We start from the raw sequence: 58,704 nt of genomic DNA on the forward strand, positions 1-58,704 counted from the left end.
ATTTGTGAGGGTGTTACTTCTTATAACAGAACAAAGGGAGATATTCTATATTATAATACATTATCACTACATGAGTCATTTATTGTTCTTTTATTCCACATTCAGTCATCCAGGCTCTAGGATAAAGGAGTTATCCCTGTATGAGTTCACATCAACTTGGCTTGTGTCTTTCTCCTCATTTGTTTCTGGGATGGTTGATGGTGGGAGAGCAGAGGTGAGGTCAGATCGTGTCTGACTGGGGTGAGGATCTCCACAGGGAGACTATAACAAACATGCCGGGGCTTCATGCCTGAGCGACAGAGCAGGAATATAAAGCAGAGATGAACTCTTAACATTCTAAGCCACAAATGGCCGAAGACTCCTGCCTGCAGGATTTGTCAACACATCCCTCCCCATCTCTCCCTGCTGTCTGTCTCTAGGTCCCGGCGAGGCAGCCGGACTCCCTGGCACCAGTGGGAGTCTGGCGCTGCACGGGGAAGATCTATATCTCCAAGATGAGCAGGAGAGACTCCACCCAAGAAGCCTGCTATACACACAGACAAACCCATCACATCCTCTGAGCTAATCATTCCCCGACACTACCACAACACAAACATTTCCCAGGACAGAGACACCACTCTTCCTCTGACTGTTTTTAGCTCAGTCCTTTCTGAAACTGACAAACTGACACAAAATATGGCTTCTCTTTGTCTCAAAGAGGGCTGGTGTTTTTTCTTTTATAAGGGGTCCAATCAGCGAATGCAAAGTGTTTTCTATTTCAGTCAACAAAATGCGGATGACAAAAGAATATGATGGTGGCGGTGAATCCTCCTTGGTGCTGTACAACTGTTAATTACTACTTAAACCATAACCCATTAAAGTAAGCAAACTTTAACTGTTGTTTGCTGTAGCTACTATTATATGTCATCTTTGCTGATAAATAATGTTTGTAGTTGTAAACCAACCTTTGTGAAGTTTCTGCATTTGAAAAAAATGTGCTTAGGTTGAAGAGATTTGTGTTTGTCAAAAGTCTCAATCAAAACTAAGAACAAATGAGTTGAGGTTAAACACAGAAATTACATTTTTATCAAATTAAGTTTTTTAAATTGTTCTAGCATCAGAACCCCATTCATTGTTATAGACCAAACTGGGGTGACATTGCACCCTCTTCCCTTCTCTGGGGATACCAAGGTCAGGGGTTTGAAACCCCAGATGGCCTAAGTCCTGCTTCAGCAAAAATTCAATAACAATTCATACATACAGTACTGGAATGATCCTGAGCTGCTTGGGCCCCAATAATTGCGGCTATTCTTATCATTATTAACATCACACCACATATACAATAAATACACCCCCTGCCTGATTTTTTAATGTTATGTATAGCAGCCTAAACTGATACACACAAACAAAATAGAAGTAAAAAGTTACACAACACAAGAAGATTCAGATCTAGTTGATTTGATATGTCTAAGTGTCAACAACAAATCATGATGTTCAGGTACTGGAAAACATTTTACATAGACATCTCTTGTCTTTAAGAAACTGTGTTTCATTTAGACCAAACAAATCACCTCAGTCAAAAAGTCAACTTAACATCATGGGGGAGCATAAAAATGCTGGGGTTATAAACCAACTTCTCTCAATGTATAGTTTATCAGCTTTATTTTCCTCATCTGTGACAGGACTGAAATGCTGGTGGAAATACTGAATAATTCCTCTTTAAATTAGTTTTGTTGGCTTAAAACTATTGAAATTTGAATAAATGATGTCTGGAAGTACTAAAATAAGCCTTGAAAGTAAGTTGAACTATTAACTAACTGAGTACATCAGGACCTTTTGTTTTCTCTCCAAATGAAAAAACCTTGTGTTTATTTCACTGCAAATTGCTCCTGAAAACAAGAAGTCAGAAAGAGAAAATATTCTAACCCAGGTCTATTTTGAGAGCATTAAAATATTGTTCCCAGCAGCCAATAGTGATAAATCTATGTACTTTATTTTGTCATGTAACTCCCGTCTGTTCTGTCTTTTAATCCCCAAGAAACAATGTTTGGGAAATTAAAGATATATCATGTTGCATGCACAAGGATAAAATATAGAAAAATTACACCTTCTGTATTTCCCAGCAGTGTGATATGTCATGTACAACCTCTTTAATAGATTTAATCTAGGTCATAAATTGTATTTATGAAGCGTGTATTATCCCTGAGACAGAGTTATGTCCCCTGGAGCTTTCAGTTTTTTTATGTGAATGAGAGAAATTATATGACATTTAATCCAGATTTATATAATATAATATGATATAATATTAAACCATTTTAAATATCCTGATTGTGACATGATAATCAGTCAATAATCATGAGCACGTTATGATGTGTGTTATGAAAACATTCAGACTGGAAATGATTCAGTCGTCGCTGCCTCCACTATACTGCAAAATGCACTTTGGTTCCTCCAGATGCTGACTTCTGGAGCCGGACCAGGATCAGTGACGCACAGAGGTCATCATTTTTCACAGGGGGATGATTTGTCAGCCTGACAAAACCCCCACCCACCCACTCTCCCGCTCCTTCCAACCCCTCCATCAGTTCTCATCCTGAGGCCAGGGGAGCTGTGTGGAGGTCAGGCAGGATCGGGGTCAAGCCATTTGCCTCTGACATCAGTTTCCTGAACATATAGAGGGTTTACAGGCCTGAACATCAAGAGAGGAGTGAGGTCACTCTGCACTATGCATATATAGTGTGTACATATGCTGCCCACCCTCACTGTTACACACCAGGAGGCAGGAAACATCACAAGTGCCAGAATTTGTTCTGGAGGCGAAGCTGGAGCAGATTAGTACTTGATTTAATGCTTATGTTATGAATCTTTTTTCTTTTAGAGAAAAAACACTGTGCTGCCTGTTGCTCACACAGCTCCACAGTGTAGTTGCTGAATTTATAAGTAATGAGTAAAGATGCCAACTTTCAAGGATTTTAAGGATTTGAGTTGCAAAAAAATCAAACCCCTAACAGGAGATATTGTACGCACTAATAATGCATTCATTACATCTACATTTACTCATTCGACAGACGCTTTTATCAAAAGCTTCAGTGCAGTAAGACACCTTGGTGTAAGCACTAAGTGCACTAAATCTGTTCAATAAGTGCACGGAGATCAGGTAAAGAAGTGCAACAAAAGTGCATAGTAAGTGAAATTTAAGACTAAAATTCCAAAGATCTCAAACATGTCGGGGTTATTGTAAAATAAAAGACAGAGGACACAGTTTGAGCTATAAATGGGGAAAGTTTGATATGTATGAAAACAACTTCAGGAAACTTAAAAATGAGTTAAAAACATATATGACAGATGCACAGACAGACTAAGATGTTGTGTCTTTATTCCATGAGACAGTAAAAAGTACAATATGCACAGTTTTCTATTACTTCTACTAATGTTCATACTGATTCGTGCGCTTTGTAAACTTTGTGCAAACCTTTTGTTTCCACCTCTATACACTATACATGCATTTTATTTTTTAATTTTTGCATATGGATCCATGTCTCCACTTCCTTTCTGCAGGACAACAGTGTCCATCTGCAAAACTCAACATCTGCACATTCCAACATGTGCACACTGCAACATCCAGGGTATCTATACATACACAAATATGTATACATACACACACAAATATGTATACATACACACAAAAATATGTATGACACACACACACACACACACACACACACATACACATACACACATACACACATACACCCACACACACACCTCCCGCTTTCCTGAAGTGTTTGTCTGTGTCAAAGTTCAGCCTCCAGCTCTGCTTCTTCTGAGTCTAAGCTCCCTCTGCTATCGTTGCTAATTGCTGCCCTCTGCTGTCCATCAGGCTCATAATCTTAAATAAATGCATCAGGTAGAAATTACTTGTTGAAAAACATGCAACTTTTTTTGTGCCCACCTACAACGTGCACCTGCACACATGGTTTGTATTGTCATGCATCAACAGGGATTATAAATCTGAGGAGTTTGTCGTCCATTGTGATAATCCTGCCTACAACAAGCAGTCTGGGATACGGAGGACAAAGGCTGCTGTAATCTGTCCGGATTACATTTGCAATACAACCACAGATTTTGGAAAGAAAATGTCTTTTACCTTCTTGTGTGGTTGATTAAATCTTCTGTTAGCATGTTAGCATTTTTAGTCTCGCTGTCCGGCCTCTATTTAGCCAGATGGCTTCCTCGTACAATCCCCACTCACAATCAAGATTAAGATTACACCACACATACACACACACACGGACATGCACTCAAATACGTCAAACGCACAGTAATTAATGTTCACTTGCTAGCAGATGACATAACACAGAATCTGTCACAGTTGCTGTGTTACAGCTGAAGCTTAAGTTATTAAAGTGATCCATTGATCGCAGAAATTCAAGGTTGGAGGAGTGGTGCGGATTAAAGTATTTTTACCACAAAGCCACGTATCCACGGCGCTCATCTGAAACAGAGAGGAGGGAGACAGAAGGGAGGCAGAAAGGATGGAGGGAGGGAGGGAGGGTGGAGGACAGTAGAGAGACAGATTGAAGAGGATAGAGAGTGAGAAAACCCTGTTGCCACCCGGCTTGTTTAGTGTTTCTCCGTCGGCCGTCGATACCTATTACCTTCTCTTCCTCTGAGGTGCTTGTTCTCCGAGGCCTCAGGGCCGCCCAGCATGAAGCAGGCACCATGGGCTTTCTGGAAAACTACCAGGAGATCGACCCTGTCACTTTGAACCTCTGCATCCTCATTGCCAGCTACGTTATCTTGCTCCTGGTCTTCCTGATATCATGTATCATGTACGACTGCCGGGGCAAAGATCCAACTAAGGAGTACGCTCCGGACCCGCAGCCGACCCAGTCTCCCATCAGGCTCGTGGTGATGCAGAGCTCTCCAGCCCCAGTGGGACGGTGGGACACGGCCAACATGATCACAACCTACCACGAGCCAACGCACCCGGACTTCAGGGAGAAGAAGAGCACGATGGTCTGAGTGAGACTTAGAGGACTCACCTTTGTATATACCGGACTCTTTTTTTTTTTTTTTTGTACATACATTTCTTTTTACATTTTCTTGTCTTGCGCTGCTTGGACAATGCCAGGATTTGACTTCCACAGGACCACACTTGGACGGTAAGGGGGGGTGACATGTGGTGATGTCTTTAAGTGCTATGTGTATGCGCGTAAGATCCCTCTTTATCTGAAGGATCTCAAGCCAAAGCCTGCAGTCTGCTCTGGAGAGCAAATGTCACAACTGATAAAGCACAAGGAATAAAGAGGGCGTTTCTGTTGTGTTGAGTTGACAGACAGAATGGGAGAGAGGTTTAGGATTAAGGTGAGGGTTGGGAAAACATACAGAGAAGTGTAGTAGAGGAGAAGTTAGTGTTAACTTAACTTCATTTAGAAAACAGACCAGTGCCTTGTTGTCCGTGTTGTCTTTGGACTTTGTTCCGCTCTAACATGTAGATAAAACTTATCATCTCTACTTTAACTACTCTATCAATATCAAAGATGCATTATCTTACATTTCAAAGACGCATTTTATTAGTGTTCAACTTTTGGTTCAGTCTGAACGGACGGTTACCTCTTACATAACTGGAGGAAGTGTGATGTATGCATGTGGTCATCAAAGCGGCTGACAGATGGGTTACAGCGCTCCGACCAAGGTCCTGACCCGCCATGTCAACATTCTTATTTTGAGACGTCTGTCTTTAATCACCCCACCCATGGCAGGAAAGTGTTAACCCTTTGAGCGACTCAGTGTTCCACTTCCCAGTCGTAGTACGAGCGCAACTACGACCTCTTACTCTTACCTGTTGTTCAACTTTGAGATGATGAGGAGACTTAAAGAAAGGCGTTTGCAAGGTTTTTCTTTGTCTCTCATATCACTCAAGTGCAGATATGGTTTATCAAGTCTGTGGAAACATGCAAGCAATGTTTTATGTGAACAACAGTGAAGCAGAAGATTGCAGTGTTTGATAAGCAAACAGAGCGACTTTGATATTAAGCTGCTGTTGTATGAAGTTGTTATGTTATTTTGCCTTTTATGCATTCAATTTTTACCCTTTCAATGGCATCTGTAAATACCCAACTTCAGTTATATTAAGCTTATGATTTTCTGCTCCTTCCAGCTCTGTCCAAACAGCTTCATGGGTCATTCATTGTGTTCATCTCGTGTGCAGCATCATGTTGTAGTCCGTGCTGGCCTGTTGGAGCAGTCAGAGGTTCGGACTTGTTCCTTGTAGCAGGTTTGCAGAGCTTTCAGGATAACTGCGCCGAGTGAAACCTCAAAGCCTGTCATATCTGATGAAAAAAAAGGGCCTTTCCTGGCATTTAGACAACACAGTCATAGAGATAATTCACTGAACCACCCTCTTGGAAGAAAAAAGTTGAAGTTTAATCAGAAAAACATTTTCAAATGTCTTCAGGAGGCAAAAATAATGTTGTTGGTTGAGTTTAAACTCAGTGATTGGAGCCTAAGATCAAACAAAATGATGTCACAGATATCTATTATATTTATATGTACTATAATATGTATATATATAATATATATGTACTGTATTATAATACAGTGCAATCTGTTGATAACCACAAGCCATGTTATTAACACACATTAGCTAGTTAGTGTAGCTTGCCATCACAATTCAAACTATCCTAATCTACAGAATAGGTTTATGTCATGTCATTCTTATCATGTTGGAGTTGATATAATTATCAGATTCCAATTTGTAAATAAGATTCAACATCCAAGTCATAATAATGACTCCTATATATCTGATACAGTGATGAAAACCAAACAAAAATGTTTGAATTATGAATTAGTTGGTCAAAGTAATTCAACCCAGATTTAATGGATGTGGTGTTGTAATGTCAAACCACAGTATTTTATAATCATGCAGCTGTCTCGGTGACATGAACGCTCACATGTCATGAACATAGGAATCTGCATCTTTACTCCATGTAACAGTCCTCTATTCAAAAGTGTTCTTATGTGAACATACCAGAGGAAGCTGGGCAATAGAGGCACAGCAAGTAGCTCCTCCTCTATTGTTGAGAGGCAAGAGGGAGATAAAAATATACAAATATATATTTTCACTATATCAATATTTCAATGAAAAAATACATTTTATTTACGGCTTTTCATCAGAGTCAAAAATTCCTTTTTTATGATTTACTCTTATTTCTCTTTTCTTTTTTTTTTCAATGGCGCAGTAGGTAACTACTTGCTTTAGCCAACTGAACAGTTAGCGTGTTATAAGAGCCCTGAAGTAATGTTAAGCTAACAGTGAGAAATGGATTTGGACAGCATTTAGTCTCTATCAACAACACACTCCAAAAATGTTTAATTTCAAAAGTCTGTGACTTTCAGTGCACTTAATTTAGTCACCAATTTCCAACATGAAAAGTATTATTAGTACATAGACGAGTTTTGATTTTAGTTAAACAAACATTTCACTGATTGAGTTTCACCATGCTAATGTTGAAAAGCTTAGTATATTATACAGTACATAAAGTATAGCTGTGCTACAGTGCATTAATCAATGCATTCTTGTTAATCCCTGAAAATATGCCCAAACCATGTTGTTTTATCTAGTTAGCCTAGCTAGCCATGCTAATTCAGCTTGCTAACCATGCAAGTGACAACCACCTTGACCACTGATTAAGTTAGACGTGGAAGTAAATGATGTCTATACATACTTAGTTTTTATTTTTTAATCAGAGCTTTGCCTTAAGCTTCGTGTTAGCCTGTCAACTTTTAATACCAAAAAGCCTGTTGTCCTTGACTCCATCGGCACACTTCATCAGTTGTCCATTATCTGTTCTGACTCTTGGCCATGTGCCTTCCAGAAACACAAACATAGATAAGTAATACTACCATCTAACTCAAAGGAAATACACAAGGATAAGAAACGTTTATACAGGCAACTGAATCAGTTCTTCGTTGGTTAATAAAGAAACCTGATTATTCAACAGACTGATTACAGCTCCAGTCTGTGCTGCCAACACTCAACAGAAATAGATCTCGTAGCTCTGAGAAGTCTCACAGTCAACACGGTCAGAAACCAGGATGGAGGCCTGTGTAATCCTGCTTCTCAGAAAAGTGCAGTAAATGGATCTCATTCATAAAATAGGCCAACCGTGAAGTACTTGAAGATTAACCAAAGAGATGGTAAATACATTATGTAATTGAGGCAAATGACATCTTTTTTAATGTCTCAAAAAGGTTCTTCAGTTGTATGTTTTCTCATTTTAATTTCTTTACAGACTATACTGGACATTAACTGTAGTTTATCAGCTGACCTCCATCCCAACCTCACCTCTCAGTATCTAAACAGCCAGAGGAGTTCCTCTCTAAAAATGTCCCAGATTCATCTTAATACCATGTGAAAACTTAAAGAATGAGCCCTGTTTCAAAGACAGAGATATGTTTGTGTAGCCATGAGTATTGTCATATTGTAAGCTAAAAAAATAGACTTGGCTAAAACTTTTATCATGTGACGAGGCCAGGATTCTTTCATTATGTTTATGAAATAATGCCAATACTTTTCCTATCTAATCTTTAAGATCTAATCAAGAAAATGAAACACAAGTTTGTTTGTTTTGTTGATTAGAGAAGCATCTTTACCACTGGACAGCTAATGTAGGTGCTGAAATTCTCTCTTTAAAGTGTGCTGTAACAACCATTTAAAAATTATGACATTATCCGCATTTGTAAAAACACTAGAGGAGGATAGACTTTCGAAACAGAGCTGTGCTGCCAAGTAATAATTCAAATACAGCTTGACAATATAAAAAAGTCATATATCATCATCATTCATTCATGTTTTTTCTCCATGAATTAATGTTTTTTTCTGCTATTTTCTTTTTTAATAAGAAATGTGATATAATAATATAATGGATGTAAAGCATTGTCTTTTTAGGAAGCTCTTAACGCCTTTTGATCGCGGTCATAATCCTGACAGCAGGATATATTTTATTTGTATTACCACGTGTTACTGAACAGGCTTATTGGACACAGGCCCAGTGGTGCAAAAGGTCATGGGGCCCCATGCAGGGGCACAAAGAGATGCAATGCAACCACAAAGAGACAAGGAGCAATGGACTGGAGCATGAGGGTATGAGGGATATTTCGTTCTGTAAGTGATCAAAATTAAATGAAATGTGATATTTTTTCTCAACAGTGAATGTGGATAATTTGTTAACGCTGTTTGCCCAAAATTGCTGCTGTACACACAACAGAAAACAGATAGTTCTGGCTCTACATGTTTTTGTTACAGCACAACCTTAATGTAGACTTGTGTCTGTGACACTGAAGGTGTGTGGTGAGAACAGGAAGGCAGCTGTGCTTCGATGAACAGAGTAATCCTCGGCCACAAGCATCAGTGCGCTTTCAGCTATAGAGCACGCCAGGCTCAGCTCGTTAGCTGCAAGATTAATTAACCTGGTTGAGGCAAAACACTGCTGCAGCAAAGCTTCTGACCTAAAGACACTGTTTAGTTTTGTCTTCAGATGGACATTGCAATAAAACTGGGACTTGTGCAGGAATAAATATATATATAATAATCTGATCTAAATTTACAGAAATGTGGAAATTCAATTATATAAAATTCAGACAATTAAGAATGAGCAATTTTGCAATTATTTATTGACTCTTTCTAAAATTGTTGCCATGAAAATGCATTTTCTGAATTCATGCAGCACCTTCACTGTTGCAGCCACTTTTGAATGAGGCTACTGCCATTTTTTATGCAGAGAAGTACTATCCCATGCAGTTTTTTTTTTTTACAGTTAGTGTTTCATTTGCTATCAGACATTTTCTCTGTGTTCATTACTTTCCCTTCCCTTCCCCTCTGGAGGTAAACTATGGGCAATACATTCTAGCATGAAACGGTAAACCAATTACAAAGCTGTTTAACCCCGTGTCACGTGTGCACAGAAAGCCTCTTTTATTCTAAGGCATTCCCACCTATAGTAGATACAGTATGTCCATCCTACGCCACCAGTGGTAGTTGTCATATTGACTTCAGTTATCCATCCACACTGTTATCTGTGGATGATTGCATGGTTGTCTGTGTGTGTGTGTGTGTGTGTTCTCGGTATGACATGATATGATTGTTTATCTTGGAGCAGCTGAGAGGTAAAGTTTAGGACACTGACTCCAGGTCAGCAGGTTTCTGACCCTCACGTGACAACAAGACTTTGTCGAATAACATGAGCATGTCCGACCATCTGACCCCTGAGTTTTCAGGAAATTAAATAATTTATGAGTTTATTAAAATCAGTAGATCAGTGGTCAATCATTTTAAATGCTTCCTGGGTGGAAAAGGCATGATTTAAAAAAATAATTAAAATAGCACAAACATTCTGTCTGAACCTGTGAATGTTTGTTAGGAGCAAAATTACAAGTTGCAGATTGAACTATTATTTAAGAGCTATACCCAAGTCACTGCAGGAAAAAAGCTGGAGTATAGTTATATGTGATTTGTTGACATATTTGTTGTGTTCTTCAGTATAAATCACAGTTAACTGCTGTTTTGTTTTTCCACATTTTCTTTTGACAGTTCAGATTTGATTTTCTAACAAACGCAACCACAGAGCAGGCTAAATTAAAGGCACTTTACTGGAGCCATTTGTTCATGAACAGGGTTACATTTGGCAAGTAGGAGAATCTGAAGAGTGGGAATAAAATGCAAATAGTCAAATGCAGGAAAGCAGGTCAGAGGCAGGTGACAGGTCTCTGTGCAAAATGGCAAACAACAGGAAAGGACATGGTTGAAACCTGGCACATGATCAACAATGACAACTTGGCAACTGGGCAAGGTGAAGTGGCTGATAGCCTATTTATGTGCTGGGGCTTGATGAGGGAATGAGAGACAGGTGTGCACGGAGGAGCAGGGTCAGGTGACTGGCAAAGGAAGGAAACTGTCTGAGGTGCAGAGGTAGAGAATAACAAGGTCATGGTTATAGGAGACTTTGTACCAAGTTTTCATTTACATCGCTGGATAATTAAAGTTGGTTGTGTCATTGTAGAGTCGGTCATACAGCATGAATTGTCTGGCTAGGCTTGTTTGCTTTTTCAGGTGTTTCAATATTATTAAGCCATGGACATGGACATGCTTTTGCTTTCAGAAGAATCTGAGATTTGTTCATCATTATAACTTGTATACTGATGTGAATATTTACAAGCTGGAAATTGGCAGAATGGTAACTTCCAACCAGGCATGAGAAGGAAAAGGGTCTGAGGCTGTAGAGGAACATTTCTCTACAACAGTTGACCTAAAACTATCCCTTCATCAACCAAACTTCATATTATCTCCCAAAAAATCCATGAAATGTAAATCTCAGGAGATTTAGACAAATGTGATGTCCTGATATGTACAGAAAAGCGCTTATTATGAGAACTGACGAAAATAAAATCATCATGACCAACATCTTCCATTAGATGCTTGGACAGCTACACGGATGTTTTCAGTGACTCTGGCTGATTAAACCTGTGCTCAGGTTGAGGATGGCTGCAGCAAGGTGGGGTATTAGGTGATGTCATGGAAGCACATGGACTATTAAAGGCACACTCACATTAACCTTCCATCCAGCAAAACTGCACGCAGTACACTCAGTCCTGTAGGACGGTCCTGAGGTGTGAACAGTCTGTTTGAGGGTTGCTTCAGTTTGTAGTCTGGTAGTGTAAAGGGTGACGGCACATTGTAAATATAATTATAAGAATTTGCAGGTCAAAATGAACTCTGACCTGCCCCTGACCTATGGAAGATTGCACTGAAACAGGAAATGCATTATTTGATTCTTGTAGAAAAAAATAATAAAGAGATGTCACTTGAGTCAGCTTTTAAGGTCAAAGTTTGAAAATGAAAAAAATCTGGTGGTGTGGAGAGAGAGTTGAGCTTATAAGACCTCTGTAGCCTGCTCCTCACCTCTGCGTGAGGCTAGAGGCTTCAGGGTACTGGAGTGATTGAGTTGCATTGTGGGTAATGTAAGTGCAAGGTTTTGGCAGGGAACAAGAATGCGAGGAATAAAAAACACAATATCTCTTGCTGTGCTGCATCAATTTTGATCATTTTTCCTCTCAACTGTCTATCATGACTCTGACGATGATACAGGTTATAGGAGCGTTGGCTTTGTGAATGCGATATGTCAGTAATGCCTTGAAGGAACTTCTTAAAATCTGGCTCAAATGTCCGCTTGGACTCAAGGATGAACTGCTTAGATTTTGGTGGTCAAAGGTCAAAGTCATGGTGACCTCACAAAACGTGGTTTTGGCTGTGTGAATGCGATATCTCCGTAACGCCTTGAGGGAATTTCTTTAAATTTAGTAAAAAATTTCACCAGGACTCAAGGACAAACTGATTAGACTTCAAAGGTCAAAGGTCAGGGTCACAGTGATGTCAGAAAACACTTTTTAGCAATTACTCAAGACTTCACACAGCAATTATGACAAAATTTCACACGAATGGTTCATATTTTATATGACTGGATAAACAGGGAGGTAATCTGTGGCAGAAGCAAACAACTGCGAGTCGGTAATTCTAGCTTAATTTAAAATTAGAAAATTTACAGTGATGTTATTAAAGTTATGCTGTTAACTTTGTTTTTTACCATAAGAAAAAACATTTCCTATAAGACTTGCTGCTACTTGTAATGTCCTAAATAGCTGTTTTAAGTCAAATCTTTGCTCTCAACATACACAGTCACATAAAGTGACAGGCTGCATGTAAACTGATACAGCTGCTTGTGTGAGGTGAGAGCGCAGGTCAAGGACCTGAGAAGCTGCATCGGTCCACCACCAAACTCGGCAGGTGATCAGTTCAGGTCACAGACGCAGACACGGATTGTTTTACGGCCAGGACGCCGCTGTGACACACCGCTGCTCTCAGGTGTGCCTCACATTAAGAGGTGTTAGTGAAGCAGCGTGGGGGGAAAAAGCAGAGTGAGGCCAGAAACAAGGAGACACTGTCTGCTGACATATGGCCTCTGGCTACACCCGTTGTCTGTGATAATGTCCTTTTTAAAACCCCAACAAAGAGCTCTTTCTCTTCATCTGGATCAGTCCCATTCTCTGCTCCTACTGGTACAGTATGTTTATCACAAAGAGCCAAATACCTCTGTTTGATATAGAACACCATTCCTCTTTGCATTTCAGATATATACTTGATCTTTCTTTATAATCCACTATTTATAATCCCAGAAAAGTGGTTATCTGTATCTGCTGATAGAAAAATATTCTTCATGTGCTCAGGATAAAAGTAAAAACACATTTGTCAGAGAAAACACACTCAGGGTTCAGCTCATTTCTGTGTCACTGTGTGCGGCAGAAGTCACGGCACTAACAGAGTGGTACAGCTTGAACTTCATTAAGCACAAGGATTGCACTTTGGTCTTATGTAAACAATGTTATACCTAAGAGTCACTGATCAAGTTACAGTTCCATTATGCAACTGAGCTGTTACAGCGTGACACTGTGTGTGTGCAATTCATTGTCTGGGTCTGGGTCGCTTTGTTTGCTGCATCACCAGTCAGATTTTTGCCAAAAGTGCGGCTGTACCATCAGAATTGCATGCTTCCTTTCTCATAGTAACTGCTACAGGAAGCTGTCTGTGGTTTCTGTATGTCTTCAGCAGAATCAGTCAAATAGTTAAATTGTGAAAACTTTAAAAAATCTAAAGCTACAGCGCTCAGCCAGTTTCACTTTACAGTAAGTGTAAGCTGTTGACATCCTCCATCCGAAAGGGACCTCTTACATAACACGTAACAAGAACATGTTTTGTTTAAAAGAACACGCATACATAGTCAGTTTTCAGAATCTGACAAAAGGTGGCAGGAGTGTCAGGTTTTTAGATTTTACTTTTGCTTATTCAGCCAAAGTAAAACATTCAACTTGAACATACAGAATTAGTAGATACGTTTCCAATTTACACACCTTAATTCAACATACACTTGCAATGCCACTTTTGTATGAATGTATAAAATATATAAGCTTTTCTTGATTAGACAGAAGTACAACACTGTCTGATTAGTGACCCTAACTAATGGCTTTATTAATGGTTAATAAAACATTATTATTAATGCTTTATAGATCTGTTAAGTCATTAATTTTAGGCTTTACTTTCATATGCAAATGCTTTTTAATAAGCCATCAATTCTGCAGTAATAAATACAAAATGATTAATTAATTGTTCAGTAATTGTGATAAATGCAAATGAAGTTTTGTGATGGAGGTGAATTTTTTTATTTAAAGGACTTATTAATGTCTTGTATTTGTTCTATAAGGCAGTAATAAAATTATGTTATTAAAGACAATTGTTACTTCTTATAAACCCTTTATAAAGGGTGCCTTAGAAAGTGCTGCCAAAATATGTAAAGGCAGCATGTTTTGCAGTAAGAAAATTATAACTTTGTTTTTTGTTATTTGATATTGCATCTATTTTCTTATACTAAGCCAGTTTTTGCAAAGGGATATTATAAACACATGAAATAACATTTAAAATAAGCACGGAAAAGTCTTGAAACATGTATGACAGAGGATCGCTGAACAGCATAACAAACAGAAATCAGTTCCTACAACACACAGAAAAGAGAAAGAGTTCAAGGAAACTGGACCGTGGAATAGGACCAAATGGTTTCGAAGTATTATTGTTTATTAATTAATTGATCAATTGATTAATCAATTCATCTATGTTTGTATTTACTTGTTTGTCTATTTGTTCGTTTCCTATAAACAGTCACATTCCCAACATTTTCATTTCCAGAACGTGACTATGACGCTCCTCTCACAAGACACCGCCTACCCAATATCTTGTTGGCCAGTGTACCGGCCATCTCGCTGCTCATTGGCTAAAGCCGCTGTCAGTCAACATCTCACCACTGTTTGGGCGGTGGGGCTCCAAAAGAAAAATCATATTTTAGTTGAGCGGCTCCGCAGGGAGCAGCTAGTCACTGAACGCCGGGGCTGACTTCTTGCTGGGGGGGGGGGGTGTTTTCGGTTAAGTGCTCGCTGCCGCTGGTGCTCATGGATATTTCTAGCTCAGAGAAAAGGGAGTGAGTTAGTATTTTGTTGCAGAATGGTATTAAGAAAAAGGCTAAAATGGTGCCTTTGTAGTGGGAGTGTTAATGCTGCCGGTGCCTTGTAGCTGTAATGAAAGTTAGCTTATGAGTAGCTAGCTGACTAGCCCATGCTAGGCCTTCCGTTTTGTCCGGTTTGTCAGGACACTTTATTGTTTTATTTCTCTCTTTGTAAACCAGCGTTTTGTTGCTCTTTTGTTTGCTGGTGTATGCTGATTTTTTTTTTTTTTTTTTGCTTCCTGTGGTTCATAAGGAAGTGAAATGAAGAGGGTGAACAGCTTTCAGAGGTGGGTGAAAACCTGATAATCAGCTTGTAAGAATAATGTTTTGCTGATATTATTTAACCATATGAATGCTAATCAGTTGTGGTTAGTTACCTTATTCTAACATAATATGCACGCAGGAAAATTCAAACTAAATCACTGTTAAATTTTGGATTTATTGTATCAACTCTGGAACAGAAAATGGTAAATATAGTTGTATTAGGGTTCATACAAGCCCATTACAGAAAATGTAATTCTCTGGTGTCAGCCTCTCAGATGTGAAATTGTTGCTTTTCTCTGTTTATTTATTGTTGTAAATTGAATATCTTTTGCTTTTGGACATTTTGTGATTTTAGACTAAATCAACAAACAACAGAGTGGCTGATAATGTTATTTTCAACTTTAAATGTTATGTTAACCAGTAATATATGCAGTATATGAACCTATATTTTGTTAAATATAAATAAGGGCAATGCCTTTATAATTGTCTGTGCACACGAACCTGTTCAAGACTAATTAGCTTAGGCAAAGTTATATAATATACTTTTAGTCCCCAGTAGTAGTAGTAAGTTCAATATCACGTTTAAGTTCTTAGTTTATTCTGTATTTTGTTATTTTATTTGTTTGTTTTGTCCCTTTGTATGGTGTGCCTTGGCTGCCCTATCTATCTATCTATCTATCTATCTATCTATCTATCTATCTATCTATCTATACATTTACTTTGTATGGTTTATTTGATTTATTGTTATCAATACTGGAAGCTACTTTACATCTGTAAATAAACATTTACACCAGTCTGCGATAAGGAGTGATTCAGGACAAAGGTCTTGTTTGAGTACAGTGCACAATCAACCTGCCATACTAGTTAATGTTTACTTTTTTGTTTTTTGTTTTATTAATTTGTGTGTTTCAGGTTTATGAACAGACGGGCCTCTGCTAACTGCCGCTACCAGCCCACCTGCTATGAGCATGCTGCAAACTGCTACACTCATGCAGTGAGTGGCTTGTATTTCACTTTGGATCTCAAATGTAGAGTTGTTCAACATCACTGACACAGAATACTTAAGTTGACTAGAATATCTATCAACTGAGTTGCATGTTTTTTTAATTTGAACGTTTCTGTGATTTGATTGTCGACCCTGTAGCTCCTCATTGTGCCGGCGGTCGTGGGCATGGCGTTACTGCACCGTCTGTCGGACAACCGCTGGGAGAGGATCACAGCCTGGGTGTACGGCATGGGCCTCTGCGCCCTTTTCCTGGTCTCCACTGTGTTTCATATCATCACCTGGAAGAAGAGCCACATGAGGTGAGGTGAAGCAAAGTGATGAAAGAGCATACTGGCAGAAAACCATGGCTGACATGTACCAGCACAAACTGTCATAAAGCCATTTGTACATGACATACTTGCAAGTACAGACGTAACGCACGAGGACACAGACCTGACAACAGAGCACGGGGACACAAACAATCAGCTATTCCTGTTGTAATATTTAGAGTGAGAGTAATAGTATACAGTGTAGCCGGTCTCTGATTTCACAGGCAATAATACCACGCTGTTACTTCACTTGACGAGCACACGTTCATCTTTTTGGATTCCTTAGCTTCCTCTGTAGCTTTTTTTGTCCTGGAAATCCACTATTTGGTTTCAGGTTTCATGTCAAACCTTTGCTGTCTGTCTTTCTTGCGCACTGTGTACAACGGCTCAACTCATTACTTAATAATTTGAGACTTCTTGTAAAACTTCTTTGACAGGTGGGAATGTTGTAAAGGCCTGTGGTAGATTTGGAATGGACAGTTTTACAGTCAAAAGAGACTGTGCGCCAACAACAATGAGTAATGATGTAAAACCAGTCTATGGTTATGCAGCAAATTTATTTTAACTTAGTTTGAGGATGATTTTGTCCTGAATGAGCATTGATGTGTCATTCCTTTATTTTAAAGTTAAAATCTTAACTATTTAATTCAGTCAGTAGTGATACATCCCTCACACTTTGCTGCAGAGAAATGTTGATCAGGTGTGTCGGATCACCTGTCCGGTTAACACTGCCAGTGTCACGTACCTTAATCACTTTAGTAAATACAGGTTATTTGCATTCATGTCGGGTTGCTTTGGACCAAAAACAACAAGTTGAAGCAACTTGGCAAATGCCACCTCAGATACTCTGTCATCTTTGCCGTAAGCCTTGTTGAGGTTGTTGTTTCTGTTCATGGTCCAATTTTTATTTCTTGCTGTATTGTGAACTACTCAGCTCTTCTGTGGAAACATGACTTCCTGAGAGCGAGAGGGTTTTTTTTGCCCTACATGAACATGCAAATAATGTCTTTGTTTTGTACATCAGAGGCATCGAGAAACAAAGAACTTACCTCTTCACCTGCTTGTTGTTGGTTTCAGGTCTGTGGAACAGTGTTTCCACATGTGCGACAGAGTGGTCATCTATTTCTTCATTGCTGCCTCCTACACACCTTGGTGAGTGTCAGACAGGAGCTCAGTATAGACTCAGAGGAGTTTGTGTCTTGTCACACATGGAGACATAACGTGTGTCATTGTCTTTGTTTCTGCTCAGGTTAAACCTGCGTGAACTGGGCCCTCTAGCAGCACACATGCGCTGGTTTGTATGGCTCATGGCTGCTGCTGGAACCATCTACGTCTTCAACTATCATGAAAAGTGAGTTCATGTCACAGTCGGATCACCCAGTGGTTGTGTTTGTATCAGAAATGAGGAATATAAAATTTTGGATCATACCCTTTTTGTGAAGTTATAGAAAGTCTGTGATTGTAACTACCAGTGAGTCTGGACATCTTTGTAACTGTGCAGCACTCTTCATTAGACAATCCAGTGATGATGAAACGATTAATTATTCAAAGAGAAACTGCCAAAAACATTCACTGGTTCTAGCTCCTTGAATTTGAATATTAGCTGATTTTTCTGACCCTTCTCTTAGTCTTAAACGCATAGTATGTATTTTGCTGCGAGGAGTCTCTCAGTCAATACAATAACAAAAGACAGTGAGTTTGGTGATGTTGTGAAGTAGCGAAGGATTATGGGAATTGTTGTCTTCACCATTGTTACAGTCAACTTCTCCTGCTTAGGATAAGTTAAGTGTCAATCATTCAGGAGGTTTTGGTGCTACTGGAATTATCCATAGGTCTCCTCCTCCTCCTCCACTGAAATAAGCAGTTTCATGTTAAAAATTTGTGTTTGTTGGACACAGGATGTCTAAGAGGGGCTGAGAGCTCAGTGGCGGCTAAAGTTTGCTTAGCTTTGTCCGATGACTTCGTCTGAGAAAATCCTTTATCTGGTTAAAATACATAGTTAAAAACAACCAAGATCTAAAAAGAGTATCGTAAAGATGTGTCTTAAAAGTGGGGAAAAAGTCAATTTTCTGACAGACAACCACGACACTGATGCATGTGCAAAGGGGATATTAAACCATTAACAGGTTTCTGTAGGTTTGAAAATTGCTGGAAACATTTGGAATAATGTAAGTTCACAACTCAACAAAATGTATAACATCGGTGTAATTGTTTTTAGACATTTTAATGAGGAAAAGTTACATATTATAACTTTTATATTAAATATCTTGATTGATTAATTGAGAGAATAATTGACAGATTAATCCATATTAAAAATAAAATAACCAATTAAATGAAATCACTTAAACAAAGGAGTAAAATGAAGGAAAAAAAACAAAAAACAAAACAATACACAAAGTCCATATTGTTATACAAATTACTTAGAGCCATTTTTTTCAAACGTCTGAGGAACCCTGCCGCCATCAGACTCATCAGGTAAAAATGTGGTTTAACTTAATTTTACTCCTACCCGTCGCTCTGTTTACTGTTTGGTGATAAACAGATCTGCTTTCATTATGTGGAATTGAGGAAGCTTTAAGGCAGGTTTGGCAGGTTGTGTCTGTGTTTGTGCTTAGTCACTTAAATGCCTTGACTGCTGCCACATGAAGGACATCATTACAATAATTTTCTCTGCAAGTTTTCTGCTGAAAGTCTTAAACCACCTATCAAAAGCTTTTTCTCAGTGCTGCGTGACTAATCGATTACTAACAAATCAGGACAAAAATACCTGTCAAACAAGCATCATTAAAACAAACCTTTATGAACTAGCCTTAATTGGCAGAAGTTGAGCACAAATGTTAATGTCAAAACTTCAATTCACCTCCAAGATTATCGCTGTCCTGCCTCCAAATAATGTTTAGAATTAGCTCCAGTAATGAAGTCCCTCATTTTTAGATCATTTGGTGCTACTCTGGTTACACTTGAACACAATCGGTGAACATGACGTGTGTGTGTGTTTCTGTCTTCACAGGTATAAACTTGTCGAGCTGGCCTTCTATTTGACGATGGGATTTTTCCCAGCATCAGTCGTGACGTCAATGGTAATTTTATCTAAAGTCACATTCAGTTTGTTGACATGTCACATGTCACCTCTTCCAAACAGCAGCTCAACAGGCTGTGTGAGTCTGTGATACTTCCTCTTCTCGCTGACACAAAAAAAGCAGTGGTCCTCAAAGTTGTTGTTTTTCTCTCGGCTCACTGTAAAGTGAGAGGTTTTATTTAAAGGTGTAATATGCAGGATTTGTCAGTTGCTGTCGAGAGACAGGGCGTGGCATTAGCAATTACAAAGCAGTGAATCAGAGAAACGAAATATTATTTTCTGACTGTTTCACGTCGGTTACATTTTAAAGCACAAGCAAACATTCCCTCTAAAATTCTTTGTAACTTGCCAGCCATTCTTGAAGTTTGTGGGGAAAAAATGGAAGCAGAGAATATAATGTAATATTTATGTTGCTTCCCATTGGTAATCGTCAGGAATGACAAACTTTAATTCAGTGGCGTAGGTCTGGTGGGTTGTTGGATGGGTTGGGGGGTCACTTGATTTTTGATCGGATGCAATGCTTCGTTTGTATTTGTATTTTTGTACACCGAAAATATTCAATAAAAAGACATGGGGGGGACATGGTGTGAACGCAGCCCTCGCTCAAACAGACTCACTCTGCACAGTCTTCTTTTGTTTGTTTTAATCTTTTCCTGTGTGCATGCTGGTGTTTTATACTTAATATTTACTATGTGATCAATCCACAGTCAGACTCAGTAGATTTTATTTAAGTAGATAGCTGGAGATTTACTTTATGTAACATCTCCTGTATTTCCCTTGTTCCTCTTGTATCCTGCAGAGCAACACTGAGGGGCTTCAGGAGCTGGCCTGCGGAGGACTCATCTACTGCCTCGGCGTGTTCTTCTTCAAGAGCGACGGCGTCATCCCCTTCGCCCACGCCATCTGGCACGTGTTCGTGGCGCTGGCTGCAGCCGTGCACTACTACGCCATCTGGAAATACCTCTACAAGGCTCCCAGCGCCGACACCCTCCTCGACTCGTGACCACAGCGGGTGGCCCCCGTTCTCCTCCCCCGAGCAAAGGCGCTTTGCACACCGACTCCCTCAACTGCCCGCTGAAGCTGCAGCGACAGCCGAAAAGTTTACGAAAAAATATTGACCATGAATTGTTTACTGTTTTCTAATATGGAGGAGAACAGGTTTTTCAGCGTCTCCATGATGAACAAAAGCTACTTTAAAAGCTGTTTTGTACAACTTCAGTCTAAAAAAAACAAAACAAAAAAAAAAACTTGACAGTGAGGGAGGGATTTTTGAACTTTTTACTCTTGGTGTTAAACTGGGCACATTCATGAGCATTTGAGAAATTTGATAGCAGTCTTTTGTATCACTTGAAGCAAGTCACATTCCATATTTGGGGTCATATTGTGTATCAAAACCTGGAGACTCAAACATTTCAGCTGGTGATTTGAACACTGAGGATACGAGGTGCTAAAAATCAGCTCTTTCCATATCATGCTTGAGTTGCAGTACCAATACCAAAATTGTACTTTTTTTCCATGCTTTTGAGAAATATAACTGTTTCGCTACAAAACCTTTTCTTTTCATTTAACAAAAGAAGCCAAAGGTCTCGTGTTTTTAAACATGCAGCTCTGCCAATGTAAAATGGTTTCAAACTGGCAAAATTTGTTTTAAATCAGGAATCAACTGGTGTCTGATGAGACGTTCAATGCCAACTTTCTGTACCAAAAACTGTTCGTTTCGATACCCAACCTTAATCAGTAGTTGTTTCTTTGTCACGAAGAAAAGGTTTTTTTTTTTTCTTTTTCTTTTTTTTTTTTTAAACAAAGATGACATTTTCAACCCATCTGATCCATGTTCACACTCTCCTGACTTGTATCCAAACACAGTCCTCAGTTTTCAAAGAACCACGCTTGATTCTGGTGGTGTCTGGCGCCCCCTGCTGGTGGGGACCGGAGTTAAGGAGGTGATTCATGACATTACAGGAAGTGCGGAGGCGACACGGGTGATAGATGTGGATTTTGTTAATGAGCCAAATGAGAGAAACTCAGTTCAGGCAGTGTGATGTTGAAACAGAACTGTATTTGTAATGTGAACAGCGTGCAGTAGAGTGCGTGTGTGTGTGTGTATGTGTGTGTATGCACGACCTTTATACTGTAGTCCAGTATTACATTTCCACTGATTCTCTCTGTTTTTGATTTGCACCACTAGGACGAACAGTGTTTCCTGTCTGTATTCTGACGTGGGTTTGATCGGTGGAGAAACCTCATGTTCTTGCTTTTGATTTATGGTTTTGTAAATTTGCTCAATGGCTCCTGACTCATGAAATTACCTGTCTGTCGCTCTTCCTCTTAGTGATGTATGGAGCTGAATGATTGCATATTTCTTATGTGGCTCTTGTTGAAATGATTTCCTTAACCACTCTGTTTTGTAATGTTTGTATATTCTGTTGTTTGTTCTTTTGATTACATGAATCCTGGCCTTTGCAGGGAAAAAAACTGCTTCCTGTCTATTCCATTGGCTGTTAATGGTGCTGCATAAACATGAATGCTCCTCCACTATACTGAATATCACCTTTATAATGTGACAATAAAAAATAATAATGCCCCACATCTGATGAGACAAGACTGTCATTCATTGTGAGCACTCAGCTTTCCTTTTAAATTCAGTTAGCACCGACTTGTTCTCAGCAGGAAACCAGACTCTTATTAGACAGACTCTTTTCCTGCAGGGACAGAAATTTTAACATGTCCATTCTTTTGAGTGTATTTTCTGTCAGAAAAGTGAAAACACAAGAGACTTAAAACTTAAAACTATTTAAAAAAAAAAATCAAACTTATTGTGGCTGCTATGGGTCCATTTCACTTAATATCGCCAAATTTTTATAATAAATAATTAGTTTTATAATGATAATAATGATATCCAGATTTCAAGACGAACGTCAAACTGTAGCTTGAATAATTAAACTTTTTTCTACAAAAAACTTGTTTGTAGATGCATCAGTGTTTAATGTTTGAATAAAATATAGCGTTAAATTAAAATGTAATTTTGTCATTTTAAAATGTAAAATGTCCAAATTTCTTGACTTAGAGTAAAAAAAAACATCTGAAAGAACAATTTAAACTAGACCAAGAATTCAGTGCCAAATACAGTTTTCTATACTTAATGCTGCGGACACTTTTTTGGTTCAAAAAAACAATTTTAATCTATTCTGAGAGAGATAAATAAGACCATGTCAGAAAAGAATTGGGATTTTATTAGACACTACAAATTACAGAGAGACAGAGAGGCTGAGGGCTGAACAGCACAAACAAATGTTATGCATCCATTCCATGACAGACAAGACCGAATACTCTTTTATGTTGTATTATTATACACTCTGAAACAGTCCGTTGGTGTTGCCATGAATACAATGGTTACAAGTCTGTTGCAATGTCCAAAATAAGAAATGAAAGGAGTCAGTGTATATAATATATAGATTTTTGATGCACTAAGAAGCCCTTCAGTGCAGATCTGAACCTATCCGAGTGGTGCTGTGATGAGATCTTTACATTGCTGAGAGACTGGGGAACAGTCAGTGTATTCAAGGCACTGGAATAGACTCAGAATTATGGTTAACATTTCCGGGTGAGGTAGTGAAATCACTCGACAGTGAGGTACTTTTGGGATACACATGGATTAATTATTGGCTTTTTCCTATATATATATATACGACTTCATAAAAAGATGCTCCACAGATTCACGGATCAGCATCATTCCAGTCTTCACTTTTCTCTACAAACCCTGTTCACACTCGAGTGCATCTGTGCAGAAAAGGTGTAGAAGGGAAACACCTTCTAGAGCGCAAAAAACATTAAGACCATAGTTTGCGGTTAGAAAAGAATAATTTCATATCCCACACACCTTTGGATTGGATAGATAATGTTCAGCCAAGTCTGGGCTTGGATCAGACTGATCTGTCCGTTTGCTGTGTTATTGGGCCGATACTGGCTTTTCTGATTGTTATGTTTAGGTTTGTTACGTTTTTAAATTCTCGTGTTCCGATGTTTTTCCCAACATGACCTAAATTTGAACAGACATTCAATAAAATTATGGACGTCCACAGCTGCCAATAATAAAATTAATTCATCAAATTTCCTTTGTGTGCACATGATGGATGACAAAATTAAACACATTCAATTTCCATTTCAATGTAAAAAAAAAGCACAATTAAGGAAAAGGAAAAAAGTGGATAGATTTTTGTTTTATTTTTATTTTTTTAAACAAAAAATTAAATGTAACTTTTCTTTGTTAATTTGGCTGACAGCCTGTCGGCCAAATGGAAAATACAAATGGAAAATAACTTTTTCTTGCAGACAGGTAAGAGGATGGTTAATACCACTTTCATATCTGTGCAGTAAATTTAAGACTACAGCCAGCAGCTCTTTAGCACAGGTTACTGCAAACAGGAGGAAACAGCTAGCCTGGCTCTGTCCAAAGGTAACAAAATCCCTCCTATCAGCATTTCTAGCTCACTTAATAATGTCGTGTCTAATTTGTTTAATCCATACAAAAACTTGAGTGTCAAACAACAACACACATTGGTTTTTGTACAGAATCTGGAGGTGCTGGTAGGTGGGTCTTGTTAGCGCTGATCAGAGCTAGGCCAGATGTTTCCAGCTAACTGGCTGCAGCCATATATTAAATACGCAGATAAAGTCTTGCTGTAACTATTCTTTTAGATAATTTAATTTGAATATTTGCATAACTGGACTTCCATAGTATGGTCAGAAATGTCAGTATCAGCCTTCAAATACAGTAATCGGTCTCGTCCCACTCGTGACTGATTGGCAGAAAACTTTGCAGCATGCAGCTGTACACTACAACACAAGTAACGTTTGGGGGGGGCTTAAAAAGCTTTCCAGTATCCATCACTCAGGCTCAGGGACACGCTACAACTGCATTGGCTGAAGGAACCAATCACACACACACAGAGCAGCAATAGTAACCAGCTATAGATTTCCCTTCCTTCATAGTAACTTCATCCCGTCAAATCAGATCAGAGAGAAACAAGACTCACAAGCTGCGCGTTTACAGAAAGCCTCGACAAGTTTGAAGATTCGCTCTTGAAAGAAAGAAAAGCCGGTTGCCAGACAACTTATGTTGGAACGCATTTTGGGGGGGGGGGGGGGGGGGGGGGGGTTGCCACACTAAACACGATGAACTGTGTGTTTTTGCATTGGATGTGAGTCGATAGATTTTGGAAAGGGCCTATCTTTACATTCTTTCTTCTGGACTGCATTTTGTTTTGGTGCATCTGATTCCTATGAGTTTAATGGGATCCTAAAGGTGGCACCAACATAAGAAGGAGTGTTAATGATGGTGATAATCATAATAATGCCCAGGAAGTTTAGGTGCTGCTGAATATCCACAAATCTCTGTAAAACTACCACATCCTAACTAATATAGAATATTAAAATACCACTATATGCATTTGTCTTTTAGTTATATACTTGTATTTTTTAATAATATTTTGGATCTGTTGTGCCTTTAAAATACATAGTTCAGTAATGTATAGGAAAAATACTGTACAAAAAGAACAACTTATAGAATAGGTTTATATAAACATATCTCTTGTAACCAATATATCATCTCTGTTGTGAATAGTTTGGTTTGCAGTAAACAAATTGATTGGGTTAACCACAGTATTGGACAACACCATCCAACCTTTTTTGTCAGCATCTTTTACATTCATACAGCCATCTTTAAAAAGAAGGCAAACATAGAGCTACAAAGAGAGAGAGAGAGAGAGAGAGAGAGAGAGAGAGAGACTACAGACATCTGTTGATTTCTAAAATAAAGACACTCATCGATCATGCTAAATTAAACAGAAGCAAAAAAAAAAGAAAAAAAGAATTATCAACAACTTTGCAAATAAAAAGAAAAGATTTGTAAATAGCTTTTCATTCTGTAAAAGAAATCATGCTTAAATCTGAAAACAAGGAGGAGGCTAAACGACAACAATGTCAAGAGAAGTATTAATACTAACAATTATATCAACAGAATATATATATAAAAAAAACAACAATCTTCCATCTGAGAAATAAAGGGTAGATAAATATGAGGCGGAGGAAAATTTTGAGCGAGTGGAAACATTGCACCGGATCAGATTGTGAGACACGCATTAGTGCAGAGGTTAATTAAGGTTATCCCAGTTAACGGAGGTGAGCTAATGTGAGGTGGAAACAGGGAGTTCTCTCCCTGTTGCCAGCGGTGGTGGTGGGGAGGGGAGGAGAGGGGAGCAGGGAGGGGTGTCATGGTTGTCATGTCAGTTAAGTTTCTGGACAGGGATTATTGCTCATTGTCCGGGTGATGAACAAAAACCATAATGGTGGTTTTTAAAAAACGGCAAATTGAAAAATATTTTTTTTAATTGCAATTTTACGCTAAAATACCGAGGATGTTGTTAGAGAAGCCGGAGGGGAGTTGTGTTAAGTTAGAACGCGGGGGGGGGGGGGGGGCAACTGATATACAACATGAACATCGAGAGAGGATCAAAAACAAGATGATGTTGCTGATAGAAGAAAAAGCGGACCTCGTACAGGGTTTAAAAACACCAGTTTTGGGGGGGTAAAAGCAGGTTCTGACATGTCACATGGTTATAAGACAGAAGAAGAAGAAGGGAAACAGGAAACAACAGTTTTCAGTCCTGATGTCACGTATAAAATCGGTATGAAAGTGAACAACAAACAGCATGGCATTGTTTCTCAAAAGTGGAAGGTAGCGGGGTTTGGGGGGGGGGCTCAGCTGGTGGGTTGGCTCATAACTCCTCACAGTACATTAAAGTGGGAAGTATGCATGTGTAAATATATATATATTTATCTATGTATATGTATATATATATTCAGTCGAACGATGTGTACAGAAAATAAAAGAAGGAACAGACAAATCGAAGCTTATGATAAAAGTCAAAATGACAGTTATAATACCAGAATCATACAGGTGTGTGTTGGAGGAGGGCGGGGGAGGAGGAGACAGGGCGGTGGGGGTGGGGGCAGGTGGAAGGAAGGGGACGTGGTGGGGAAAGTGGAGGAAGAGGGGGCAGTGCCACCAAAAGAGACACATTGTCCTTCAAACTGGAGGAAAGGGTGGGTTGGGGTACTAACGTGTTGGGGAGGAACGAGCGGGGGGGGCTTGGCGGTGGTTGGGGGAGTTGGAGTTTTGGAGGCTCACAGGGGCCCGTGCCGGGCCTCGTATTTAGCCAGAACGTTCTTGCAGCGGCCCAGCTCCTTCCTCAAGTCCGCTACCTCCATGCGGAGAGCGGCGTTCTCCTTCTCCAGGAAGCCGGCCCGGATGGCGATCTGGTTCTCCTTCAGCCGCCTGGCGTCCCGTGACCGCTTAGCTGCCACATTGTTCTTTCTGCGCCGGGCCCAGTACTTATCGTCCTGAGGGGGAAGAACAGACAGGTCAGGGCTCAGATCACAAATTACCAAATGAATTCTGTTCCTTTTCCCTTCACCAGCTCTGAATCTGGAGCCTGGTCCTCATCACCTCCACACAGGAAGGAGACGACACACTGGTCTATGATGTCCATATTGAGCTAACTCCCCCTCCCTCCACCCCCTACAGGTCCACAGACCCTCTGTTGAAAACCTGGAGCTTATTTTTTTTCTTTTAGAAAAGACTAAAAATAAATAGAAAGGTAATAATTTTGTGCTGTAGCACGTCAGAGTGTGGGTTTCTGTTATTTCATGCTGTGATTCATCTCAACTAACCAACCTGAACATCAGTGTTGCACCATATTTAGCAGCAACTGTATTAAATAACCATTTTTTCTGACTCAAGTTGCAGTTAGGAATTATTATCAAGCTACTTTTATATTCACTGACTTTATTTTAGGTCAATTTTAAGTGTGACGACATTTCAAGTATTCAGCCTCCTCCTTCCGAATTTTCCTTCTGTAAAAGAAAAGAAACGACCTTTTTAAAAATACAGTTAAAAGTCGTACTTTTACTCTTTGGCCTTTCAGTCTGACCGTTTTCTGTTTACATGGTTTGATAGCGAGCTCTTCCGTTCTTTCTGTGTATTTCTTTGAAGCTAGTCGACAGGAAGCCTCAGCAGGTTTTTGGTATTGTCTGAAATGTCACGATACCAAGTGTCAAATACTAATCAAGTACTAATAGTTTGTTCGCTTCATAATCTTGATTACTTGATCATCTTAATCATCTGATATAAAACAATATTGACCTGATTTTAAACTAGCTCTTATACGTTTGAACATTTTGAAAATGTAGCTTTGTTTATTAAGTTTTAAGTAAAAACATGTTTTTGTGGTTTATAGTCCCAACAGTGTGGCGTCAGAAAACTTGGATATGGATACAATGTTGATTTGTGTTTTGTACTTTTTTTTCCTCGAGTCGATCAGTTATAGAATAAATAAAGAATCAAACCACCTTCATCATAGTGAAGTAGATTACAGGCAGAAATTCAGTTATTTCAGGTTAGTTGAGAGGAGCTGAGATAAACAGCTGCAGTCTATTACTACATCATTATTCAGATTTGTTTATTCTCTCCACTGGTTTTTAGTATGTCAACCACTTCATCCTCATGCTTGAGAATTTAGCTTGTTTGGCTTTTAGTCCGGGGTCTGCCTCCCCTCAGGGTTTAACCAGCCTTAGACCTTCACAGTCTTATATAACAACAGGTCCCAGCACTGGATCTGATCTCACATCACCAAAAACACTCCCGCCCCAGCTAAACCCCAGTAGTGAGAGCAGCAGGTCACCTTCAGGTCTTCGGGAATGAAGACCTTGCGGGCTTTTTTGATCATGGGCTGCGGCTTCAGCTCCTCGGCGGAGAATTTGCGTTTCCTGGGGTCGAACATTTCCTGGCCGGGCACGCTGGACAGAGCCAGGTCTGCTGGGTCAGGATCATAGGTCACGGGCACCTGAATGGACTCTGGGTCGATGGGGCTGGGAGTGTCCCGGGATGAGGGCAGTGCTGCAAAGGAAAAGAACATACATTATCTACTGCGTGCAACAGTGTTGAAAACCTCTAATTATTTGTTAGTGACGGTAGAAATGAGCAGGAATCAAACTCCTCTGAGTTCAACTCTAATGGCAGAAATGGCACCATTAAAGTTCCAGGTGGCAGCTCCATATGGGATAATTGGTTATGTAACATCATGAGTTCTCATCAGCAAATCTTTTAAAGCTGGACAGAGGAGACAGGAGGAGGCGCGGTGGATAACTCTGCTGAGAGCCTCTCGCACCGCGGGGGTGGGGGCCTCTGAGGGGGAGCTGAATGCCGCCTTTCATCCCTCTGAGCTCACATGTTTGTGTGTTCGACGGCTGATCCTTGAAGAAATGTCAGACTTTGACTTAGCGTCGGTGCAGATGTGAAGCTTTTTCTGGAAAAACAACGTCCTGCCTGCGTGTTCCTGATCCGACCAGCAGGTGGTACTATCACACAAGCCTTTACAAACACATAGGTAAACACAGACTGACGCATCACTTCGCAAGCTGTATTATCTCCAGACTCCGCAGGTATCAGCTGCCCCTGTCAGCTGATCTCAATCCAGCAGATTGGAGCTGCTGCATGCTTTCACGTCTCCGCCTGTTGTGTAAGGCTTCTCTAATTGATTCGAGGTCATGGGCGGACCAGTGGAGGGTGATTCAGGTTATTAGCCGGCCTAGATGAAACAGTTACTGTGTGATTCATTACATTTGCAGTGAACTCTTTTGTAATACAAACCACAGCTGCATCGATACAAAAACCTTGTCGTCAACAACAACAACAACAACAACAACAACAACAACAACAACTAGGAATAAGCCTGAAAGCAACAGAGTGTAGTGAGCATTTTCACCAGTTGCTGATGATCTGCTCTCAGCTTGTACATCATGACCCAGATTTTTGTTTGCGAGCGTGCCGTGACAGCCAGTCAATGCCACTGACCTTCGGTCAGAGAATACGCGGGTGAGCTGCTTTCTGCTTTTGGCTGCGGTGGAAGTTTGAGAAGGGGCCGTCGGACTCGGCTCTGACTGCTTTCTCTGTGCTGATCAGAAACAAACAGGAAGTCTGTCCTGTGCGTACGTCAGGAGACGCTGCCCTACCCAGAGGAAGCGATGGGCTCCTTCAGAGACATGAAAACCTCAAGCTGGTGCCACACACCGCCTCAGATTTGTCTGTTGAGCTCAAGGAAAACAACATTTCTGTGCTGACACGGAACACAGTGTTCGTTTGAGGAACTATGCTGGAACCATTAAAGCGTCTAATTATCACCTCATAAAGCTGAGCATGAATGTGGAAAAATTCCCCAGTGAAAACACACCAACAACTTTCTCACACATGTTTCAAATACATGTCTCCGACAGATGGCATGTTGAAGTCCACTACACACAGTCAGGACCGGGTGTGGTTTGAAATTTTTCGATCAGATAACAAAACAATGACTTTATTTTTAAATTAAAGAGATGTCGACAATCCACTGCGTTCATTTCACAAAAAGGAGCCGAAGGTTTCAAGCATCAAAGTGCTGAACGAGAACTTTGCCTCTAAAAAACAGGCGACAGATATTAACTTCAGAATTGAATGATCTGCCAATTATTTTCTTGATTAAATTATTAATTGTTTAGTCTATAAAATGTAAGAAAACTGTGAAAATCACAATTACCCAAAGCCAAAATATCTTGTTCTGGCATACCTCAAGCCCAAAATCAAAAGATGTCAAGAAGAAATGTTGGCTAGACAGTGTTCATCTTCAGACCCCTGAAGTTTTTTTTTTTCAAAGAGCACTTAGCAAAAAATCTTGTGACGTAGCTACTTTCCATAGAAAAGTCTCCACTAACGTCCTCTCTCTGTATCTACTCTGTTCAATGAGCGGCGGAGCAGCAGTTTGTTTCCCAGATGGAGGCTGTGCGCCGTGTGAGAGACCAAATAACAAAGATTTTCTCTCTCTTCTAACTTTTCTCACTCTCGGAGTGATGGTTTTGAAAGTAAATACAGCTGAAATCACAGCTCAGTCTTTGTTTTTAATTTATGTGTTTGGTGATTTTGTCAGACGATGTTTTGGTTATAAAATCTGGAATTTAGCAGCAGCTTCAAGTTAACATGTCGTCTTAATAGACCACAAGAGCTGAAACCTGCTGAATGCAAATACATTATGAACATGCTAATTGGCATATTGTGTCATTTAGCAACATTTAGCAACTAGTTTATAACAGTTTACAACTATGTCTTGAATCTCGCACAATGAAAACACAGTCCAGACGTATACAAAGTTTAGTCTTGTTTAATGATTAAGTAATCTAAAAGTAAACAAGACCTCAAGAGTACAGAAGAGTCTGTGCTACTTTAACAAAACAATTAGTAACTAACTAATGATTTTAATTTAATTATCCATTCATCTGATGTTTATTTTCCTGATTAGTTGGTGACGTCTTCAATAAGACTTTACACCTTCAGATTTGAGAAACTGTGATGAGCATTTTCCACTATTTCCTGTCACTTTATAGATGAAACACCGTATTGGCCAATCATGATGACACTCGAAAATAAAAATCAGCTCCTAGTATCACCTGATTCCTTGGTGCCACAGTTTTACTGTCGAGGTAATCCATCCATAAGCTAAGAAACATAACAACTGACATAACTTCCCACCATTCATAACCTGAGTGCTGCCAGACAGAAAGCTTCTTACTAACTAAAAGTAGACGCCGTCTTAGACAATCTCTCAGGCCGGCACACAAAACTGGAAATAGCCCACCTCGCCCTAATCACCTTTACGAGTCATTTTGATCTCCTAATTAGTGGAGTTTAAGACACAGTAGCATGATCACGGGCTAAAAGTAGACGCACAAGCCTGTTCGCTGACCCGTAATGTGCTCAACTAATGTACGACGCCGAGTGTGGATTCACAAAATAGCCCCCCCCCCCACCTTCTCCTCCCTCCTCCTCTTGAACAGGAAATCTAAAATTAACAAGCCAGGAAAGGTAGAGCCCAGAGCTGACCTACAAAGAGCCGTGTGGGGGCAGGACTACGCAGGTTTTTTTGGTTAAGTACCTGTAGAACTCGTTTTAGTTTGACATGACAGTGACATCATTTTTATCTATTTACACACAGAAACACTCTCTCTCACACACACACACACACACACACACACACACACACACACACACACACACACCCTGCTGGCTGTGGGTTGGTGTCACGCTAGATGTTCATATCAAAGTGTTATCACCTTGCTGTGAGAGTGATAATACTACAGTTAGTGATAAGTATCTGTGTACAGTGACTGGGCAGCTGAACTTTGACCGGGGTGTAACACTGGACCAACAGCAGCCAAATCCTCCTCTCAAATGCTGCACTTGGGGGCAAACGGGGCAGGTTTATCTTTTCCTTTGCATGATGAAGAAAAAACTGATATTCTATATTTTATTCTCATCAAGAAATCCCAAAGACCAAGAATCAATTAATACGACTAATAAATATTGTGTGAATATCCAAAGCTTGATGTATCTTATCAGTCTGTTGCCATAGAGCTGCATTATTGTGCAAATATTTAAAAACCATCTCTGTTGCACTGGGTGACATGTTCCTTCATTAACATAAACACACACGCTGTAGTTTATTCACACATACGTCACCTTGTTGAACCAAATACTCGAAGAAAATAGTCCCCAACAATTGCACTATTTCCCATTAGTCCCATCAGGAAAAATAAAACCAGTGTCGAGTGCCAACCTGCTGTCTGAATGATTTATCAACCAAATGCTGCGGACATGACATTCAAGTCAAGAGGACTTCATTCCTCCAGGTAACTCATGCAGGACACGCTGATCCCGTCCACAGGCCACATGACGGGACACTCGAGAGGAAAGCTACTCAGTCTGCAAGAGACCGGGCCGCAGGAAATTGGCTGCTCCAACAATTGGAGAGATAAAATGAAAAAGGATTTACTGATAAGTCCTGACTGATTGCTGCTATTATTCCTACATGTTGATAAAATGATGAACTCCAGGTTCAGCTCCTCAAATGTACTGATTTATGTTTCTCTCCGAGCCACCTTCCCTTCACTAACACACTGGAATGCACCACAACACGCCCTTTGACCCCTCCCACATCTGATTTCCCCTATGGCCCCTGCCAACAGCGCACAGGGTGCACACAAGACCCTCAACATCTGCAGGCCGTTCAGGCTGGAAACACTGAAACACCTGCTCTTTCATTTGTTGGTTGGTTGTGATAACAATGTGATCAGCTGCCTGCTGTGCAGGTACAGAGGGATTGTGGTTGTTGTTGTTGTTGTGGGTGGTGGTGGTGGTGGAGTGGCTGGTTAGACGAGACGAGACTCGGCGAGCTGGAACAATATTGCATGCACGTGACAAAAGCACACCCGAGTCCATGTGATCTCTGCAGGGTACAGCCTGTGCCTTGGCTCTGAGTCCAGGCTGTGTCAGAGCTGAGCCCGGCGAGGGAGGGAGAGGAAGACTGGACGGGAAGCAGAGAGTGTTAAAGGGAGAGAGGAGAGGAGAGGAGAGGGGAGGGTGGAAGTGAGAGTGAGTATGAAAGGGAGGGAGGAGAGGAGAGAAGAGAGGAGAGGCAGGTTCATGCCGTGACAGGCTCCTGTTTGCAGCTCAAAGCTGCACACGGCGCCTGCATGTGTCCGTCACATGGCCCGGCACGCTGCAGGAAACCCCAGCCGCGTTCACGTGAAATGTGAAGACGCACACACACGCAGACACACACTCACTCACTCACACACTCACTCACTAACACTCACTCACTCACACTCACACAGAGGCTGAAGTTCTATCTGTGCATGTAAGGCCCATGTGCACTCGCTCTGGAATAAACAGTACTCTACAGTTTCACCTCCTCCACCTTTAACCAACTCTCCTGTTCTCAGGTTTGAGCTATAACTCTACTGGCTGAGTCTCCACAGTTCTCTGAGCTTGTAGGAAGATCGTCATATTGTTCTAAGTTACATTTATGTGACCTTTGTGTTATGTTCATTCCTATCAGCAATTTTGGAAGAAATTAAAGATTAATCTTCAATTTTAAACTAAATATCTTTGAATTTTTGACTGTTTACAGACTTCTTCATGGGTCATTTTTCACAATTGATCACAAACAATAATTTGTTAGACGCAGCTAACACTGCACTGTTTCTTATTGCAGGATGGAGCTGGGCAGACAGGGGGCCATTAGGGGCTCAAAGGAGGGTAAAACTATCTTAGCTCCATTGTACTTATGGAAATAGAGTCATTATTAGACTGATGTCATCATCATAAACATCATAGAGTATACAATCAAGCACGAAGTGTGGATGAAGAAATTGATGATACATTAAAATATCAATGATTTTTGCTAGGTTTCTGATTGTTTCTTTTATCTAGATTTGCTGTGAAATATGCCTTTTAATATATTTTTTTCATTTTTTTCCAGTTACTTTTCAATCTAATCATTTACTTATACTTTTAATAACTGTAAAAGCACACTGGCAAAAGATCCTTTTTTCAATACCAATTTCATCAAATCCATTTTAACAAAAAGAAAGTTAGAATAAACACAATGGTACAAATTTTAAATTAAATCTAAGTTTTATTTTGAAACTCTTCCTCTTTACACACTTAAATATGTTCATGTAAATAAGCCAGCATTATCAGATCTTGGTCCGAGCATGCTGCATGTCACTGGCTCACCGACACTGATGAGATTCACTCATCTACTCCTTATGTATCAAATAACAAGGCATTTTTTTGATCCTCGAAGTTTGGTGAGACATTCAATGATACCATAAATTATATTGTCTAGCCCTATTACTGTATTGTAAACAAAGACTAGATGTGATATGATGTATTTAGCACATTATAGTGCATGTAACACAGCGTTTAAAATACCTCATCAAGGTTCTGCTACTTCCTAATCTTGAAACTAGAAGACACAACACACTGAGTGGATGTGTTTGTGTGGTGATGGTGGTGGTGGTGGTGGTGGTGGAACACCAGCTGTGGAGATCTACAAACATCATGATGACATTTTTTTTTTTGTTGGCAGAAATAGACCTAATGCAACACTTACTATGGGGCTTTGTGATTTGTGGCACTTTCAGGAAGAAGTCATGGACGATTTCACCCAACAAACGAGGAAACAGGGGTCGGTCACATGTTGTGTAATTAAGCGATGGATAAGCAGTGGAGTGGCTGCTGCTCAGCTCGAAAACAGTCCTTGAGATGTTGACAGGATGGTGATCAATCATCATTCATCGTTCATCATCATCCAAACTGTCACATCTTCCATCATTAAGATCAACACACAACTGCACAGAACTTTAATCTGTGTATGACTGATTGTAATTTAAGTGATCTGAATATTCTCACTGGTCCATTAAAACACTCTTATTAGCTCCCATCGTCAGCCCACCTCTTCAGTGTTTACAGGTACACACACACACACACACACACACACACACACACACACACACACAATGACCCTCCTCAAAACACTCCAATCTGTTTATCTGTCACTTATCATCACATCTTCTGCCAGGAGGCCTTTTGCACGTCTGAGTTTGGATGTGAAACACAAACTGTCTCCGGTGCCGTGGTTGGGTTTGGCCTGTGGAGAGTTTACTCTCTTTATGTTTACAGTGGAGGTCGGCCCCTTGAACGACTCAAATCACTCTGGTGTCTGGTGAATTGAACAACCCAAATAGTGTCTGGCAGCAGCTTAACAAACCCAGTTACACAGTTTAATGCTTCAGTGTAAATACCAACTGCCTGCTTAATGTCAGCTCACTACAATAATGAGATTTTACATTAAGAATAACTTAATTTGATCACTGAAATCACTGGAACCTAGTGCTGAAATAATACATCTGTAAAGAAATAAACTGCTTTAACACTGCCTTTCTTGACATTTTGAAATATTTTGATGATTCCATGTAGATGCTAATGTACAGATCCATTTAATAACTTAAAATTCATCAAAAATTTGTCTCATTACGTCTACACTGCAGGACAGAGGCTAAATGAAGTCTAGCACGATTTAGCAATTTATGAATCACATTTCTGACTAACACAAGCAACTTTTAATCAGCCACCGCCAAACCCCACAGGGAACTCTTGGTAATAAAAATAAATGGGGAAGCCAACTGTTACAAAGGAAAAATAGACTCTACAACACATCTTCATAACACAGCACATGAATGAGACTGTATTGCATCCTTGGACTTGAGCCTGATTAGCCTGTGCAGTGGGACTCCAAAGTCCAGTGCAGGGCTGTAAATCAGAGCTGAAGTGTGTTAGTGTGTATTTAACCTTCAGACAAATGCTCCAACCAGGAGAAGCAGCAGAAACTAAATGAGAAACAGCTCTAAAGCAAACTCTAAGCCAATGACGAGGGACTCAGGGCACAAACCACAAGATCTTTGTTCTCTCCTCACATCTCAGGGCTGACAGTTACTCAAATGGTGGATGGAAAATGTGTGTGTGCAGCAGGTGAGCAAACAGCAGTTTAGACCTCTAGAGCCTCCCCTGACACAGAGGAGGTGTGAACAAGAGTGTGATCCCACCTGCTGGGTGCAGGTGTGATTTTCAGGTGCACATCAGGCTCCACTGCATGTGCTTCTTACCTGCTGTGCTGGGACTGTGGATGCAGGTCTGAGGGGCCATGCCTGTGTGAACCGAGGTGGTGGCGCGGCTACTGAGGTCCACCACAGTGGGTGTGGGCGGGGCGGGCGGTGGGGCCTTTTGGAGAGGGGCCTGTGCCGGCTGCGCTGCCTGCTGAGCCTGGTCGCTCTGGGTTGTGTTGGCCGGGATGCCGTTCTCGGACAGGAACTCCTCCAGATCCATGTACTCCAGCTGAAAGTTGTCGCCATCGTAGGGCAGGGTCTTGTCCCAGAGGGTCGGGCCGAGGAAGGCCGACTGTGGGTGGCTGGCTGTGCTGCTCTCATCCTCAAGCTTCTTGTCTTTCTCCTTGTCTTTTCCAAATCCTGTGAATGTTTGCACACAGTCATATCAGTGTCTCAGATCACGGGTCAGTGCATGGGTATAAATAGAAAGTATGCCTGGAGTTTCATCTTAATGGGTCAGTTTAACCAATTTTAAGGAAGAAAAAGATGAATTTGAAATATTAAAATTTTCACTTTAGTTGTCTGTCTGTCTGTCAGTTCATTATTTCTTTAGATGTGTTGGTGGGTAATTTTTCAACATTGCTTGTAAAAACAAAACTGTGTACAACTGAGGTCTATCTAAATTAATATGTGGATATTTTATTGTACAAATAAAAGTTATCTGTATGGCTGATTGGGGAAAAGGGTGTTGTTACTTAGGTGAACTAACCCCTTAAGATTAGAAAAGGGGTCTCTATTGGTGTTCAGATGATGGAATAACAATCAATGCATTCAACAATACAAACAGGGTGCACTGCAAGCATTGACAACAGCCTAAGAGCTGAGAAGACGCCCTCTATCGACAGTCTGTGGTACCCCTAACCCATTGAAGTCGAGGGTGTAAAGGTTGTGAGCGCACCTAAGAGCTAAAAGCAGCGCAGTCTCAACAGTAGCACATGCAAATCTGGTCTGTATTATACAAATTTAGATCATAAGTAAAAACTGAAATAGCTCGTTAGCTTGAGCTGAAGTTCACGTCAACCTGTCAGTCAACTAACACTCAACAGAGACAATCAGCATTTTGTTTTATTTATCTCTGCCGCTCCCAGACTATTAAGATTAGTTTATTTTTCGGCAAAGATCGTAGAATATTTAGAGGAGTCGCTCTCGGTGGGTTTAGTTAACCAGTGTCCTTCACTGCGCTGCATCTGTCAAAACCGTGGATGCCTGCAGAATGAAAATAACAAGCTGCGGAGAGGCACCTCAGAGAGGAGGCGAGAGCCGAGTCCTTGTACGTGCAAGTCAAGTTTTTTGCTCGTTTTAAAACGTACCTTCATCGTGATGGAAAGGCAGCTTCAGCGGATTTTCCAGCAGGGATTTCAGTACGCAGTGAGTCGGCGGCAGGAAAGTTGGGTTTAAAGGAAGAGGTCTGGCCATTTTCTCCATATATCTTGCAGGGCAATTGGAGAATAAAGCTCGCAATGACTGAAATTTCCCCCCCAAAAAAGAGACGCGACAGAACTCGCTTGCCGGCCCGTGGAGGTCCTCGTAGACGAGAAAATCGACGCCGGGGCTCGGAGGGCGAAGACGGGACTCCACGCAGCAGCAGGACGGTGAGCGGCTGGCTGTCTGTCGCTGAGGCTGGCTGGCAAATAGCTGGAGGAGGAGGGCGGAGGGAGCGGGGCTTTGGCGGAGCCTCTACACTTCTCCATCCATGTGCGGAGACGGACGTCGGTGACGTCAAAGCACCGGGTGGGCGGGGAAACATTCTTGCGACGCGTTCACTCAGCGTGGGAGAAAACAGCTTCATGGTTCTGAGCGGGTGCTTGGAAAATGCTTCCTTCATGGGCTATTGGACAAATTGTATTAATATTTCTGAGGCGATTAATCTAGTGATTGAGTGAAAGGGCAGACAGGGCAAAAAACATTATACGTCATACGTTTAGTTTAGCTTTATTCTGTGATTAAACGTTGATGAGTATTGTTATCATGCTCTGTTGTCATAAGACTCAAAATCAATCGTCAGTCCTCAGCTGACATGCTTAATTGATTAATCAATGAGCCAATCAACAGAAAAAAGAATCAACTATTTTAATAATTGATTAATAGTTTCAGTAATTTTTCAAGCAAAAATTGTAATAAGTAATGCTAATGATATTCTGTGATTCCACCCTCTGAAATGCAAGGATTTGCTGCTCTATTTTGTCATTGTAAACAGAATATTTTTGAGCGCTCAGTTGTTCGAACAGAATAAGACATTTAAAGACGTCCCCTTTGGTTCTGTGGAGTTTTGATGAGTTTAGTCGTTTAGCTATTTTTTCAACCCAACCAAAAACATTTTCCAAAAGTATAACTGTGGAAAGTTTTCACTGAAAACACTATTAAATCATTTGTCATCAGACCACCCCTCAAACCAGAGAAATCATCATCTTTATTATAATGTTTTAAACCTTCTCTCAGGCCATAACTGGGCTCAACATTAACTGCAAATAAATGGAACCAAACACCCAGAGCCAACACATTAAAATCACTAGATTCAACCAGTCATTTCAGAGGTTTTCTCAGTGTAAGAAGACATTTTTGCTTTCCACTAAAACTCCCCTGGATGCAGAATATGCGCTCAAAGTCAGACTAGTATGTGATTCTTTATGAATAAAGCAGCTTGATTTTGTGAGACATTAGATTCCTGAGTGGTTCAGTTTCTTCTGTCAGATGAGATGTGTGTTTATATGTAGTATAAACTCTCCAAAACCACATTTCAAACAGAGGAAATGTCATATTGTTTATGTCATGACCAATAAAAAAAAAAAGCTTCTCTGTGCTGCTGTATTCGACTGTAAATCTGAACGGGGAGGAAACAATCCACTGTAGTGCCACAGTGAAGAATGACGTGAATCTAAACTTGACCTACTTTCTGCCAATGGGTGTTGTCAGACTGCAATTCTATCTGCGCGGGTCGCGGCACATGGAAACTCACGCTGTCTGAAGTAGTAGTGGCTGAGTCATGGTTTTAAATCCTCGCTCTACTCTGCCCATTCTGTTTGTTTTTAATGAGTAGTTGGTCTGTGTCATCAGCATCACATCTTTTCCACAAAAAAGGGAAAAGAAAAATGACAAGAAAGACAGGCTGCATGCGGAGATACATGACAAAAGGAGCCAACTGTGCAGACGTGGATCAGGACCAGACTGGGACAAATCCTTTTTTTTAATTTTTTTTTTTTTATGAAATTATCCTTGTGCCTATGAAAGTGTCACACCATATCAAAACACAGATCTTATTTTTCATGGACACTGCTTTTTGCACATGCTCCATGTGGGTGTTTCCCCATTCACAATCTCACCTATGTGAATACCAGGAGGCACCACCATCATTTTATATCCTGATAAAGCTTTTTTCTTATCTCCCAGCCTTTAATCCACTTAAATATCAACCGTAAACTCAGGCTTTATGCATCATCTATGATCTGAAAATTTGTCTTTTTTTTTGTTTTGTTTGTTTTTTGTTGCATGGCACATTGCACAAAGACAGTGTTCTTCCTCCAAACACGCAAATTCCACAATGAAGTGCCACATATCATCTGGGCATTTAATCATATTTTCATTTCATTTGACCGTCCTGCAAAAAAAACAGACAAAAAAAACACACAAATCAAAGGTATAGAGAAGGAATGCTGACTGTAGAAGAGAAATTAATATTTTTGAAGTGAGAGAGACAGAGTTAAAAAGGAGGATATATACACAGACAGATTTCAAGAGACTGGACACAGATACAGCAACTGTGCATCCAGCGAGTGTGGAGTATATTTCACATCCAGGAAGCACAAAGGAAAGAATCCAAGAGAGAATGAGGAGCCGTCCAATGAGCAGAAATGATTTTACACCAGCTGACAAGATCCTTCTTTCCTATTCTGTCATCATATATATTCATATTTCTATTCTTCTAAATGTTTGGTTTTTCACCATTAATAAAAAAAATATGTCACCAAACTCAAACTAAAAGAAAAAGCGCGTATTTCTTCTGACCTATTGATCTACTGAAGTCACCAGTTCCATATATCTTCCAGCAAACCTCTTGTGGTTCCATATTGTCCATAGAGTCAAAGAAGATCTAATAGCACTTATTCACACACAGAAATATCAGCCAAATTATAAATACCTGTAAAAGGAAGTTTCATCTTTAAAATGAATATTATGAATATATTACCCCAGCTGCAAGTCAAGCGCTGTAAACAGTCATTAATAAGATTTTTAGTCTTTACATTTGAACTCTTAAATAGTTATATGGTGAAAAAGTGGACGTGATGTAACTAATCATATCAATTCTATCAAATTCTGCCTCAAAAGAAAAAACACCACTCTTATGACTTTGCTTGAGAGCTGCTATGAGACCAAAAGGTTAAAGGTCAGAGTCATAGTTGATGCATCTTTGGGTCACATGGGCTCATTGTTTCATGCAGTACATGGAGGAATAATGTGTGGTTTTTTGTTTTGTTTTTTTTTATAACTGTGAGAAAACTCTGTGGAAGGAAAACTGTGACGTATGAGCCGAACAAAACATGTGTTGTATGAAGGCGGTCAGCTGAACAGAGCAGCGTGCCCCTGAATCACTGCGGCACAATTAGTCAAGGACACATAAAAAGACAAATTCAAAGAAACACAGGCGTGCAAAAATGTGATTTCGAGCTGTGACAGCGGACCACAAAGACCTGTGTGTGGAGGCAGACGGGATTACACAGTTTTAACAGAGAAAAACTGCTCCTCAGAGTCGGCGTCAGATTTCCATAAGATATTAGATTTATTGTGATGTTTGTTGTGCGGATGAGGAACAACAGTCATAAAACAGAATGACCCTGAAGATAAACAAGAGCTCCGGTTATTTGTTCATGATCGTGTTTATATTCAGCGCCTATAAGCAGGAAGTTAACAGAAATATTCGTACTTCAGCTGCATGTTTTTGCAGGAGTTTTCATCAAATACATAAACACCTGCAACATGTTTCCCCTCCCCCATGACTTGATCAGAACTCGTAGGGATCATTATGGGAACAGTCCCTGTGTTGCCAACTTTAGCCTAAATGGACAAAAACCCTACAGGAAAAAAAAACACATGCAATGCCGTCTACTATTGAAGAGTGTGTGGCTGCTCATCCATTATTGTTTTACTCGCTGGTTTTACACACATCTCGTGCCACAATACAACAATCCTGAAGGAACTACTTTTTACTGAAGAAATATTCCCGATGAAAACTGTTGACGGTAAAGTTTGTGTAGCACGCAGAGCAACTGGAAAAAACATGTTGACTTTTTCAGATGTGTTCAGTAAAACAAACAATAATCTGTACAGGGAAGGGAAGGATGGAGAGGTGCGTCTTCACAAGGTGAGATTGGAGACATGACTCTGTGTGCGATAACATGTCTCCACCTGCACACACAGAAACATTACACAACAATTCACTGTTTACAGATGATGAAAACTCTATTCTGAAATTCACCATTTGGCTAAACCATAATTTTCTTCCATCCATGAATCCATTTTCAAAACAGACAGACAAAAAAAAAAACCCCACCAGTCTCTGAGTCATTTCACTCAGACAATGGGTGTGTGGACACACACTCTGCCAGGGTCGTTTGCTCAGCTTCTCCCTCAATGCAAAGCTTGTGCAGTGTTCTCTGCAGTGAATAGTGTAATCTTCTTTTCAGGATTAAATTATAGATGCAGTGATAACCTACCTATCAATGTATTCTGCTGTTTTTCTTTTTTGTTTGTTTGTTTAAATGCAATGCTTTTCTGTCTGGAGGCCAAATAAAACCAGCATCACTTTCATAAAAACTTCCTCATACATACAGTTTGTAGGATTTATATGACGACGATGATAAAATGTACGAAGTGATTGAGAAAAGGAAAAAGCTGTGAGGCTGACATATACGAAGACACATCTTATATTTATCATAACCACTATTATTAATGGCACTATTGGTGGAAAGTGGGTTCAACATGACAGAAGCTTGGTTGCTAATTCACACATGGCTTTGTGCACAGGGGCCCTGTCATGTCAAAACAGGAAAGCACCTTCCCCAAACTGTTACAACACATTGTGGTCTGAAATATCAGTGTAGCAGTGAGATTTCTCCTCCCTGGAGCTAAACGAGCCACAGCTGAAAAACAAAACCAGCCCCACAGACCAGAACTACACTGAAGTATGTGGACAGGTGTGTCACACCTGTCATAGCACACATATGTGGCCACAAAAAAAAAACTAGCTGTACAAAAGATGGGGTTTCCACTCAGACAACAACATGCTTGTTGCATTCATACCATCCTGACAAGAAATATAATGCCCAGAGCAGAACCCTGACCTGATGCGATAAATGGGTCAAGCGATGTCAGAAAGCAAGTTTTCTCTTTCTGGGAAATGGGATAACAGAGAGAGGAGGGGAAATGAATGAGCTTGATGAAATATATCAGAGTAATCCAGCAGCACTGAGGCTCTAAGCCTGCTGCCGCCGCTGCTGCTGAAATGATCCTGAATCTGCAACAAACCCCGGTCCTGTTATGTAACACTTAGCAAAGCAATTACATGGACTCGGCGGTTATCCCCTGTAACAGCAGCGCCCCGGGTCTGAAGCTATACACAACCGTCCCGGCGCACACTGTTTCAGTCAGGACAGGAGGCAACCGTCACTCAGGTTGAATGTCTGCCTCAAAAGAATTCAGGATTCCCTGATGTGTTTGTAATGCTGATAAAACTGCACAGGCTGCACACTGTGCAAGTTTTGGCTCTATTTCGGAAGTTAAACCAAAGAGATAATTGACTATCAGCCTATTAATTTCATTATTTTTTTCCACATTCACAATGGTGCATTCTTCATAGATATCAGAAAAGACGGGAGACATTAAAAATTACATTATCTGACACGACAAGTAAAAAAAAAGACTCAACAATGACGCATTTATACCATGAAAGATGTTTCGATGATGGACCTAACTGAGGCCTGTAATGACATAAGATTGAAGCTAAAGTTAAAAGGTCCAAGGCAAAGAGTCAGCATCCTCCCCAGACAATGATCCTTCAGACTCTTATTTCATTCTAACATGGCCGTCTGTTAAACAGTGCGTTTCACTTTCAGTGCTATAAGAAAAAAAGCTTTAAAGTTTCTCCAGACACGTTTTAAACTCTGTAAAAATCCTCTGCTATGGTTAATATTTTGTTTAATGTGGTTTTCCCACATGAAAAGTGAAGAAAAGGAAAACTGGGGCTGAAGCTTATCTAGTCTGGATCAGGCCTTGTGGCCCCGCCCACCACCTGCTTGCTCCAGGTGGACAGGTGAAAGAGCAGAAAGAATCAAGATGGTTCGAGGAGGAAACATCAGAGAGACTCAGCCACATGTTTGAGCCTCAGTCAGACCCAGACTCAGATGAGGAGTCTGTTGAGACCAGAACCAGAGACTAGCAGACGGATCAGAACGGTTAGCGCAGTTAGCAGTGACTGACAATGTTAGTGGTTGTGCTAATGCTCTCTCTGTACCTCTCTCTCTCTGTACTGACAAGGTTTCAAGTGTATTTTAGCCCCGCCCCCTGTCCCCACAAATTGACAGGATTGGTTCCTTAGGTTTGTGACTTACAAAACCCTGAATCTGTTTTCATGAGACTGTCATTGGTTCACTGCAGTTCAAGGTGGAAACACTCAGTCATGGTGTTGACTAATTATTTCACTCATCATATGTGTGTATTATATAAAAACATCATATGGAAGTTAGCAAAGTTAAAGACTTGGAAGGGGTTTTTAAGGATGAGGACTGGTGTGGATCGAGTGGATGTGCTATTGTGAATTATTTTTTTTTCTTTCAAAGATAACCTTGTATACTCACTTCAGGCTTTTCTTATTGTATCTGTTATTTTGTCCAACCCTTAAATTTAGTTTAAATGAATCCCTCAGTGACGATTTCGTACAGATGAACTTTACATGCTCGTGCAGTTGGTATTGATTTGAAAATGTGCAGTGGAAGTGACTGGGCCATGAGGAATATTTTAACAAGATTTAATTCCAATTTCACTGGAACGTCTTCAACAAAACCCTGGTTCAGAAAAAGGGAGATATCCATCAAACGAGGAAAAAAATCCTTGTGAAACATGATCTGCTTGATGTGTCAATAATGAATCATATGGCTGTAAATTAGGACTACACCCTCATAATTTACCTTATTCAAGCTCATTTCAGGGCTCCAGATCTCCACTAAACCAAACACAGTAATGCATGTTTATGGTATGGAAGGATAATTACTTCAACCCACGTTTTGCTAAACGAGGAATGGGAACAGTCTTGATTTTTCCAGCTGTACTTCGGCCTTTCTGCAGGAACAGAAATCGGCGGTTACAGCTCTGAAATTCCAGCTGACTCTCCACCTACCTGCTCATCATCTCCACTTGCAAGCATGCAGGTGAGAGATGTTGAGGCGTATGGGAGGGCTGTTCATCTCCCACATCCCACACGCTGCATTAAACACTCACATCTCCTCTGCTCGCCGCCGTGCACTCGGATGCCCACACACATAGAGAGGGGCTGAAGGTGAACCCGAGTGGCTGACAGCTATACCGTGTATTTCTGGAGCCTGTGATGTGCCGTGGGTCCATTTATAGAGGGAGGAGGGGAGAGTGATGCTCTGCTGGGTTTCTTCATTGTTGGGACTTGACTGTTTGACACACAAATGAATGAATGAGGACCTAGAATAAAGAAATATGAAGTCTCATGAGATTAAAGGATGTTGGTTTTAAGTGCATTTCTCTCAGAATCTGTTCATTTAAAAACCAAAGAGCTGTTAAAAACATGCTCAGATCGTCTGAATCAAGTGTTGCAGTGGACGAAATGATGTGAACAGAATTTCCATCCATTAAAGTGATTATTCTCGTTGTGAGAGTGCTGTAATTTTTCGAGTCATACTCGAATTAATGATTTGGCAGCGAGAGCAAGTAACTAACAGCGTTTTTGAAATTCAATTTCATAAAGTACTGTGGAAAATGGGACTTTGCCTAATTTTGCCTTTTTAGTAATTAATGTTAAGAGCTGAGGGAAAACAACTTGAAAGCCGGTGACATTTTGTTTGTTCGGGTTTTCATTAGCCTCTGCTGTGGCAGTTTATCTGACAGTAAACTCTGTGCAGGCTTCACAGCAGATCTTCCAAGTTACAGCTTTAGAAAAAAGCACCTCTCATCTTATTTATACACATGATGAGATATTCTATATCAAATTATATTGATTTATTTATACACACTGTGACAAATCAAATAAAAATCTGGATAAGTAAGGGGAAACAGAATCTGAATACTTCCATACATGGCAGGTGAGCTCATTGAAATGATATGAATCATGCTATTGCCATGGAGAGAAGTATGTGGACGCCCACTTCATCTAGCCACGTTGGCAGCAGTTCACCTGACCACTCACACACTGAAGATTAGCCACTATTGTATGGATTGCAATGAAATTTGGTGCAGACATCCATGGTTCCCAGAGGATGAAGCTCTCTGACTTTGGTGATCCCCTGGCTTTTTCTGTAGCACCAACACCAAACCATAAAAGAAAAGATCAAATAACTGCTTCAGTAAAACTCTTCTTACAACTCACTTTGTAACTGTACAAAAAAGATTACATTACACTAAATTTGGTACAAAGTTTTTACCTTCATCAAGGAGGTTTTCACCCATGCCCATTTGCTGATTTGTTTGTCAGCAGGTTTACACAAAAAGTACTGAACTAATTTGCACCAAACCCGGTGAAGGGATGGAGCATGGACCAAGGAAGAACCCCAGTCAAATATGGTGCTGATCTGTTTAAAGGGGCAGATCCAGGATTTTTTAAACCCACTTTCTAACAATCTCCCAGGAAATAATGTACAGATCTTAATGTAAAAAATCAGACATATCAATGATACTGAGCTCTATGACTTTGTACATTTGGTGCAGATCCAGATAATAATTTGGAGCTGACAGACATGTGTAGGATTGTTTGGCCCTGACGGAGGTATGTGCTCTACTGAGTGCCATTCTACTTTATGTAATATTCTGACTAACATGAATGTAGATACCAAATGTTCTGTGACTCAGTCAACATTGAAACCAAATTACAGTGAGATCTGCACCCTGAAAACAGAATTTTGTTTTATTTGCAGTAGGGTTTGTATGTGTAGGGACCTAAAACAAACAGAAGAAACTAGAAGAGCGCTCAGTAGAACACATATCTCTGCCATGCCTATACAATCCTACACATTTCCAGATTATTATCTGGATCTGCACCAAATTACACAAAGTCATAGATCTCAACACCATTACTTTGACTGATTTTTTACATCAAGATCCAAACTGTTATTTCCTGACAAATTGATGAAAATATCAGAAAAATGCGAAAACTAGGTAAATTATTCTCCCGGATTTAACCGGATCTGCACCAAAATTTCATGGAATCTTCCCTGAAATGCCCTCCACCAAGTTTGGTGCAAATGGGTTCAGTACCTCTTGCATAACAAACAACCAAACCAACAAACCAACAAACCAACAAACAGATGAGGGTGAAAACACAACCTCCTTGGCAGAGGTAATGAATAAGTAAATGTAAGGAAATTAAATATAAACCAATTTGGATATTTCCTCAAAAAAAGAGTATACATAAAGAAATTAGAACATATAATTAATGAATATAATTAGTATACTTTTATTTAATTATGTACCTTAGTTATCAAATATTTGTATCTATTTTCTCCCCCTTTCAACCCTTCTTTGATGTGCCGAGTTATCATTCGATATGCACCATCTTCTTTTTGTTGATGCATCCCGTCTTTGCCAGCCAGTCACCTTGTGGGCTGGTGGTGGTTGCGGGTGACGAGATTATTGTTCGCAGTCTGTACGAACCTGCAGAAGGTTCTGGCAAAGAACAGCAAGTCCTGCTCACACACACACAAAGAGAGAGACTGAGAGCCACACACAACACAACCAGAAAAAAAACAGTCTGCTCACAGACTTGTATGGAATCACATGCTGTCAGCATGGACAGACACGTTTCCAAGCACATGCCTTCTGTCTCGTCTCTTTTCTCTCTGACTTATTTTTCCCTCTCCCTCCTCTCCCCTCTCTGACTCCCTGTCTTTCCTTTCACGCTTTCTACGTCTGTCCCGATTCTCTCTTCCTGTCACGCAAACAAAAAAAACAAACCTGTTGTGTTGATGTTACGGGGCTGTGTTGTGCCAGTGTGTCTCCGTGTTTCTGCCTCTTGCAGTGAGTCAGGATGTAGAAGCAGAAAACAGGTAGTGGAGGTGTCCGCACAGAACAGCGGACCATTTCAATTCAGCCCTCTCATTTTTGACATGACACAGAGCGTAAACAATCTGGACCCAGCAGAGCGCCTCATTAAACGACTGCTGTCCGCTCCCATTCCGATGTTCATTTGATTGAAGTTACTGGTGTTGAGCCGAGGCTTCCTTCAGTGAGGGAATGGCTGCTGCAATCAGAGAATATGTGATTATCCACCACAGGTAACTTCAGCTGGATTTGATTGGCTTCTGCTGTGTTGCAGGTCTGTTGATGCCCACGCTACGACAATTAAGTCGATAAATCGAAGTAGAAGTAGAAGATTATTCCACATGGAAATGACCCCAAGTTAAGGACTTAGAATTGATTGTCTCAACTTGGTATTTGTCTTGGAACCTGTTTGTGTTGTCCTGAGACTTGCTATACAACGAGTTTGTCTTTCTTCTTGTTGTCAGTGCATCTGTGTAGCTAATAGCATTTTTCCACCACATTGTACAGACTCAACTCAACTCTACTTGCTTTTGGTACCAGGAACTTGTTTCTCCACTGCAGATAGCACCCCATCAATGTTGCTACTACAAAGCTATTGTGATGTTATCTTCAACACAAGACACACACAAACAATGGAGGATAGCGAAGGGATACCAAACAGAGAAACATCTGCACCTCCTCATCGGACCAAGGTGTCGTTTTGCAAGTTGCCATACTAAACGTATAGTAAAGAGTCACATGGGTGTTTGCTCAGAATCTCCCAGCTCGCACAGTGATGACGCAGTAGTGACAACTCTCTCTGACCAATCAGTGGTCTGCAGTTTTTACGCAGCCTTTTGGCATCGCCTCAGCTCGCTTGGAACCTCGGTGGAGGTGATACCATAAGAACTACCAGGTACCTCGCTTTAAGGGCTTTAAAACTGGCTACATGGAAAAGATTGTTCTTGTTTCCTTTTCCCCTGTGTACGCTTGAGACATTCAGTGACACAATGAGAGACCACTGCACTGCCTGCACAGAGCCCTGACCTCTAACCCCATCCAACACCTTTGGGTTGAACAGAACTTCGAGCCAGACCTGATCACCTAACATCACTGTTGGATCTCACTAATGCTCTTGTGGTTGAATCTGGGCAGGTTCCAAATGTGCTGGAAAGCCTGAAAGCCTGAGAAGAGTAGCCTCTGTTACAGTGGGAGACTAATTGTTTTTGAATGACATAATCAACGATCACATCTGGTTGTAATGTTCAGGTGACACTATTTTGGAGCCAGAACTCTGAGGCATGATGGTTCAGTAGTAACTGCAAAGTGTAGGAACTCACCAAGAGTGACTGAGTCACACCAGCTCATAAGAAACCAATTTGCATTTGTCAATTATCTTCAGGCAAAACGTTGACTGTCAACACATGTTTTGCCACATTTTGTACTAGTAATAGAAACCACTTTGCTAGAGTCAAAGTATCAAAGATTGTGGTCATGATATTTAAAAGTCCTGCGAACAGTATGTATGATCAGGACAGCGCAGTGAAAGATTGATCTAAAATGTAAATTAATGGCATATCAGTTATGAAGCCAAAGATGATTTGATTTGAAACAAAGGGCAGAAAAGATGGAATCATCTTGAAATCAGTCATAGCGTAATTGGTTGGACTTCTCACATACACCCACGGGTGCAGTATGAGGTCACTGTTTTCCAGGAAGTAACTGTTCCAGGAAGTTCAATAGTTCCCCTAATTCACTGTTGATGTTTTCAAAATGAATTTAAAATCTAGTTGATTTCCCACGTGACATCAGGCATTTATATTTATGTCTAGGCGAGTAAAATCACATGGAAAGGATTCAAGTGTGTTTAACCGTCCATCTACGTTCACCACTACACTCTTTGCATGGCACTGAATCTTGCCAATGTAGACGTTTCGTATTCGATGATAATTTGTCAGAACTCTCCGCTGCTTCATTTGCCTGTTGTGGGTCTGAGTGGACTGATTATCTCACCAGACAATCCCTCTCCAAACAAGCTCCAGCATGTTGGCTATAGCTTCTCTAATACAGTGCTTCTCAAACTTTTTCACATCAAGGAACCCCTTACACCTTAAACACAAATTAGACCACAGACCCCCATCTGATAAGATTTTTGCTTTTAGAGGTTTTATTACCGACAGTGTTTGAAACTTATGACCATAATAGTCATACATCCTGTCATTGTGGTACTTATGGATGGGAACATAGTGAAAATACATTTTTCCTGGGGACCCTCAGGAACCCCCTCATGGACCTCTGGGGGACCCCACTTTGAGAACCACTCCCATTCAGAGGAGTCTTAGTTAAATGATGCAGTGAAAAGTGTGAATGAAGAGTGAGTGTTAACTGTGTGTGCATCCACTCAGTAAACCATCTATTGGCTGAACTCCTGTTTAAATCCTACTTGGGCTGAACCAAAGGTGAGAGAAGCTTCCGTGCTGCAGGAACTGATATAAGAGAGAGCCAAGTCTCTTAACTAGGTTTCTCATAATCAGATAATATTTACACGCATCAACTCAGAGCCGGGGTTGTTTGGTTAAATGGGTTAAGAAGTGGCTTCTCTCATGTGGTGGGTGATGCACCGTTTGTCTGCACATTTGAATGGACGAAGCACAAAGTGTCCCTCAGGCTCTCCAGGCCCCGTCTGTTATTTCCGGTGTACCAGTGTTGGTACGGCAACAGCAGCTGCTGCCCCGGCGGTACCGTCCTCTTGCCTTCAGGCAGCCGGAGACGAGCCAGGCTGAGCCAAACGAGGCTTTGGGAGAAGAGGAGGGACAGATGAGCAGGACGCTGAGTTGTACGTGTGTGTGTGTGTGTTTGTTTGTATGAGTGAGTGTGTGTTTGGAGGGGTTGTCCTTCGGCTGTCTGGTGTTGTCACGGAAGCCCCTTGGAGGCTCGCCAGGAAGCCCTCAAGCCAAGTGATTCACACAGGCACTAATGTCATAGCGCTAACAGCTAGCAAGCATTTAGTTGCCATGGAGCTGGCTCTGCTCCGTGATACACCAAGTGTGTAACAGGCAGTCTTTAAGAACCGGACTTAACTGGGTTTTGTGAACCAGATACCAGAAACAAATAGTCTGAGAATGAAGCTTCGAAAAAACTGATTCTTTTGTGTGTTGATGTTCAATCTCTTTAAATGTTCATAATCTTTGTCATTTAACCTTTACAGACAAACTCCCTGGGGACAGTTACACAGCAAAATAATATAATCTCTAATATAAATTGATTTATTGGTTTAAATTAAATGCACTAAACTGATTTATGCATTTACAGGAAGTTCAAGAAGAAACAGTATGAAGTTACAGAGAGATAAATGAAGTGGTTATTAATTAACACCCACTGGCGGTTAGTTATTACCAACTCAACTCGTGCTGTGCAGCCAACTTTATTTTAGTCTAGTGCAGATCTCAAAAGCTCCAAAGATAACAGACATGTCAGGCGGAATTTGGGGAAAACGTATATAACATGATGCACAAAAATCATTGAGTTGAGTTGGTACATTTCATCATATAGTTTCAATGTAAAGCTGAAACAGTTACAGATACAGAATATGCATATGTAATAATGTCAGACAAAGTGCAATACAAAACTTATAGCTTCTTCTAAAGGGAAACAAACGAGTAAAACAGGATGTTCATCAGTTCAAATATGAAAGTATCTGAATAAATTCAGCCCAGTTTATCTCTGTTAGACCTTTGTTCTCTGCCCTTTATAATCTCCCTCCCTGCAACACTGTGAAGATTACAGGCCGTGTTTAGCCCACCACTGTCACTCTGATATATGAGCAACTTCCATTTTTTTGATATTTGTGACCTTTTTGGGGACAACAAAACGATGGAGGTTTGGCTTGTAATATGGCACTGAAATGACCTCAGTATCAACTGAAGCCAAATGATACAGCAAGAGAATATCAATTTTCGATTAATCTGGAGATAATTTTGACTATAAGATGTAAGAAAGTAGAGAAAAATCACAATTCAGTTCAAAGTGACATCTTTACATTATGCATGTTGTCACCATATTTCATTTTTGCCTGATAATTTATTTATTGCTTTAAGTTATTTATTACTGTTGCAGATTAATTATCCAATGCTCAATTGATTAAACAAATCGAAAAACTGTGTCAGTACTAATATGTATTTATTCATTTACATCATGTTGTTGTGTGTTTTGAGCTTTGATGTGCCACTGAGAAACTACCAGTTGAATGTACACGTGTAGTTAATAATAATCCAAACTGCAGCTTTGGTTCCTGCAGAAGTGGTCAGCCACGGTTAAAAACACTACAGGAATAGTACAGCGTAGTTTCAGTTGAACAAAAATAGACCACTGGCTTTAACCAGCTGATGGGAGGATTACTAAGTAAATCCCTCCATGCCCTGGAAATCTTAACAAGCTACCTAAATATGTCGGAGGTCACTATAGATCATTACGCTTACACAGGACCAGGGGTTAAAAAAAACATCAAATAAGATGTCAGGTCTAATTCATTGTTCAATTACGCCTGTCTTTCATCCACAATGTGATTTCTGGACTTCCATCCACTTCACATTCAGACCCACGGCTGTCACTCGACTGAAATCAAGAATAAAGGATTAATCCTCGTTCTCGTAACCCAGACTTATGTCACCTCATTGAGAAGAAAATCATGGCAGAAACATGTGACTCACACAGAATAAGGTTGAATGGTTGGCTGGTTAATTGGTTGAATGACATAATGTACGTTTTTAGAGAGGAGCGGCGGTAATGCCATCATTGTGTCCCTGCGGAGGATGAGTGAGATGACAGTGCCAGCTACACTGAGCCAGGCAACAGATTCACACTGAGGCAAGCAGGCAGCTGTGTGGGCTTCATGCTCCCACTGAAACCATGCTAAGGTGGTACGCTCTCCTTGTTCTGGAAATACACCAGGAATTATATCCAGTCTTGTAAGGCTGTGGACACTAAATATACAAACCTTACAGCAGGTTTCTCCATCACAAATAGGATTGTTTTATATTTGTGGTTGAGTTTAGTGAATCAAATCATGCATGATTCTCTCTCTAATCCAGACTCTGTGTGTGTGTGTGTGTGTTTTTTTTTAAGAATTAGCCTGTAAACTGAAGATGAAGTGATGATGTGTTGTTACAACAACAACAACAACTATGTGAAACCTTGGAGAACTGAGGAATAATCAGTTTCTAGGCAACATCGTCTCCACTGACTGTGGTGAGTTCAAAGGAGAGGAGAGTTCGTGCTGTCACTCTTACGTACTCTGGTTAAGGTGACCTAGTTTCACATACGTGCACCGGTCGCCTCTGAGCCAATCACAGTCGAATTATCTGATGGCTTACTTACGTGCTGACTTCAAAACTGTTTTGACCATTTTTCGTTTTGCATCCTCTGATCACCAGGATGAATTTGTAACCTGCGGCTCTGAGCACTCAGTTTAACCTCCACCTCCATTTTCATAAAAAGGCTATTTTTTGTCATTTTCAGATGTCTGACCAAAACAATAATCACAGCACACAGTGGGAGGAGGTTCCTCAACTGCAAATGGAAGAATTATGAGTCTGATATAAAACTCCCGGGAAGCTGTTTATGTATTTTCTCATTATCCTGTGTCTTTTTCATACATTTTGTTTTGCTGCTTTGGTACAGGTGCTGTCATTGAACATGCTAACTGGTTCTAAAAGCCTAGAGTTAACAAGCTCATCTGTGAGAGTAACAAAAGTCGTGGATTTATTGCAATGGGTAGAATTGCTGTAGGTAGGTGTAGGGGTTGGGTGGCTGTGCAGTATCCTGGACTGTAGCTGAAACAGAGCAGGGCAGACAGCCTGGGTTTAGAGCAGATGTAGCGTGGGGGAGCAGGTGGACAGAGGCTGAGGGCTGGAGGGGTTCCTGGAGACACAAATACAAATTAATGTTGGCCGTCACGAGGAAAACACACCTGAATAGACTTCAGTACCAAGGCTAGAGCGGCCGAGAGAGTCGTTACCACTAAGAAAGTCTGAACAACCTGGCAATGAGTGGAGGGAGTGCCAGGCTTCTTATACTGCTGAGCTTGATGAGCTGATTTTAGGCAGGTGAGGTGGTGAAGCAGGAGCCAGGGAGAGGGAGTGGGCCACACCCACGCCACACAGACAGACAGACAGACAGGAGAAACAGGAAAACAAACTAGAGTCACGGCTTAACCGTGACAGAAATGAAGAGAGGAGTCTGGCTAATTTTGCAACGGCCACCCACAATGTTGGATCAGACAAAGAAGAGGCAAAAGCTACTTTTAGTGAGAGGTGGGACGGATGAGGAAAGCACAAAAATGCATGAGGAGACAAATTGGTGTGATGTGACAGCAGCAAAGAGGAGAACGAAAAAAAAATCAGGCATACCAAATACTACTAATATGTGCATCTCCAATTCATAAATGATGAACTGTATTGATGAAACTCAAAAAATTTGAAATAAAGACGTGACATGATTCTTGTCATTCACTTTAAATTAACAAAAGATCATCATCGATTTTTTTCTCTTGCAGCTTATTCACTGAAATATTTGCATTTAACTTTTATTATTCAGATCATCAAGAACATGTGACACCACCTCCGTTACACTACCACTCTAAATAATAAATAATAAATAGGACGTTTAAGGTGAGTTTGGGATGGTGTGGAGAGGGCGCAAACTGAGCTCGTCATGTTTATCCCCCTGACTCCCGAGGCAGAAGTAAACATGTCAGTAAGCATGCATAAAAGCAACACTCAGGGGTCGCACGGGGTAAGACTCTGTCCTGGCTTGTGCCTCTTTTGAGGGCGGAGCTAAGGATGCCACTCAGGGCACAGAGCAGATGGCGGCTGTCGGTTCAACACCAGCCACACTTTGACCCCATGACTCGTCTGTGTCAGCAGTGTCTGTCTGCGGCAAACAGGATCCTGTAGAACAGATAAGACAACACTGGGAGAACAGCAGAGCAGGGAGACATGACTCCATCCATAATTGATCATTTCACTGACCTGCACCTACAGGCCTGCACCTAGCCAAAGGCTAAGAGAGGGAAATGGACTCTTTTTATGATTTAGGTTTTCTGAGATCATAGCCAGTGAAACAGTAGCTAGAGAGTGTCATAGCCCTGTTATTGTCTTGGTCTCATCTTACTACTAGTATACAGTCAAAAGAAGCACTGACGCCTTTAGCATTAAACTGTCAGTAGATATGTTAGCATTAGCTAACCAAATTTTTTTGCGTCACAGAGATATTGCGTTCACAAGGCCAAAATTGCATTTTGTGAGGTCAGCATGAACTTGATCTTTAGCCTTTATCCACCACAATCTAATCAGTTCGTCCTTGAGTCAAAGTGAATGCTTGTGCCAAATTTGAAGAAGTTCCCTCAAGGCGTTACTGACATATCGTGCCCACGAGAAGGGGACGGACGGGCAACCCGACAACAACATGCCTCCGGCTGTGGCTGTTGCGTGGAAACATAAAAGTTTCTTCAAAGAGCAGTAGCATACTCCTGTAGAGTAGAATACTTTGGAACATTTTCACCTCTGTACTGAGCTTATTTGAAGCAGACAGTGTCCTTCATCTCCGGCTCTGCGGGACATGTTGGATTGAATGATTCTCTTTTGTTCCCTGCGGAGGACGAGGCAGATGACAGTGCCAGCTATAAAGCCACCACTGAGTCAGGCAACAGAGACACACTGAAACAAGCAGGCAGCTGTGTGGGCTGCACGTTCCCTCTGAAACCATGCTAAGGTGGTACGCTCTCCTCGTTGCTGACTGGCATGGTTTCAATGTTTAGATACACCGGGACCTTTTACAGTAGGTTTCTCTATCACAAACAGGATTGTGTTATCCATTTGTGGTGGAGTTTGGTGAATCAAATTAAGCATAAATTTACTTTTTCCCACTGGCACGAAAGCACTTGAAAGAAGAAAACTGCTGATGTTTTCGCACAGCTTCTGACTGCGGCAAATTCGGTTGCTTGGTCTAGATTCGTGGTAGCACACTATTACAGATTATGAATAAAATGTACATTGATGCAAGCATGTTTATATAAAAGGGAAAAATGCACACAGAATTGGAAAATTTAATTCCAGACCAAATTGGACCCACTGGCTGCTCAACAAACCAAAAACCAAACAAATTATGTATTTGACATAAATACATTTTCTTTTCTTTTTTTTTTTAATGGATGTTGAGTAAGAATTTTAAACAGACTGATAGGGGTTGATGGGTTAGGGCCTTGGGACCCAATAAGGATGAGAACAGCACTGCTCATTGCAGCATGTCCTCAAAATAGATCAGTGTCTTCCAAAATATAACTGTTCCAAGAATGACTAAAGGGCATTTTCTGATCTTCCATCTCATTGATTAAGATTAAGGCTATGAGAGAGGATGGTCACTCGCATGGCTGCAAGACATGTGGAAAACAAAGATTTACTATTTTCAAGAGAGACTGTAACTTTTGAAACCACACATTATTCCCCAAATGAAAATGAATTGATAAGCAATGAGCCCAGACTGTGTTATTTACTGTTGCTAAGCCTGTGAAGCATTTTGTCCTTGTACAGTAACTTAGCAGTTAAAAAAAAACATCAGGACAGATCTACCAAGCTCATTGTAAATTTTTAAACGACAGCTCCTTCACTTCAGACAATAATAGGTGTAAAACACTATATATACTGTATATACCCATAAATATATATGTACACACACACACAAATATATATATATATACAGTACAGGCCAAAAGTTTGGACACACCTTCTCATTCAATGCGTTTCCTTTGTTTTCATGACTATTTACATTGTAGATTCTCACTGAAGGCATCCAAACTATGAATGAACACATGTGGAATTATGTACTTAACAAAAAAGTGTGAAATAACTGAAAACATGTTTTATATTCTAGTTTCTTCAAAGTAGCCACCCTTTGCTCTGATTACTGCTTTGCACACTCTTGGCATTCTCTTGATGAGCTTCAAGAGGTAGTCTCCTGAAATGGTTTTCCAACAGTCTTGAAGGAGTTCCCATAGATGCTTAGCACTTGTTGGCCCTTTTGCCTTCACTCTGCGGTCCAGCTCACCCCAAACCATCTCGATTGGGTTCAGGTCCGGTGACTGTGGAGGCCAGGTCATCTGGCGCAGCACTCCATCACTCTCCTTCTTGGTCAAATAGCCCTTACACAGCTTGGAGGTGTGTTTGGGGTCATTGTCCTGTTGAAAAATAAATTATGGTCCAACTAAACGCAAACCGGCATGTCGCTGCAGGATGCTGTGGTAGCGATGCTGGTTCAGTATGCCTTCAATTTTGAATAAATCCCCAACAGTGTCACCAGCAAAGCACCCCCACACCATCACACCTCCTCCTCCATGCTTCACGGTGGGAACCAGGCATGTAGAATCCATCCGTTCACCTTTTCTGCGTTGCACAAAGACACGGCGGTTGGAACCAAAGATCTCAAATTTGGACTCATCAGACCAAAGCACAGATTTCCACTGGTCTAATGTCCATTCCTTGTGTTTCTTGGCCCAAACAAATCTCTTCTGCTTGTTGCCTCTCCTTAGCAGTGGTTTCCTAGCAGCTATTTGACCATGAAGGCCTGATTCATGCAGTCTCCTCTTAACAGCTGTTCTAGAGATGTGTCTGCGGCTAGAACTCTGTGTGGCATTTATCTGGTCTCTAATCTGAGCTGCTGTTAACTTGCGATTTCTGAGGCCGGTGACTCGGATGAACTTATCCTCAGCAGCAGAGGTGACTCTTGGTCTTCCTTTCCTGGGGCGGTCCTCATGTAAGCCAGTTTCGTTGTAGCGCTTGATGGTTTTTGCGACTGCACTTGTGGACACATTCAAAGTTTTCGCAATTTTCCGGACTGACTGACCTTCATTTCTTAAAGTAATGATGGCCACTCGTTTCTCTTTACTTACCTGATTGGTTCTTGCCATAATATGAATTCTAACAGTTTTCCAATAGGGCTGTCAGCTGTGTATCAACCTGACTTCTGCACAACACAACTGATGGTTCCAACCCCATTAATAAGGCAAGAAATTCCACTAATTAACCCTGAGAAGGATCACCTGTGAAGTGAAAACCATTTCAGGTGACTACCTCATGAAGCTCATTGAGAGAACACCAAGGGTTTGCAGCACTATCAAAAAAGCAAAGGGTGGCTACTTTGAGGAATCTAAAATATAAGACCTATTTAAGAGTTAATTCACTTTTTAACTTTTAACTTTTTTGTTAAGTACATAATTCCATATGTGTTCATTCATAGTTTTGATGCCTTCAGTGAGAATCTACAATGTAAATAGTCATGAAAATAAAGAAAACGCATTGAATGAGAAGGTGTGTCCAAACTTTTGGCCTGTACTGTATATATAAAAGGTAAACTAAGGAAGACACATGTATGTAATTAACATATTAACATTTCCCAGCAACTACAATCAAATTTCTGCAACCTCATAGTCTTCAAACTACATCATACCTGTAAGAACAAAGTTGCAGTGAAACTACTGTCAAAAGATGTACAGGTAGCTTAGTTCTGCTGCAGAACTCACATCTGAGCTCTATCCTCTACAGTGCTGCAGGAAAGAGTCCTAAACCCCAGAAATAAGTTTCTTTCACATCCGGTTACCTCATCCCAAAGTCAGTGGGTTTTTTGAATAAGTGTTTTGGTTGGGCGGCTAGTAAGGTCCGTGGTCAACACAAGCTTTTATTCCATGATATAAAGTACGTCATTAAATACTCCACCCATATTTTTAAACTTTTCATGTCTTAAAAAGACCGGTTACCAACAAGTGGCTAAATGAGACTACGGAGGTTGTTGGGCAAATGAAATGTCATCACGCTGAACACGAAAACTGATCTACTCCTCGAAGAAGTCAGAACTAAATCAAATTATACGTCAAAGTCGTGACTGTGGTGTTCAATTATGGCCTGACATTCGCTGTTTACTTTTGGCCATTGTAGCTATTTAGGCCTCAAATATCAACAAAGAGGCGTCCATGAAGATTATTTTGCTGAACAAAATATGTAAGCATCATAAACTTTTGTTTGTCAAAGATCTCATCTTCTGCGATAATCTAAAAACCATTTGAAGAATCCC

General features: G+C 40.5%; 3 protein-coding genes across 6 annotated transcripts; 2 read left to right on the top strand and 1 right to left on the bottom strand.

The window, feature by feature from the left end:
- Positions 1-4,572: 4,572 nt before the first annotated feature.
- Positions 4,573-5,004, top strand: LOC130185677 (small integral membrane protein 36-like). Its single transcript, XM_056402268.1, has one exon. It carries the CDS (start codon positions 4,702-4,704, stop codon positions 5,002-5,004), a length of 303 nt encoding a protein of 100 aa, XP_056258243.1. The 5' UTR covers positions 4,573-4,701.
- Positions 5,005-5,018: 14 nt separating this feature from the next.
- mmd (monocyte to macrophage differentiation-associated) lies at positions 5,019-22,332 on the top strand. Of its 4 annotated transcripts, none has more exons than XM_056402264.1 (8): positions 9,046-9,127; positions 15,340-15,373; positions 16,263-16,344; positions 16,495-16,655; positions 17,742-17,816; positions 17,914-18,015; positions 19,675-19,744; positions 20,543-22,332. In XM_056402264.1, exons 1-8 carry the CDS (start codon positions 9,061-9,063, stop codon positions 20,744-20,746), a joined length of 795 nt encoding a protein of 264 aa, XP_056258239.1. In that variant the 5' UTR covers positions 9,046-9,060; the 3' UTR covers positions 20,747-22,332. The 4 variants fall into 4 exon arrangements, with proteins under 4 accessions (XP_056258240.1, XP_056258239.1, XP_056258241.1 ...); XM_056402266.1 differs by having other exon boundaries at positions 9,087-9,148; XM_056402265.1 differs by lacking the exons at positions 9,046-9,127; positions 15,340-15,373 and adding an exon at positions 5,019-5,144.
- Positions 22,333-22,955: 623 nt separating this feature from the next.
- Positions 22,956-38,981, bottom strand: hlfa (HLF transcription factor, PAR bZIP family member a). Its single transcript, XM_056401151.1, has 4 exons — positions 37,647-38,981; positions 36,337-36,696; positions 28,485-28,699; positions 22,956-27,144 (listed from the first exon to the last, which is right to left on the bottom strand). The coding sequence occupies exons 1-4, from the start codon at positions 37,759-37,761 to the stop codon at positions 26,929-26,931; spliced, it is 906 nt and encodes a 301-aa protein (XP_056257126.1). The 5' UTR covers positions 37,762-38,981; the 3' UTR covers positions 22,956-26,928.
- Between the last annotated feature and the right edge of the window lie 19,723 nt (positions 38,982-58,704).

Source organism: Seriola aureovittata, chromosome 17, assembly GCF_021018895.1.
Source record: "Seriola aureovittata isolate HTS-2021-v1 ecotype China chromosome 17, ASM2101889v1, whole genome shotgun sequence".
Lineage (NCBI taxonomy): Eukaryota > Metazoa > Chordata > Actinopteri > Carangiformes > Carangidae > Seriola > Seriola aureovittata.

Bases quoted from the DNA above. Each gene is read 5' to 3' on its own strand.
- LOC130185677 (XM_056402268.1), top strand. From the start codon at position 4,702: ATGGGCTTTCTGGAAAACTACCAGGAGATCGACCCTGTCACTTTGAAC.
- mmd (XM_056402264.1), top strand. From the start codon at position 9,061: ATGCAGGGGCACAAAGAGATGCAATGCAACCACAAAGAGACAAGGAGC. The intron at 15,374-16,262 runs GTGGGTGAAAAC...TGTGTGTTTCAG, and splicing joins AGGGTGAACAGCTTTCAGAG to GTTTATGAACAGACGGGCCT. The intron at 18,016-19,674 runs GTGAGTTCATGT...CTGTCTTCACAG, and splicing joins GTCTTCAACTATCATGAAAA to GTATAAACTTGTCGAGCTGG.
- hlfa (XM_056401151.1), bottom strand. From the start codon at position 37,761: ATGGAGAAAATGGCCAGACCTCTTCCTTTAAACCCAACTTTCCTGCCG. The intron at 28,700-36,336 runs GTAAGAAGCACA...TTTCCTTTGCAG, and splicing joins CCACAGTCCCAGCACAGCAG to CACTGCCCTCATCCCGGGAC. The intron at 27,145-28,484 runs GTGACCTGCTGC...CTTCCCCCTCAG, and splicing joins TCATTCCCGAAGACCTGAAG to GACGATAAGTACTGGGCCCG.